The 70512-nt window shown below is 49.0% G+C and overlaps 2 protein-coding genes and 2 long non-coding RNA genes across 5 annotated transcripts in view; 2 read left to right on the top strand and 2 right to left on the bottom strand.

Annotated features, from left to right (window-relative positions):
* Positions 1-5772, top strand: part of FMOD (fibromodulin) — a 10142-nt gene extending 4370 nt beyond the window's left edge. Inside the window, exon 4 of one of the 2 annotated variants that reach the window (XM_070266155.1) lies at positions 3957-5772. In XM_070266155.1, the coding sequence (XP_070122256.1) occupies positions 3957-4108 (152 nt within the window). In that variant the 3' untranslated portion in view covers positions 4109-5772. 2 annotated transcript variants of the gene reach the window in all.
* A 7283-nt stretch (positions 5773-13055) lies between these two features.
* Positions 13056-20906, top strand: LOC111773415 (uncharacterized). Its single transcript, XR_002807781.2, has 3 exons — positions 13056-13334; positions 18553-18604; positions 19630-20906. It is a non-coding gene; the product is annotated as an uncharacterized lncRNA (long non-coding RNA).
* Positions 20907-25941: 5035 nt separating this feature from the next.
* BTG2 (BTG anti-proliferation factor 2) lies at positions 25942-30041 on the bottom strand. Its single transcript, XM_005609708.4, has 2 exons — positions 29776-30041; positions 25942-28460 (listed from the first exon to the last, which is right to left on the bottom strand). The coding sequence occupies exons 1-2, from the start codon at positions 29891-29893 to the stop codon at positions 28126-28128; spliced, it is 453 nt and encodes a 150-aa protein (XP_005609765.2). The 5' UTR covers positions 29894-30041; the 3' UTR covers positions 25942-28125.
* Positions 30042-40990: 10949 nt separating this feature from the next.
* On the bottom strand, positions 40991-43433 carry LOC138924355 (uncharacterized). Its single transcript, XR_011439400.1, has 2 exons — positions 43276-43433; positions 40991-41240 (listed from the first exon to the last, which is right to left on the bottom strand). It is a non-coding gene; the product is annotated as an uncharacterized lncRNA (long non-coding RNA).
* Positions 43434-70512: the final 27079 nt, after the last annotated feature.

Here is a 70512-nt window from a genome sequence, read left to right as displayed (position 1 = left end):
GATGATGAGATGAGCTCTCTGTTTCCACACGATCTACTCCTGCCTCTACAGCCTGGTCTTGTGTTTGGGTGTTTGCTTTTTAAACCTAACAGCTGGTGGATGAGAATGTGCAGCCTCTCAGAGCTGAAGGAGGTGTTCGTTCTGGTCAGTTCTCCCTGGAGCACAAGGAGTCCCTGGTGGCAGGGCAGGGCAGAGTTCCCCCTGGGGTGTCCTGAGCCTGATAACCACAGACCCCTGGGGTGGTGGGCAAGGACACTGGACTTCTTGTTTTCCAAGCACTGAAAAGGTCTAAAGGAACCAAAAGGGCTCCCTCCCTGCCCCTAAGAACTAAAATATTCCTTTCAGATTGGGATATCGAGTTGCTTTTCAGTTCCTTCTCGGGATCTTGTGTTTCGAATGTGCTTACATTACCCCAGGGCCTGTGACGTCTTAATCCCAGCTGGAAAGTACTGAGCCAGCATTTAACCTTCGTTCCTGTGTCGCAAACCCTGCCTCTCCCTGGGTAAAGAAGAACTCATTAATGACCACCGGCAGAGGGCTCTGAAGTAGAGCCTGCTGAGAGTGGCAGCTCCATCAAAGTGCTGATAAAGCAGGGTCTTGCTCTCTCCTCTCCATCTTTTCTCTCCCTGTGCTCAGGGAGTACATGGCAAGATGTTAACAAGCTGGACAGCCCTCTGAGTGAGAGGCACCAGTCCCAGAGGTTGACCAGGGGGTGGAGGGCGGCAAGGCGAAGATGTGTGTGGTCCTCTAGTTTGAAGTGTAAGACACCATCATGCACGGTCCAAACTGCTTTGTATTTAAAGGCTCTCTTTCTTTTGGGTCTTCTTGTTCCCGAGGGGGTGGCTCTCTAAGACGTCTCTAAGATGGTGCGTGCTGCAAAGGCTTTGACCTTTCCTCGTAGCTGTCCACTATCCCACCCAGAAGTCACCACTACTTACCTGCCACCCGCTCTGAATCCAGGAGCATTGTCACATCAGAAATGTCATATAATATGCTGCGCTTGACCCTGAAAATGTGGCAGCAAAGAGCAGCTGTCATGGGAGAGAACCCATTAGTGACTGAATAACTACACAATCAGAGACACTTGGGGTGGGAGAGGTTTCATCCAGCATCTCGGCACCACGCTGCCTTCCTGCAAAACTGCCTTGCCACTTGAACACCAGGTGGCCCACCTCTTCCCAAACCTCTGCAGAGGATAAAATCACTCTAGTAAAGTGTCCCAAGGTCATGCAAGAAAGTTCCCCCTTAAGTCAAACAACCTCAAAATTTTCAGGGTCTACCCCAAATCCTTTCTTGTGTAATGTAAGCCAAATTCCCTTTATCTAGTTATCAGTTAGTCTCTCTCCCAGTCTTCTGTTTAGGCAAAATAACGCCAATTTCTTAATTTAATTTTCCTTAAATTAGTGAATTAGTACGTGTAAAGTGCTTGCTCCAGGGCCTGGCACATAACTGAAAAACCAATGCACAACTAATTATTTTTATTAGCGTTTCTTCTCATTGCCACTTTGAAAGTGACAGGCATAATGTGTTTTGTTGGATTTTTTGCATGGCAAAGATGAGGAAATGGAGACACAGAGAAGGAAAAGCAATCTTTTCATGTCACCCAGACCATGTAGTTTAGAACCCTGAAGCCCCACCTTCCATATCCAGGGACCTAGAGCCAGCTGTCTCTGCCTGAGAACGTGAGGACTCTCTCTCTGATTCAGACCGCCAGCAGGAAAGACAGTGCCCCCAGCTCAGCCTGCTCTCATAGGGCAATTGTGAGGGCCCAGGGGTGCGGGGGGTGAAGGTGGAATTGAAACAACCCCCTGAGGGAGGAGCTCAAAGAAGGACAGGAGCTAAAGGGTGCGCAGCGGGATCAGGCGCAGTCCTCTCCCCCCACCTTTCTTCTTCCATTAGTGTCTCTCTCAGTTTTTCCAGCCTGGCAACAGCAAAGGAACACAGCCCGGAATGTTCTTCAGTAGCTTTGGGACCTAGTGGAGCAGGGCGGGTATACGAGGAGGAATTTGGAAAGACTTATGTCAGTATTTAATCTGGGCTGGAAAATGTCCTGTAGAGTTTCCAAGCAGAAGCCCTCTGTTATTCCTGAGCTGGGGTAGATAAACAGGAGGGCTCACAGTGTCCGGTGTGGGGACAGAATCTACGTACACGGTGTGGCCAGCAGCCCACAAGGATCCCCCATATTTATCCAGGCCAAGTTGGGATGCAGGACTTTCACAGACGGTCTGAGGGCTCCAGGTGTGGGGAGAGACTCTATCACAGAACCTCTAGCACAGTCCCAAAGAGGGCTGGAAGTGGTGCTGAGGCTGGGCCACTGTATTTCTCTGCCCCACTCCATCTTTTATACAGACACTGCAGACCAGCCTCAGCCGAGGCTCTGCCCCACCTGCTCACTTGGAGGCCACTTGATCTCTTCCTTAGGACCAGAAAGGAGACATTCCAGATCTCCTCCCCACTCCAAGCGCTCTCCAAAGAAGGGCATTCCCGATCTCCTCCACTCTCCGTGTCTCGTCATCCTCTGGGTCTGGATCTTCGGTCTCACGTTTGCAGTACAAGTTAACTGTCTGCAGCCTCACCCCATCCCACTTTGTCAGTTTTTAACACACAGTGGAAACAACTGATAGAGCTAATTTAAAACCACTTTCTTCATCAGCCTATTCAAGCTTTCCATGCAGTCTTCCTTGCAACCTTCATTTTCACACGTATAACCTCTCCCTCCGGGCCACCCTCCACATCCCTCTGGGAGAGAGTCAGCAAGGCCTGCTCCCACCCTCCACGCACAGCTCTGGCAACACAGCTTCCCCCACTGGACGAGCGCAGGAAGGCCTCTAGTGGAAGCAGAGCCAGCCCAGCTCTGGGTCTGCCCAGGCATATCGGCCCTCCAGATGTCCCAGAGCCATCTTCCCCTGAGGGCACAATGGGTAACTTCCCCCAAGCCCCTTTCACAGGAGCACCTTCCTGAAGCCTCATGCACCACAGTGAGGGCAGCCTGCAGAGGCGGCAGCCGCTTCCCGGTGGTGACATTTGCCATCTCTGCTGGAGTTTTAGCTGAGTTCTTGGCTTTTCCCCTTTCAAGTTCCTGACCCAGTAGACTCGAGACCATGGTGGTTGATTTGCCCAAGAGGACAACCAGAGTTGGAACGGGGTGAAAGGCAGCAGAAGGATTTATGCTAAAACCAAGCAGAATTATTCTATCTATTAGGATTACATGGTTTGCGGGGAAAGCTTCAAAAAGGGGGAATTCTTTTGAAAAGGCAAACCGTAATCATATAAAATGCAAGAGGCGAGGGAATTATCTGTTTGACTTTTGAGGTCCATAGCAGTCCCGTTCGTCTATGAATTTCCTTCTCCTTGAACCTCAGAGCCTTGCTCACTCCTTGGCAGTACTCGGAAGGGAGCCGGGCAACCCCCGACAGCTTGGCACGGAAAGACGCTTGTCTCTCGGCCCAGGCTTTCTCGTTTTAATTTCCTGCCACTTTCTCTATCTGCACAGTGGCAGAAGATATTCCAGATTTAAGTCCCTCCATTTCCTCGATCTTCCTTCTCACAGCAATTCAGCAAAGCCCTCCTCCAAAACCAATCAAGTACTTCAAAGCTGCTAGAGCTGGTCTTTGACTACCCTCTGCTTCCCCCTGCTGCCCACAAATGGGAAAAGACCAGGCGCTGGCTGGAAGGACACTCAAGGACATCCAGGGTCTGCAGAGCAATGCACAGGTTGGGGGGCGGCAGGAGGCTGAGCGCAGACGCAGGCAGGGCCCCCTCTGCCCCTAGTTCCGCCCCCCAGTGGTGAAAGTCGGTATGACTCCTCTCCTGGAGAACGCCTGCCCCTCCCAGCCCAGTTCCACCCCGCACATCACTAGTATTTAAGCAGCTTCACAGAGTCTGACTAGCCTCAATGTGCATCCGGGTCCCTGATCTGGGCTTCTCCCACCGTCCCCGCCCTCTTGTCCCCACAGAGTTCTCCATCAGCAGCTTCTGCACCGTGGTGGACGTCATGAATTTCTCCAAGCTGCAGGTGCTGCGCCTGGACGGGAACGAGATCAAGCGCAGCGCCATGCCCGCGGACGCGCCCCTCTGCCTGCGCCTCGCCAGCCTCATCGAGATCTGAGCGGCCCTCGCGCGGGCGCGGCCCACAGCCCCCACCCCACTGCATTTGGCTTGATACTTTGGTTTGGCTTTTGCTGGAAGGTCTGGGACAGATCATGTGACAGAAGTCCACGGGCTCCCTCCACAGGCTTCTTCCCTGTAGGCGGGCTTAGGTGGGATGCGGGGACAGGCAGCTTCTGCTGAGGGACACGACCGAAGCGCTCTTTTCCAGACAGATGTGGTGGCAGAGGGAGTAATCCTTGGAGGTCCCAACCCCAGAAATCTCACTGCCCACTGATCTGGTGTCGTGAACTTTAAAAGTTGCTCGGGCAATAATACGTCCTTGTACTTTTCCAACCACCCCTGACTCTCTGTGAGCAGCGCTGGACAGCCCTCTCGTGCGGGCTGGTAGTGCAGATGGTCGAGGCTCCCACTGCTGCTCCTCAGAATATACCTCTTGCCCAACAGCCTCCTCCTAAGTCCACCTCCGCACTGTCTCGCTCCACAACGCTTAAGCCTTAGACAGAAGCAGGAGACCCCAGGCATGTTCTCTGCCCAGCAGCCTATGCAGAGAACTCGTACTTGTGTCTGAGGTTGGAAGCACACCAAGAGTCACCTCTATGCCTCCCTAACCTCTCCTCTTGAAAACCGCCAGATTGGGGGTCACCAGTATGATGACAATATTCAGGGCCTGATGGGGGAGGAGGCAACCAACCTCAGGCGTAGATAAATGTATGGAGCTATATTTTAGCATTTGGGCAGTTCTTTGAAAATGGCTCAGGCTTCAAAAGAGGAAAGCCCAGACTTTGCTGATCATCAGCATCCGTAGTGGGGCAAACCACCCCCAATCAGCTAACCTGAGGAAGCAGCTCCAGGTTTCATTCTCGTCCAGCACTCTCTGCATTCCCAGCAGCTCCTACTTGGGTCTTTATCCTCAAAGGCAGAGGCCATGTGGTTCTCAAAGCATGAGGAAGGTAGCTTGTCCTCTCCTCCCAGCAGAAATGCCCACATCCTGATAGGAGAGACAGACTCCAGCCAGCCCTGGGCTTGCCTGCTAGCCCAAAGGAGGAGGCTGTGGTTCTTCTTATTAATTGATTTGTCCTAAGGCCACAGTTAAAAGTACCAGCTCTGGCCGGAGATGCTCACTGGGCCTGTGAAGCCCAGGCCAGGCAGCCACATCTTGCCTGCACTGAGTAGGAAACCTTCTGCTTTCACATCTCTGAGCTACGCCCTCATCACTGAAGATGCCTGTTGCTTTACAGTTTGGCTGCAGAACAATTAATTCTTCCCATTTCTGAAGGTATTGTTGCCTGGGGCACAACCCACCTGCTCCAGTGGGACAGAGCCAGGGGCAGGGACCGGTTGAGGAGAGCGAGCCCTTGTCTGGTCCCTGCCCAGATGCTGTCACGTCCCGGATACTGGGTATGCTTTGAGGCAGCTTCCCTGAGAAGCGAAGTAGGGGATCCTTGGACTATGTTCTTGGCTCCAGACCCTGAAATCCACAAAAGCCAAACCAGCTCATTCAACAAGGGAGCTCTGACGCGAGGGGCAGGGCCAGCCGCCCCAGCCCCAGGGCTCTTCCAAAAGCATCTGCATGTGGACGCCATCATGCCTCTATAAAGGATCCTGATTACAGGAAAAGCATGCATGGTGGCCTACGACCAATAAAGTTATTTTACGATTGCATCCGCAAGAATGGAGTTATTTAAGGCAGACACAGAAGGGTTACTTTGAGGGCACCAGAGGGGAACATAGGCCTCGGGCTGGAAGGGCCCACTTTCTCATCTATTCTGCTTGGTTAGATGTAGCTAAGGGGTTAAAAAATAGTCACCTGTTTAAAAGCTCTAGTTATCAAATTTTGTGCTCTGAAAGTTCTTCTTTAAGTCTAACTTCTATCCCACCAGCTGCACATTTCCTTCCATTTGGTCCCCAAGAGATAAAGAACAACTGGGTTTTTCCAATCATTTTAACACTTTTCTCCTTGGACCACCCTCCCTTGTCAATCCAGTAATTCTGGGGTCTGGTGGGTCCTGTGTATTGCCGTCTTCACTGCTCCTGCCCTCTAGTGGCAACTGACCAGAACTGAGAGCTGTCAAGCACTGCCAAGCCTTGGCAGTTGGGCCTGAAAGAGGAAAATGAGCATTCAGCTGCCCATCGTTCTTTCATTCATTTCCTCAATGGATGATTCTGGGAAGTCTTTAAGTGCAGATGTTGTGCCAGGGGCTTAGCAAATGTTGTATAAGTTAGGAGCTTCCGGACAATCCACTACTTTCTGATAGGGAAATAACAACTGATACTCTGTGCCAAGCATGTTACAAACGTTACAACACCATCTCAAGCCAGAGTAAACTAATTTGATTATAATTCTTTGAAGCAGGAATGTAAGTGTGTACACAGATAAGAAGGAAATATAACTTTAACCACAGGCCTCTTGCAGAGAGGCTGGAGGTGTAGGCAGGGGTTAAACCATCTATTGCCTTTATTCTCTTATTTCAGACACAAGCACCAAGAAACTGTACCATATCCTGAACTCCCCAACCAGTGGCCCATGTTATACACAATCTCACAGTTCCGTCTTCCAGCCGCTAGTAAACAGCATCTCACTTCGCACCATCAGAGACTCTTTTGAAACCTTGAAAGGCTTCAGTCCAGCCTACCTTCCCCAACCTGCTCTCATGGGCCCCCAGCCCCTGGACACCTGCCAAAAATCAAGGCACCAGGAGGCACAGCGGGAGCAGGGTCTTGAGCTTCGTGTGCTGTGCACCCCTTCGGCAGTCTGCTGAAGCCTACAGACCTCTTCTCAAAATGTTTTTAAAGGCATAGATTAACATACATAGGATTCCAAAGGAAACCAAATAAAGTGAAATACAGTTATAAAAATATAGAATATATAAATTTTTGTGTAGTATGTATGTTTGTTTATTAATGCAACAAACGACAAGATCTAGCAACAAGTCTAATTAACTACAGTCCTTTCAAAGTCCTGATGAACATAAATGGCATTTGGAAGTATTTTCAACAACTGTAATGCGACATAAAAATATCTGTGATTTCAGTTGGTGACAAAGCCTCGGGTACTGCTCATACAGCGGTGATTTGTTACCTTCATAATTGAAGCGGATGCTAAATTTCAGTTAACTGAAAAAGAGAAAGTGTTTTCTCATCCAAGTTCATGGGCCCCCTCTAAGTTAAGTCATGAAAAGACAGACAGACAGATGCATCATAGAGGGAAGGCAAATCACGGTCTTCTCTCTGTGAGGGCAGCTCAATCATTCAACAAATTTATACTGTATGCAAAACCCTGAGCCGGATAATGTGTCAATAGTTGGTACATTTAGGATATCAACAAATGAAGGTGATGCTCTCCAAGAACTTGCTGTGGAGTCTGGTGGAGATAATAACAACTAACATGTATTTTGCCTCAGCCCTTTAAAAGACACTCAGTTGCTTTGAGAACCCCTGAGGCAGTTTGATGTAAGTGCCGAAGGAGCAACAGGGACAAAATGTCTCTTCATTCTTTTTAAAGAGAAAGGAATAATGAGGGCTGGGGTGGAAGGCTGCAGGAGCAGCCGCACACAGCCTCTCCCTGGGGAATGGGAAGCACTCCTTTATTCAGCCCTTCACCCCACGGCGCCCCAGCGCAGGGCCCAGGCAGAAGTGTGCCATCAGGAGACTCAGTCTTCTGTGTAGACCTGCTCAGACTCTCCCAGGAAGTCCTCTGCCTCAGACAGACAGATGGAAGCTGGCAGACATGGCTCCCACTGCTGACTGAGCCTCGGGTGACCAGAGGGAGCAAACACATGGCTCAATCCCATGGCAGCCCGAGTTTCCAGAGCAGCAATCCTTCCCGGAAACTAGGCCGTGCCTTGGGGACAGAGCCCACGTGTGACGTGAGGAAGGCTGACATGACACAGAGGTGCGTTGCTTAACAATGGGGATGCTTTCTAAGAAATGTGGCGTTAGCTGATTTCACCGTCACGCGAGCATCATAGAGTGCACTCACACAAACCTGGATGGTGCAGCCTACCACACCCCTAGGCTGTGTGGTACTAATCTTATGGGACCTCTGTCGTCCATGCCGTCTGTCACTGACCAAAACACCACATGCAACGCGGGACGGTACACTGAACCAAGTGCTTGGCTGACCTTCGTGGCCCAGGGAGCAGAAGAAGAGGAGAAACTAGCTCAGAAGGGCTGAAAGGGACACAGGACTAAGCACGCCCGGCCCACTTATGCTGGGCTCCAACAGGAAGTGCAAACACTAAAGATAAATGAGCTGCTCTCACCCACGTGTCTGGGTTGCCAGCTACGCTTAGAAGAGAACAGACGAAATTACACGTGAGCTGGTTTAAGAAATAATAACAGGAAATTGGTCAGAGTCTCAAGAGGAGATAAGAAGACCTACCTACACAAGCAAAAGCATTGAAAAGCAGGTGGGGTTAGTCTTAATCCCTCCTAAAACCCACCAGCAGACAGCATTCTACCCCAATAATCCGTGTCTCTCCTCTACAGGTAGCTTACAGAGCTGCAGATCTTGCCAAAATATGGCTCTGGAGATAGGCTGGGACTATGACCGATATACGCCATCAGTGCCGGGCTCAGCTGGCAGTTCGGGAGGGAGAGCTGAGGCAGACACTAGGGCCAACAAGGGCAGTTTGCACAAGAAGGTGAGGGGAGAGCTATTCCAAGGCAGGAGCTGCAAAACTCCAGACCTGACATAGATACATAGATGAACTCGCTTCCGAGCTTGTCTTTTTATCATTTTATTACATATTTTCGTATCCATAAGTGAAGCACAGTTGCTTGTGTCCTTCAACTTTGCACAGCAGTGCTTTGTGGACCGCCCTGCTGTTCTCACTGCACATTATGTGCTCAAGACTCACCCGTATTGATTCTTGGAGTTCCAGGTCGTTCACTCTAACTACTGTATGATACACCTGAAATTATTTCTCTGTTCTCCTTTTGAGAAACATTTAGATCATTTTCAGTATTTTACTGATAGAAACAAATAATGCAGAAAACAAATAAAGCATCCTTCCCCTGCCTTGGGCCGGCACCGAGCCTGGGCGCACACCAGGCTCTCTCAGCGCTGTGCTCTCGGCGTTCGGGTCGGGGTAGCTCTTTGCTGGACAGCGGCGGGGAGGACCGAGCGAACCAGTGTGTGTGGTAGGATGATTAGCAGCATCCCTGGCCTCTGTCCACTAGAAGTCAGTAGCACTGCCCCCTCCCCAGTCCAAAGAAAAAATGTCTCCAGAGTTGCCAAATGTTCCCTAGGGGGAAAAAGCACCCCCAGTTAAGAACCACTGCTACCCGTGCCTAGGAGAGAACTGCTGAGCTGGGAAGGGTGAAGAGTGCACCTTTACTAGATGCCGTCACACTGCTCTCCAAAGGGGACTCACACACGTCCACTCACACCGTGGCGCATGAGAGCCCATCCCCCATCCCCAGACTTCAGTAATTCTGGCAGTCTGCTGGGCGAGACTCGCTATTGATTTTTATTTTAATTGGCATGTCCTATCTTTTATTTTCAAGATGATAGCAATTACACTGACCTTTCCCTTTTCAGAAGTTACGCTCAGTTTTGTTGGCAATTCTCAAAAGAAACAGAGCTGGGGGCCGGCCCTGTGGCCGAGTGGATAAGTTCGTGCACTCTTCTTCGGCGGCCCAGGTTTCACCAGTTCAGATCCTGGGCACGGACATGGCACCGCTCATCAAGCCATGCTGAGGTGGCGTCCCACGTGCCACAACTAGAAGGACCCACAACTAAAATATACAACTTTGGGGGGATTTGGGGAGAAAAAGCAGGAAAAAAAAAGATTGGCAACAGTAGTTAGCTCAGGTGCCAACCTTTAAAAAAAAAAACACAGAAGAAATAGAGCTAAACCTACCAGCCCATCACTGGGAATCTGGAGCTGGGATCTGCTGACCCGCAGCAACAGTACCGGTCCTCTGCCGCGTCCCAGACCAGCTCCTTCCACTAAGAAGCCTGGGGGAGTTCCTGAAGGGGGCACAGGCCTCTGTGCTGTGGGAAAAGCCCACCTTGCCTCTTTTCTAGGCTACCTGGCCTGGGGGCAAATGCAGACAGGAGAACTCTTCTTCTTGTGGAAGGGGGAAGCGAGGTGGCCGCTCTTGCCTAGCACGGGAGAGGTGGGGACAGCGCCCCCAGTGTCACCCAGAGCCCATTCCAGAGCAGCTGCTGCAGCTACAGTGGCTGTGATGCATTTGTAACCAGCAGCAGGGGCAGGGAGCAGGTGAGAAGGCATCAGGAACAGGTACCTACATGACTGTAGGAGAAAGGCAGTATCAAAGATGAGCAGCAGAGGAGGCCCCAGCGAATGCACTGGCATCCCCCCAAGGCCAGGTCACAAGGCCTCAGGCCACGACTCACGAGCACTGGTGAAGGCAGCAGTGAGGATGGTTGTAAGACCCCATGCCTTGCCAAAGACAGAAAGGGAGCGGGAAGAGGCCAGCAGTGGTGCTGGTCTGAGTAGGGCACATCCACCTCTGGGCTCCATTGTCACATCACCAGATTATCCTTTCCTTGTAGAAAAGAATAGGATAGGGTGGGGATCATTGTTATAAACCCACAGTCAGTGCCACACATCAATGTTCACGTGTCAGCTGAGCAATGGGCTAGACTGTAAATTCTTTAAAGGTAGAGATCATGTCATATGACTCCTCCACATACCCCACAACAGTTAGCACAGAGCTGGGTTCATAAGTTTTTAATAACATCTGTTGGATCATATTCTTTTGGGCCCAGTGAAAATAGTGCCATGAATGGATTTAATAGCCCATTACCCCCTCCCACGCACAAACCCATCTTTTTTTCTTTTCAAAAAACATAAAGTGCTTTCAATCGTATGACTTAATTTCTTTTCCTAAAATATCTATACAGTAAGGAGACAAGTATGATTCACCCCATTCTACAGATAGGATAATTGAGACCTACCACTTTGGATCAACTTGCCCTAAACGGCATAGACTCAACACTGAAACAGGTCTCCTGGCTCCCCATGAACCATACCCCAATGCTGTGTGCTCCTTGCCCTCCTCCCTGTCCCCATCATTGGCACCACTGAGGTGTCCCTCAACACATCATTACTTTTGTTCTTAACAATGCAAAACATCAACAAAGGCCAACTTCTGACATCAACAGGACCCAGCAGGTGCTAGAGCTGGAATGGCCACCAGGTGTCTGTGAGCACTGCATTGCCAGTCCCTGTGTTCACTGAAGAAAACTTATGCATCAGTTTGTAGTGTTTGCGGGAGAGGCAAAGACTGCTGAAGAGATGAGTCTCTGGAGACAAGAAAGGACTTCAGGAGAGGAGTTTGGGAAAAACTTATAATCACATCTTGGTGTTAATGCAGGTATGTGGAGAGATCAGGTAGGGCAGTCCATGAGTTCACGAAACAAGGACAATATTAAATCCTATTAAAGTGGGATTGATTGAGGCCAGCCCCGTGGCCGAGTGGTTGGGTTCGTGCACTCTGCTTCGGAGACCCAGGGTTTCGCTGGTTCGGATCCTGGGCGCGGACATGGCACCGCTCGTCAGGCCATGCTGAGGCGGCATCCCACATGCCACAACTAGACGGACCCACAACTAAAATATACAACTATGCACTAGGGGGATTTGGGGAGAAAAAGCAGAAAAAAAAAAAAAGAAGATTGGCAACAGCTGTTAGCTCAGGCGCCAATATTTAAAAAAAAAAGAGATTTATTGTAAATCCTCAGATACTGCTGTTCTGTAACTTTTGAGTGGGAGCAATTTGAAGAAAAGTCCTTGAGGAAAAGAGGATTCCTGTCTTGCCAAGAGATCTCTCCCTTGGCAAAATCCATGATCTAAAAGCAGGACCCATGCTAGGGCTGGGGGTTTTAAGACTACACGGTTTTAGTCTGAGTCTTATACTGCTTGACTGATAGGAATTTTAAATGTCCCTGGAATCTAGCGTTAGCCATACCAGCCAAACCAGGAATGGAGGGCTAAGATTAAATGTGGGAAAGGAAGACTCATTCCTTCGTAATCAATACCTAAAATAATATCGTTTATCAGGCATTTATGTGCCAGGCATTTTGTCACAATAATGCTAGGAGGTAGAAGCTAGTGTCATTAGCATTTTTCATAGAAGAAACTGCAGTTCAGAGAGGTTAACTGCTCAAGGTTACGCAGCCAGTAAGCAGCAGAGTCAAACCCGGGCCACCTGGCTCTAATTTTAATCTCGACGCTACCATTGTAGGTCCTTTGAGTCTCTATGCGTGCGCATGTTTGTGTGTGTTGGGGTGCAGAAACAAAGTTATTCAAGATACTATCTCTTACAAACCTTACAGCCTACGTCCTCAGGAAATGCATCCTCTGTGAGAGGATAGGAGGCTGGAGCCAAGAGGTCCAGCGTTATGAAGTGGCTGGTTACTTTGCTTTTAGAAGATGGATGATGGCTAACGGAGAGGAAGGCTCAGGTAACGCGCCGTAGGAGGGCGAGCACCCACAGCCAAGAAGAGGAGGAAGAGGGCCCCTCCCCCCACTGCGTGACAAAGCTGGGGAAATAAATGCCCAAAGCCACAGGGTCTTTGGAGAGAGGACTGGGAAGTGTTCGAGGTTCAGAAACCCAGAACCTCTAGAACTGCTTAAGAACGGCTGAGGCTGGGCCTGAGAAACGGGGAAGCGACCGAAGCTTTAGGGACACGGGGCACTCGGCAGCAGGCGGCCGGCAGCAGGGACTCCAGGCGCCTCGCCCGGTGCCCTTGCCTCCCGTCGGCCTGCGGAACCAACCTGCCGCTGCCCCCGCCCCTCGGTTCACTCTCCTCGGCCAAACCGCGAGCGCCAGGGCCGGCTTTGATTGGCCCTTCCAGACCCCGCCAGCCAATCACCAGCCTGTTGCCAAGGCGGCGCTGCGGGGGCGGGGCTGCGCGGGGCCGGGCTCACCGGGCGGGCTGCGGTGAGTGGGGCCGGCCGAGGGCTCCTCCCCCCGCCCGTGTACGGAGCCCGGGAGCCCGCGCCCGCCCACCCGCCCCGCAGCGGCCGGGCTCCTGGGCCAGCGCGGCGAGGCCTCGGCTGTCCTTGCCGGAAGGTGAGACCGTCGTCCCCCAGGCACGTGGAGGACGGGAGACGTGCCTCCTCTGGAAGGTGCGGAAAACGAACGCCACTCACCCGTGCGGGGCCCACCAGACCAAGAAATGAGGACGGGCCAACAAAGATGCTGTCCTGCAGTGTGTGCGCCAGAGTGACCAAGTGACCACCTCATGCCAGGTGACCTTGCAGCCTGGGAGGGACTAGAGAGAGTAGGAAAAGCCCCAGGCGGCAGAAGAATCAAATCTCAAGATACTTGAGGTGGTCACTCCATCAGCAGTGTAGGCCTCGTGATGGGGCCCAGGCTGCCGCGAGGCGGGGTCGGAAGCGGCCTGGCCTGAGGACCTGGCTCTGGGCAGCCTGGCAGGGGAGGGGTCCCGCTGGGAAAGGGGGCGACCGCCACAGGACTGTTACTTTAGGAGCAGTGAAGACCTCATTTCCAACCACGGCCCATTACAAAGGGGAGAAAGGGTGGAAGCAAATGTCCCCTGGCAGAATTCTCCTGTGGCCTCGTACCCAGCTCCGAAGTGCCCGGCTTCTCTCTTTCCATGTGTGGCCTGTGTAAATGCCTCCTGAGCTGGTAATGGTCACAATAATATTTAATAACGTTTGTTGTGTGCTTACCAAGAGGGGAACTCTTCCAAGCGCATCACGGATGTTAGTCAGTCCCCTCAACAATACTGAGGGGGAATTATTTTTCACCCTCAGTTTTTTCCACTTTTATTTTTAATTCACTGAACTTTTTAAAATCAGAATCAGTTATTTTTATGCAAATGATCTTACTTATTTACTTATTTTTGAGGAAGACTGGCCCTGAGCTAACATCTGTGCCCATCGTCCTCTATTTTATTTGTGGGCTGCCTGCGATAGCATGGCTTGCCAAGCCGTGGGTAGGTCTGCACCTGGGATCCAAAGGGTGAACCCCGGGCCCGAAGCAGAGCATGTGAACTTAACCACTTCTCCACTGGGTGGGCCCCTTTATCCTCATTTTAAAAATGAGAAGACTGAGGCCTCGATAAGTTAGGTAACCTTTTACCTGTGGTCACAGAGCTAGTAAATGGCCGAGCTGAATTGAATGCAGGTAGTATGCTTCTCCCTAGGGACCCCATCTGACCTTACTCTTCAAGTGTAGCCCTTCCTGCAGTTTTCTTAGAGACAAAAGGCTAGAATGGGCTGCCTTTTGAAGCAAGAGCAGGCCCTCCAATTATCTGCCTTCTCAGGCATTACACGGAATCACTATATGGCCTCACCATGCAAAATGAAACCAGATAAAATGGTGAATTTTATGTTATATGAGTTTTACCACATCAACAACAAAAAAGGGGCCAGCCTGGTGGCACAGCCGTTAAGTTCTCGTGTTCTGCTTCTGTGGCCCGGGGTTCGCCGGTTTGGATCCGGGCACAGACATACGTGCTGCTTGGCAAGCCATGCTGTGGCAGGTGTCCCACATATAAAGTAGAGGAAGATGGGCACAGATGTGAGCTCAGGGCCAGGCTTCCTCAGCAAAAAGAGGAGGCTTGGCAGCAGTTTGCTCAGGGCTAATCTTCCTCAATAAATGAATGAATGAATGAATGAAAAGAAACCAGAGAAAATCTCACTCATCTGCCTAGTCCTGGTCACCAGGTGCCAGAAGAGAGGTGAAGGGGTGATGCCTCACACTTCACAGCTTCATTGTGTTTCCAAAATGGATCTCGCTTAGGGCAGACATGTATTTTTGAGTTGGAGGTGGTGGGCAGGATTACAGGACGCAGAGGCTGAGCCCCTGACCCCAGCTGGTGTAGGGAAAGGCTACACAGGGCATGCTTGGCTGTGGAGGGCAACCTCTGTTTCCCTTCCCATCCCCCATTCTCTTACTCGGCCCTTCCTCCCTCCTCCACCCCATCCTTGCCTACTCTGCACCCCTTTCCCGGCTCCTGGGCACGCCATCTGCTAATCTCCCCCTTTCCCAGGGACTTAGCTCCTTTTATTGAGACCTTTAAATAGTTAAATGCCCCAAAGCTTCCCCCACACTGATCCCAGCCCCTGGCCCGGAGTGTTATTCAAAGACCAGGGGCTGGAGGGCTGCCAGCCCCACCAGGCTGGGGGAATTCTAAGGAGCCTCTATTCAGCTCCTCTCTTCTCCTGCTCAGCTGTGCTGCTGGGCCTGTTCTGCTTTGGCCTCCCGGCCCTCCAGACCTAGTCTGCAGAAACCAAACAAAAAGAAGAGCTGTAAGGGACCAATGGGGGTGGGGAGGGGTGGGGAGGGAGGAAGATACCAGAGCTACCTCAAGCTGGGAAAGGGATGGGGACAGAGGACCAGGCCGGCTTTTCCTGCTCCTCATCCCTGCAAGGAGCTGGGGACACTCCCTCTGACCCTGGGAAGCTGTCTGGCTGAAGGCGGAGGAGGAGAGGTGTGAAATGAGGGGAGGGCTGGAGGTTGTCCATCATTTGAGTGGTTTGGGGCATGGGCGGCTTCCTCCTGTGTATTATCTTAGCGACTCACTGAAAGTTTGGTCCAGACACAAAGAAGCTGCTGCTTTTTTCATCCGCTGCCCCACCGCAGCACTCCTTTTCCAGCCCAGCAGCTGGTGAAGGAGTGAGTGGGCGAGACCCTCCCTGGCGATGTCCCACCAGACAGATGGCAATAGTTGCCCCACACCAGTTGCCAGCCTCCTTTCATCCATCTCCTAGTCATAAAGGAGAACAGCCCTCATCCCTCCAGAGCTCATAGGCTCCTCAGAGCCAGCCCAAAGACAGAATGGGGGGAGGCTGCCAGGGAGGAGGAGCCCAGAGGGGAACTTATGCTGGACATTTGGCTGGAAATTTGGCTGGAAATCAGAAAGGTTCAAAGTGCTGGCACCGGGGCCAGCCTGTCCATCTGTCCTCCTTTGAGGAGCTCTGCCCCACGCTCCCCCTGGGCTTCTGGCCAGCTCTGTGCAGGGCCAGGGCCCCGGGAAGGGAGGCCTTGCTCTGGGCAGCTGTGCTGCCCTGCAGTAGTGTGGGGCTTTGTGCCTTGAGGCTTTCGTTAGGCAAAAATCCCTTGGCTGGGTGTTGTTCCATCTCTTCAGAAACAGGGTTAAATGAAAAAAATCCAAGGTCTTGGAAACAGGTAGAGAATAGAGGAATCTGGGTGTTCTGACATTACATAATAAAGTTTGAGTCGTTCTGGAATGAGACTTCACCAAAATAACCCATGTGTGCCCTCAAACATTAAGAAGCTAGGTGGAAAGGAACGGACCAGGAATCAGAAGATCGGGCTTCCACTCTCAGCTTGCCATCTGCTTGTCATGTAATTCTCGGCAAGCCATCTATTCTCTCTGAGCACCAGTTTCCTCTGTAAATTGGAGGTATAATCACCCACCACCTCTGCCTGCCAGCATGGCAGAGAGTAAGCTGGTGTGCGATCGATCCAGTGCCCTGTGAACAGGAGAGGCTGTGCAATGTAAGGCAGGACTCTCACTTTCCCCACACCAGTACTTCCCAGAGGGTGGTGGGCATGGCACTTTAAACCTTTCCAAAATACTTCATATGTATTATTTTGTGAGGCGACTGAGACCAGAAAGGTCTAGGGCAATGCAAAGATCTCTTTTTAGAGAGCAGGGCTAGAGATTCCCCCTGCCCCACTAGTCTCCTGAATCTCTGATTTTTGTCTCCCTTTTCCTTCTGCCTTCCAACATCAGCCCAGTCTGAATGGGGAGGATTAATGGGAACTCTAAGGTGCTAAGGGATCTCAATAAATTCAGAATAAAAGGGAGCCATTCCCTCTGTCCTAAGACAGTAAAACGTGTAGCACATGCAGAGTTAGGATTCTGAGGCCACAGGCAGGCGTTCTTCTGGGCTGAACTCCCCATTGCTCTTCATGCAGAAGGGCTGAGCTGGTGGTGCAGGGGTGAAGGGCCGGGGGCAGGGGGAGCAGAGTGGCTGCCCAGGAAACACAGCTCACAGCTCTCCTCCTACCTGGCTTCATGCCCTGTGCTTCCACCCACCCACCTGACCTCCTGTTTGTTGTTTGTGTCTGCCAAAGTGCCTGTGCCCAGAGCTGGTTTGGGTTCCTTCTCTCTGGCATAAGATAAAGGCATTTCTCAAAACACCTCTCTTTCCCAATCCTTCCTTAAGTTAACGTCACCCATCTCTGATCATTTCCATTTGGCAACAATCTGAGCACTTACTTATGTATAACATATTGTTCTGTGTAATTCCATTGGTTTGCATTTAATCCTGCGTCATCAGTATTTTATGAACTCTAGCACATAATCCTCCCACCACCTCCTTTGGACTGGCAGCACCCTGAGGACAAAAACTCTCTTCTCTGCCCTCCCTCACTCTGTGCTTCTCACAAGGACCCGTCTCTGGACGCAAGGGGGCCCTTACTCCAGGATACCCACTGCCTGCCTGCCAGACAGAAGGCTAAAAGCTCAAAACCATAAAAATGTCCTTCAAGCTGCCATAAACAGCTGGCCATGTGCTGGACCCCAGATATAGACCCTGGACTCCAAGGCCAGCACTGATCCACTTCAGTCCCTCACATTCAAATAACATCTTAACAAGTGCTTTTACATCCTTTTCCACCTTTCTAGGTATCTTTGAATCTCATCCCAGGACACAATTAGTGTTCCATTTTTTTTCCACCTGGGAGGATCCATGGGAAAAGCCTATTGGTCAAGCAGTGACTGTGACAGGGAGATTATTCTCCTTTTGTGAAAACAAGAGAAGCTGCTGAGACCTAAGGCTTCACCCTTAGCAGGCCCAAGTCAGAAAGGCATTGGGTCACAGTGAACACAAGGAGCTTCTGTGTTTTGCACCAGGGCTGGGGAATCAGCTGCTGAGGGTGAAGCAATCCATCTGGCTGGTGTGTCTCCACTGGCTTGAGATTTCTCCACCCAGAAGGAGGCAAAGTGCAAAGGAGAGAGAGAAAAAGAGAAAGAGAGAGGGGGGCGCCCTGAAGTGTGTAGACTAGACTCTGTGGTTCTCCAGTCCTTTTTGTTATCAAACTTACCCCAGGTACTGGGTGAGACCCAGATGCTGTGGTGGACAGAGCAGGATCAGAGGTGATCTCTAGAACCTCACCTTCAAGTTGAAATATGACGTATAAATGAAAAAGAAATCCAAGGAAGAGATGCACACACAGAACTCCATGTACGTGAACCAGGGAGGGGCAGTGACTCCCTGTATAGTTTGGAAGGGTTCATAAAATTACTTAAGGCCAGGATAAATGGCAAGGGTGTTCCACAGGAAAATATGTAAGATTGAGATTCCAGACTTCCTCCCTTTTTTAACAATCTGCACTGTGAAATGTGGCTTGGTGTAAAAGTTATTGGAATCCAGAAAACCAGAGGGCTGAGGGTGACAGGGAGAATAGAAGAAACCCTAAGTCCAGTTTTGCCTTAATTTTTCTTTTTTTCCCCCTTTGTTTGTTCAGCCATTCCTGGATTTGAGCCTGACTCTGCCACTTACTCGCAGTGTGCCCATAGGTAATTGTTTCACATTCCCTGAGCCTTCATTTCCTCCTCTGTAGTCTAAGGGTAATAATGTCAGCCCCTTGAGTTATTCTGAGAATTTAATGAGATCATGTACATGGTGAGTGGTCACTAGTGCTATTTGTTACTGTGTTGTTCTGTTGGTCCATCACAAACATAAAGGCAGACAAGGGTTAAAGAGGGAACATTCCTGGGGCTGGCCCCATGGCATAGTAGTTAAGTTCACGTGCTCTGCTTGAGTGGCTCGGGACTCACAGGTTTGGATCCTGGGTATGGACCTAGTACCACTCATCAAGCCATGCCGTGGCAGCATCCCACATAAAATAGAGGATGATTGGCACAGATATTAGCTCAGGGACAATCTTCCTTAAGCAAAAAGAAGAAGATTGGCAAGAGATGTTAGCTCAGGGCCAATCTTCCTCACAAAAAAAGATTAAAAAAAAAAAGAGGTAACATTCTCATTTATCATTTACAACATTGCTGAGGACCTACCATGTGCAAGCTCTAAGCAAGCCCTGGAAATACCATGCCCTTTTGATGAAAGGGCCAGCTTGGCTCTGGAGCCAATGGCCTACAGGAGACATAAATAAGATCATCTCCCAGGTGGGCGGGTCGCTTCAACTGCAAAGGAGAAACCTGAACCACAAACACTGCCCTGCCTTCCTGGGAAGAGTGGCCAGAGAGAAGCCCAAGACAGCATTTGTCCTTGCACCAATTGGCTAGGGTTGGGGGGCTTGGTGAACATGGCTGTGCAGCTGTTTCAGGTGTGAGGTAAGGAAAGGGAGGCTTTGCCAAGACGGCCTCTGTGCACTCTTGGCCTTTGTCTTGAGAAGCAGTGCCATCCACTGCATGGCAGGGGTTACAGTGGAGGGTGACCCAGCACACCTCCACTTGTCATGCAGGGATTAGAGTCTGGGGCAATTGGGCCTTTGCCCTCTTCCTTGGGGAAAGGGGAATTGGAGTGGGGAGCTTCTGGACATTTCGCTCATGAAATGATTCCCTCTGGTCTGACCTAACAGAAGCCCCTGCTCTGCCAAAGAAGCCTTCTTCCTCCTTGGGCCTGTGACTGTTTACCTGCTCTCAGAAAAGCAGGTGTCAGGAGGCAGCTGCTGGTTGTGGTCTGTTCTCCCCAGATACCAGAGCGCCTGGCCTCCTCCACACTGGTGGCCATTGGCTAACAGGAAGCCAAAACAGAGTCATGCTCGCCACCCTCAGCCACCTAGCTGGCGAACAAAGAGAGCACAGGAAACACCTGGAGGAGCAGGCAGCTGGCAAGGGGACGCTCTGCCCAAGAGAAGAAAGAGTTCCTGACAGGAGCTGGCCGAGAGGAACTGGGGGAGGGGCTCTGACACTTAATTGCCCTTCTCTTGGCTCCCAGCAGCTGCTGAGAACTGACAGCTGAGTTGTTCAAATGTGCCCTCACTCCCACCCCCACTGTAAAGGAATCAGCCCCCTCTAGCACCAGCTTCCTAGAGCCAAAGCAAGAACACTCATAAAGGAGGCTCTGCAGAGGGCTTTGCCTCTGCTCCTCTCCTTCCTTCCACGGCCTCCTCACCCCCAGCCAGAGAATCTGATCGTCTTTGGACCATGTAAATTTAAACCCGTGGTCCAGGCGTGAAGACAGAATCCTTAACCAATGTCTCGGCCTGTGTTATGTGAAAGCGTATTCCAAAGATGCGTCTCCTTTATTTCCAAACTTATTTATCTAGATCTTCATCCATATCCGCCCACTGACTGTTTATGATTCCAAGTAGCTGTGGTTCAGGATGGAACAGACTTCACCAGGATGATCAAATGAAGCCCTACCATCAGCATCCACCCAAGAGCATGTCTGCTAGCGTGTAGACCGTGTGCTGGGAACTATGTGTGTATGCAGCGGGGTTCAGCTCACAGGGCTCCCTCACCCCTTCTTAGGAAACTCCCAAATAAGGCACTTTCCCTCTTATGTCTGGAGTGAGAGGGTTGGAGCGGGGCAGAGAGGAGAGGGCACTTATCCCACAGCCACTTGTGAGCATATCACGGTTTACTCAACCCATATCTTTTCATTCAGCAGCCAGTGCACTCAGGCAGTATACCCAGACTGCCTGTGCCAAGTTGTGTTGACAGCACATGGGAGAATAAAAAGAAACAGAAGACAATGGTTCCTCCTATGGGGGGGTGCATGTGGTAACACATGGAGAGGGGACTTGAGCTTGCAAAGCCACCAGACATCAACCAAAAGTGATACGTGAAAATGTGCTGACTGTATTTGTTATAAAAGTGTGAACAGCAATAAACTATGTGTATATATCATTAAGAGGCTCTGGAGTAAGAAATATGTGGTAAAACTGTGAGCAGTTTTAAACCATGTGTATAAATGTTGAAAAGCCATGAGGTAGGAAGGTTTTCAAGAGGACAGTGGAATTGTCGAGGGGAGGCGTCCTGAAGAGGCTGCAGGGGGCTGGAGTGAGACACACCCAAGGTTGAAGCCTGTTCCCACCACCTCCCCCTGGTTCTGCCCGGGCTTCATTGTCCTCATCTGTGAACTTGAGAATCAGAGATTTTCCTTTTCCATCTGGAAGTGCAAATGGAATGGCGAGAGATGAGAAAACTGAGGCTGGGAAGGAGGAAGGGACCAGGAAAAGACATCTATCACTAGTTTTGTCAGACCTGAAGCTAGGGCCCCTATTTCCCAACTCCTAAGCCCAGAGCTACTTCCCCCTCCCTGAAGCTGGCCTCCAACAAAGACATTGGGAAGGAGGACTCCTGAGGGCAGGATCGGTGTGCAGTAGCTGCAGTCTATCCTCTCTCTCCTGCCGCCTCCATCAGTTCCTTCGTGACAGCGGCCCAGCCTTTTCTCCAGATAAACCCACTTAGGGAGTTAATTGATAACTAAGGTTCTCCCATATTATAATTTAAAGTGTGTCCACTCCCCTTTAAGTTATATTTACATTTCAATGGCAGGTGTTTAAAGACCTAAGAGCCTGCAAGATTCAAAGGATTGTTTTCCTAAGAAAGTGCAATCTCAGGTTGGCTGCTTTGAGCTGGGACCCCTGGCTGGCAAACCCTGAATAGACTTGATGTTTTTCTTCCACCTGATCTACTTACCTTTCATCTGTTAGCCTCTATTCTTGGCAACCTTGACATTCATCCATTCACCCAATATTCACTAACACCTACTAAGCACCAAATACTGCTCAGGCAAGGTCCCCGGCCTACAGACTAGCTGTAAATTTGGAGTTGTAAGGACTAGGGCAGAAGAAAGAACTGAGTATCATGGGAACACATAGCCCAGACTGTGAAGGGAAGATGTCACTGAAAACTTGCCTTAAAGAGATTGTCCGAATCTTGAGAGACAAGAGTTAACCAAATAAAAGTGGGTGGGCAGGAGGGAGACAGGGCATCCCTTGGGGACAGGCCCGAGGCCGCAGTCCCAGGCACAGGTGAATGGATCCCAGCGGAAGGTGGGGAGAGCTGCCTCTAGACGAACCCCTGGAAGGGAAGCAGGGGCCCCCTGTGTGCCTTCGATTCTATCAGAAAGATGCTGGGCTGCCCCTTCCTGGAGATCACGCCACCATGAGGTTGGTTGCCTTGGATGTCCTCAGTGCAGAGCTTTACTCCTAGTATGGGAGGCAGAAAACCCTACACTCCCACTGCCAGGTGGCCCCAGGTGCATCATAGGTCACAAACTGGGGGCCTATGCAGATACGTACTTATGTTTAACACTTTTTAAAAATGAGTTGCGGTCATTAGAATTTAGCGAGATGTCAAATAAAAGTCTATATTTTAGGTTACTTGAAAAATCACAATATCAGATATCTCTGGTCTCCTCGGATGACAATGGACTTGAGGTAAGGAGGGAGCCCTTTTGAGACAAGGCTTGAGCTTGCCTTCCAAGTTCACCACAGCCTCTGTCCAGCTATCCTCATTCATTGACTGACTGGCCCCATCCTTGCTCCTCTGGTGCCCAAAAACCTTTAAATGGCCTCTCCTTGCTGGTGCTGGTAAATAAAGTTAGTCCTTGCCAACCTGCCCAGCTATAACTTCCTCTTATCTGATGTGCTCTGGGCAGCCTGTCAGGTTTATGGAACAAGGGTTGAATTGAGGCCCAGCCTTGTTCATAGGAGTCAGGGTGGAGAGTGATAGAGCCGGGCTTCAGCTGGGAATAAAGTGACTTGGAGCCGGTGGGGGCCCAGAGAGCCATGTTCCTCTCAAAGAAGGGGAGAGGATGGCTGCACCCCTGGGACATATATACTCGACTGTGTTATGTTGTTATCCAGGGGGTCCTCTTAGGCTGAGCTCAAATGTTTTTCTTGCCAGTTCTGCAAAGAACTGGTGCATAGAGAAAGCCAGAACTCATCAGGCTTGCCCTTGTCAGCTCCCCATTGCTCTCTCTTCTGGCAAGGGAGAGTACGTGAGCGTGATTCCACAGGTGGGCAGAATGGAGGTAAAATTATTATTGGAAAATCCCTTTCCCAGACCACTTTATGTGTGAATGAGAACGTAACCCATTTTGGTACTAATCCACAAGCAGACCATGGAGTCCAAAGGTCAAAGCTGCCCCGTGTCCAACGAGATCTGATCTGGCAAAGATACTGTACACTCACCAAGAATGAGAGCTCAGACATGAGTTTGTTCATTCATTCAGCAGATACTTACAGTGCCTACTATGGGCTACATATGGCACTAGGAGGAGCTTTTGGACTGTGAGAATCTTTAAACAAAGAACTGAAATCATCCTTCTACGGGAGAGGCCACAGGCTGCTTGGATGCTGTTAACTGCAGCCGCTCTTGGACGCACGAGGAACTATTACTCTAACAATGATTTCAGTTTTCAGAATGTCAGAGTGTCTTTATTTATCTCAGGATCGTTCAGAGCCCTTGAAGAGATGAGGTTAACTTCAACTGAAAACCACAATTCTCATTTATTGAGTATTTAAATGTGCAAAGCACTAACTAAGAAGTTTATGGATTTTGTTTAATCCTCATAATGACACATGGAGATGGGTTCTATTCTTAATTCCATTTTACAAATGGGGAAGTAGAGGCCTGGCTGGTGAAGCAACTCGCCCCCCGTTGCCCACCCAGGATGGAGGCGGCGGAGCTGAGGTCAGGCTCTGAGAAGCCTGAGCTGCCAGCCTCTTTGCAGCACTGCCTCGGAACGCTTGGAACTAAAACTTCATCAGGCAGGAGTCCGATCCAAGTAAGAGCAGATTATTACTTACCCCACTCCCACCCCAAGTGACCTTTCAGTTCAACTAATTGAGAATAATGATCATAATTGTGCTAATTTGCCCTCCAGTGATTGCCAGGATAATGGAGATGATTTAGAATCAAAAGCCGAAAAAAGGAACAGGTCATTTAATCTAACGCCTAATTTCTGAGACAGGAAAATTGAAGGGCTTGTCCAAACTCACACAGCTAGTTAGGAAGAGAAATTTTGACCACACCCCATATATTCTCCCTCCCAGCCCAGAACTCTTTCTACTGCACCATGCTTTGCTGGGCTAGGGGTGCTGCTACCAGCCTGGAAGCCAGGAGTTCGCACCATCTTTCCTTAACACAGGCTGCCATAGGAGCAGATGTCAGACTCACAGGAGTGGGATTCCTCTTTCTGGGGCTTGTTTGTTGCAGCACCAAGGACTCCCCCACCCAAAACGCCTTATCAGGAGCCAGGACGGGCTCTTAATCTGCAGCTCACAAGGCCTTGTCTACACTCTCAGGGGAGGTGCGTTATCATCCAGAAACAGCTGACGGACCACAGCTCTCCCAGGCTGGCACTGTTTACCAAGTGGGGAAGCTGGAAGCAGAACAGACCAATCAATGCCCAGTCTCTGGACATATGAAGGCCACCAACTGCAACTCCTTAAGCAGTTCCTGTCCACAGCCCTTGTCCCCCAGCTGTAGAAGGGGCACTCTCTACCCCAACTGAAATTGCTCAGATCTAAAATAAATAACACACTATTTGATCACAGAACCCTCTCATGCAAATTGAGGGACAATTAGTCCACTGGGAGCCGAGAGCAGCACCAAGCTAAATCTGCCTTTCTGTGGTTTCCCCAGCTTTCAAATGACCTTCCCTGAATTTTAGGTTTTCTACTAAACAATGAAATACCATTCATGTTTGGGGCCTATTGGGAAACAAGATAGATGCTGACTTTGTACAGAAGAAGAGAAGAGCATGCCAGAATGGGCAAAAATTCAACCCTAACAGCCAAAAAAGTGGGTTCTTAACAAAGGACACTTGTGTTAGAAGCTACAAGTGAAAATGGGATCGTTCCTTTGACACCAAGTGGGTCCCCATAACCAATTCTATTTACGATGCAGATGAACTAGCTTCCCGCATCCCTATCTCCCAGCTCCCTTCTCCTCCCAGTGTACCACACACAGCTTCCCTGGCCCACCTCCCACCTAGTACACCTGGGTCAAACTGCATGTTTGTTGATGAGGGTCATGGAAAAATGAAATGAAGTGGGAGGACAGTGCCACTGCTCATGAGTCAATTTGTTTAAAATTTGGTTTAAATACAGCTCACTAGGGCCAAGAAAAAAAAACTAGCCCAGGTCAAAACTGTACCTGTGACCTCAGTGGGAACTGCTGAGCCATCAAGTGGGGTGGTGGTTGGGAAATCTGTCAAAACCTCATGGAAAGAACCCAGGAGTCAGGGATAATAAAGACTGTTCTCATTTCCTTACATAGATCCTATTAACATAGCCAAAGGGAGTTATAAATTGGTAACAAATCTTTGGCTCACAGTGTTTGCTGTCAGAAGTAGCTGCTCTTAGCTGACTGTCATTGCCCTTCACTGTTGGGCTGAAGTGTGTAGATCCTGGGGCCCAACTGCTCGTCTAATAAGACAAGAGAGCCTGTACCAGGAATTTCAAACAATCCTGCCCCGACTTGGGAAGGGGTTCAGTGCCCTCTGCTGACAACCCTAGTCTGTGAGAGGCAGGCTGTGTGTCTTAATCGTTATAAGCATTTTCAAGTGCCTAGCACTTCCTGACAACGCGTGCTTGCTGAATGAATGGATGAGTGAGTGCAACTGAGGCCTAGCAGGGGTAAGATGCGTAAAGTGCAACCTGGCTGGACTAAGGAAAGTTCAGTCTGGAATAACCCTGCCCCGCCCAGCATTTTCACAGGGAAACATTAGAATACACATTAAAGGGAGGACAGCAACTTCCCAGGGAAGAGGGAAGGTTGGAAATGGCCCCACTACACAACTAGATTTTTCTTTTATACCAGCCACATGCTATGGATCTTCTGAGTGCAACTGAAGAGAAATGCTGTAAGAAACAAAGAAAGGATTCGGATCTGAGAGACATGCAAATTAGAATGTGGGAAACTTCTCTACATAAGACTTCATCCACTACATTTTTATTAAAGAAACAAAAAAGTATACATTTGTCCATAAAGCTGTACATTCTTCTACATAAATACACTATTACACAATTAGTAACCTTTGTCTTTTAATAGCTTACAAACGTACTACTATTATTTATTTTTACTTAATAGGAGAGACAGTCCTGCTCAACAGTCCAGTTCTGGGTGTTTTATGTTTAAAGTGAACATTAAAAAGAAGACAAGAGAGAAAATATTAGGCATGAGACCATGAGGTCATTTCTAAAAAGGCAGGGATCTGTTTGCAGACAAGATGCAACAGGGTGCTCCGCAGCGATTCACAGCTTTGTTTCAACTCACAGGCCAGAAACCGAGCTCGGGTCTGTGGGCCCGAAGTTAACTTGAAAGTAATAAAGACTGGAAGCAGGGTCTGGGAAGGCAGCTGAGAATCTGGAGAATGGAAAAGGAGGCAGAACTGGCAGGAATGAGTAGAGGGTTTGGTAAATAGCACCTGTAGTCAGAATTGAGCAGTTCAGAAATCGAGGAAGGGGTCTGGAGGGGGTGGGGTGGTGCTGGAGGAAGGTTCCTCACTCAGCACAACAGTAGAAGGGCAGCCAGGCTGACTGTGCTCTAGCTGCATCCTTCTCAAGGTGATTTGGGTTTGGGAAACTGGCAGCCTTCTGAGGACCCCTCACTAATGTCACTGAGAAACCCAAGAAAGGGGATTTGTTTCCAGTGTAGTTTCCCATTTTTCTCCAGGAAATATTGCACAACTCGAGACAAACTTGGATTGTACCGAGAGAGACGACAACCTCTCCCACAGGGCTCTGAGCACCAGGGAGAAAAAGCAATGCCCAAGGTTTGGCTTTTAGTGTCAGCCCTACAAGAACACCAAGCAGTCCTGGAGAACTTAGGGCATTTTCCCCTTCGGCCAAGGAACACCCGCAAGGCTGCTCAGCCAGCCAGAGTCCCAAGGACAGAGGGAGAGTTCGTTCCCCAAGACCACCAGGGCACAGGAGGCTCCTAGAGCCAGTTTTCTTCCGACCTGCCTGAGACCCAGGAGGTCATATTGCACAGTGACTGAGAACTCTTGTCCTAGAAAACAGGGTAGCTCCCTGACCTAGCCAGAAGAGGAGCGGAGCAGGGAGAGTTAGAGAGGAGTGTTGTGCTTTTAAAAAGAAGCCAGTAATAAAAGACCTGAGTGCCCTGCAGCTTTTGAGCTGCCTTGCAAAGAGATAATGACAGCAACATCAGGACTTTCACATGGTTCCAAAAAGAAGGGTTTTGGCCAAAAAAACATCCCCAGGGGATATTCTTTGGGTCCTAAAATTCCATTGCAAATCATTCTCAAGTTGTTCGCCACACTTACTCACAGAGCAGCAAATAATGCAGCAAAGGTTTTGTGTGGAGTGCCCACTGTCCCAACCCCAACCACCTCCACCCCGCTCCCTCCAGACCCCACAAAACAAAAAGCTTGAGAGTCCCAGCTGGGAAGTGACGTCTACAGGCCCCTGAGGATAGAAGTAGAAACAAATCATGATTTCAAGAAAAGCTGCTTAGGACTGGAGGAACCAGGAGAGACCTTTTCACTCTCTGCCCAGGATCTCATCAGAAAAATAAGAGAGAAGATTAGGCAGCACAGTAAGAGTTAAGTCCAGGCTTGAACGCCCTGAGTAAGACGAGCCAGGGATGCAGATGTCCCAGTGGGGAGAGTGAGAGCTGTGAACTCAGCCTCTCTCCCCGACCAGGGCAGATCCTAACCTCTCATTCACAGTTGCTAAACTTGCTTGCTCCTTCTCACAGCCTCCTAGGGTGCTAGCCAAGCTCCTCCCACCTCACCTTGGCCAGGCACACCCCCAGCTATGACCCCCTCCCATAGGCAGACACTGGTTCCCAGACTCAAGTGCACAACAGTTCTCTCCAAAAAGGCACCTGGGGAGGCCGCTTTCAAGCAACTCCCCTTAAGGATTTTCTTCTTAAAAAAATCTTTTGGTTTTTTCCTCCCATTTTCTTAAAAAAAAAAAAAAAATATATATGTGTATATATATATATATATGTGTGTGTGTGTGTATATATATATATATATATATAAAAATAGCTTTTCATTTAAAATACTGTTCCCCAGGTTGAGGTATGCAGTGTCCTGTTGTCACAGCAGAATGAGTACAGTAGAATGCCGGAGAGGGATGGCAGGGGGTCTAACTGGAGACTGCCATGATGTAGTTCTTTGAGGGGCTGCTCCTGCCCAGCATCATTTGGTTCTTGCAGGTGAGAAGCCCATAGGAGGCGGCCACTGGGGCCTTCTCATACAGGATGCAGATGGAGCCATTCTCCCCGATGCGATAGGACACCTCGTAGGGGTCCACCCACAGGGTCAGCTCACTGGGCAGCAGCTGGTGCAACTGGGGCTGGCTGAGTCCGATCTGGCTGGCCACCTTGGTGATGATAGGGTCCATCTTGTGGTTGATGCGGATGCAGCGGTAGCCAGAGCCCTTGGATGGCTTCTCAGGAAACCAATGGTGTTCATAGTGCTCTATGGAGACAGGACAATGGGGAGAGGCCCTGGTTAGAGTGGTTGGGCCAGGGATGCTATGAGAACAGAGGATGGGGATGAAAGAACAGGAGGAGAAGGACGGACGGACCCTGTGAGCAAGTAAGCAAGGTGGTTTCCAGAGTTCCAGGACTCCTGCCACTGTAGCAGAGAAAATGTTATTGGATCTGGAAGGAAGCCCCCCTTCCAGGACAGGGGTGTGTGAGTATATTGGGATGGGGTCCCAGAGTTCTGGGGCAATCCTTAGTAACCAGTGTATTGTTTTTGGCACATCCCCAGTTTAAGGAGGAGGGATATGACCGCGGCCAGCGTGTCCAGGCAGGGCCTCTGGAGACCTACGAGCTGCAGTTGCAAGGCCAGGAAGGCTGCTGTCACTGTTGGATCTACAGTAAGCTACTACTCCTCAACCCTCCGCCCAGTGGCTCCCACTTCCTCTTTCAAAATTCAGAGATCTTAGCAGTGGCTATTAGAGTCCAAATGTGGTGTTGTCTTGAAACATATGTTGTTCCTCACACGTGCGCAAGATACGTGCCGGCACGTTCAGAGATGGCTATGGCTCCTCAAGACCTCCAGCCAACTGGCTTGAAACAGCTGGGAGATAGGGTTCTCCCCAGCGAGGCTGCTTATCTCTTGTCAACCCAGGGCTGTCAACCCTGCTGTCTTCCGCCGCACCCCGACCCCTCCACACACATGCCTGTAGGGCGCAGTTACTACCTACAAGGACTTCTGTGGACCATAATATGTAGTAGATGGCTAAGAGGGACCAGAGAACACTAAGTGAGCCCGGATCCCAACTTCGAGCGACTCCACGAGCAGTCCAGACACAGCGCAGTCCCGCAAGGCTGGAAAAAGCCCCGCGGCGGCTTCCAGTTGTTGAGAGGGCTCAACTGTGCCGCCTTCTCCCATAAAGACCCCTGGGCCGGCCGGGCTTTGTCTCCCGCAGCGTCCCTCGCGGGTCTCAGGGTCCAGTGAGGAAGATGAGGCCGCACTCAGACACGCAGGTACCCCCTCCTCTGGGGCATAAGCTGGGGACTGGGGATCGCGCTCTAGGACAACAGGCTGCGCCCGCGACAGTGAGGAAGGGCGCGCCCAATCCGAACTGCCAAGGAGAGCCGAGCGCAGGGCCGAGGAGCGGAGACGTGGCCCAGGGAATGGGGGGACTGGAGGGAAACCGAGTCCCGGAGCTGCTCGCGTGCGGACCCCTCCCCGAAGCGGAGAGGAAGCGCGCCCAGGCAGGGAGGGGGCCGAGCCCCGCGGCCGGGTTCGACGCGCGCCAGGACCCTCCGCGCGTGCTCACCTGTGAGTGCCTCCTGGAGAGCTCTGCCGAAAACCTGAAGCCGCTGCTCGCTCACGCAGCCCCGGCTCCTCAGGAGGCTGGAGAGGAAGCCCACGGCGGCAGCGATCTCCGGGAGCATGTCCGTTCTCTTCCCGGTCCAGCGGGCCTGGCTCCTGTCGTGCGCGGCTGCGGAGAGCGGTGGCAGCTCTGGGACCGACGGGAAGTCTCGGCGCGACTCTCCACTCCGCAACGTCGGCGGCTCGGCAGCTCACACTGAGCTGACTTCGCCGGGCGGTGCCTTTCATACCGTTCCCGGAGCCGGGGCGGGGGGCGGGGAGGGTGGGGGTGTGTGTGGCAGCGCCGCCCATTGGCCATCGCTGCGGCGGGGGCGGGCAGGAGCAGCACCTCCCGCCCCCCGCGCCCCAAGGCCCGGCCCCCGCCACCGCCTCCGCGCTGCGGTCAGCGCCCGCTGACGTCAGTGCCGGGAAGTGGGGCGCGGGCGAGCGGAGTGGGGCGGGAGGGGAGCGGAGCGGGGAGCTCGGGAGGGCCGGCGCTCTCGGCGGACGAGAGCCACGCCTGGTTAGCTCCAGGCTGGGAATGCCCAGGCCTCTCCTCTCCGCCCATCCTTCAAGTCTTAGGTTAAATGCCACCTCCTCCAAGAAGACTTTGCTGATACCACCTCTCCCAAGCGGGCCCCTTTTTTGACTCCCACATTTTCCAACCACTCATTGACAGAGCCGCTCACCCGGACGCTTTGTCCGCATTTTACCGCTTTGCTGTGTTTCTTAACTAGGCAGAAATGGATTCTTCCTGACTCTTGGGAAAAGGAGACTAAGTCTCGGATTTATTCCACAATAATCCCACCTCCCCCAGGTTCTGCTCTTCTTCTATGCCTTTTCTCTTGCCGAGAAACATCCGGTCTCACCTATGGCGGGGCTCGGGACAGGGAGAGCGCTGCAAGACTTTCTGTGCCTTCAGGTTATTTTTCTAGTTCTTGCTTTCCTTTATTTATTTATTTATTTATTTATTTATTTATTTATTTAAAGATTTATTTTTTATTTTTTTTAATTTTTTTCCTTTTTCTCCCCAAAGCCCCCCGTACATAGTTGTGTATTCTTCGTTGTGGGTTCTTCTAGTTGGGGCTTGTGGGACGCTGCCTCAGCATGGTCTGATGAGCAGTGCCATGTCCGCGCCCAGGATTCGAACTAACGAAACACTGGGCCGCCTGCAGCGGAGCGCGCGAACTTAACCACTCGGCCACGGGGCCAGCCCCTTGCTTTCCTTTAAATGCCCAAATTTTTGAGTAAGTGGTCTGCTCTCAATTGTACTCGCTTTTCCATCCACTCCCTCTTCCTCCTCCCGTTTCCCCCCAGCCCTCATCCTTCCTTGTTGTGGAGTGGCGCTTTTGCGAACACGGGCTCCTCAGGGGAAAGAATCCAGCCTCAGTCTCCCTCTTCGGCATGCAGGACGGTGCTCGGGGCCTGGCACCATCACAGGCGCTCATAGATGTCTGCTGAACCGGGGCAATTTCTAACCGCCATCCATGCAGGGGTGCCCCATACGTATTTGTAAAATGAGTCAAACCCAGTAGCCTCTGTAAATTCTTATTTTCCTTGAACTCAGGGCCCTGCTGACCACCTTCTGGAGGCAGTCTCTCCTTCTTCCTTGACAGGTAGGAACCCCAGGCTTCTCTGCCTCCTTCCCTGCTGGGTCTGCCCTGGCCCCCTTCCTGCCCCCGGTCCATCACTGTGTCTGCTTACTCCCTTTGCTGTCCTCCTTCCTTCCTCAGAGAGATCCTATTCATGGTGTTTACATTGGTGTTTACTTTTTTACAACTGGCTTTTGCATCTACGTAGTCTGTCCTCCTGTCCTCTCATCCTGCTCCTCCTACCATCTGCTCTGTCCGTCTCCTTGGATGTCCACCTCAGTCTAAGCCCACTGTCTTCTCCAAAGCCAGCTTCCTGCCTGATCTCCATTTCTGCAGAGATACTCTTATTTCCCCAGTCACGCCACCCAGAAAACTCAGACTCACTTTTGGCCTCTCCTTGCACTGCGCCCCTCAGCTCCAGTCCCAAGGCCCGTTGCTGCTTCACCTTTAGATGACTGCAGTGGACCCCGTCAGGTCCCTTCCCAGTGTCGGTAGAGCGCTCTTCCTGAAGGTCTGCTTTCACTTGCTCTTCTTTTGCTCAGATCGTTATGAGACACCACCCTCTCCCATTTTTCTACTGCATTAAGTCTGGACTCTTTCGCCTAATAGTTAAGATTTTTCATAATTTGGTCCCATCTACCTTTTTAAGTTTCTGCCACTGTGTGCTCCAGGGTCACTCTCCTCACTATTCTGTAATCATCAGGGCGGCTCTGCCGCCCAGAGCCTTCAACATGCTGCCCCTGGTCCCCATGCCTGCCCTGTCACATGGCCGCACTTCATGCCTGTCTGAGCATGCCCGGCCTGCTCCACCTGGGCTGTGCCACTCTCTCCTGGCTGCCCCACTGCCTCCTTCCCGTCACTCCTTGTCCCCAGAGCCCTAGAGGCCCAGTTTTGGCTTGGGCTTCCACCTGGAAAACCTGTGCTATTTTCCACTACAGAATTAATGTTATCCATACCATTTATTTGGCATTTATAATCTGTTATTTGGCATTGTTAATGATCTCTTTGGAGATTGACATCTTGTCTCAACAACAGTTTGCAGGCTGCTTAAAAACAAATTATTATGCTTATATGTCCCAAATTTCCAGGACAATTCAGATTTCAAATCCCAAACTGCCCTCCTGAGACCAAATCCCCGCCCAGATCTGGGTCCCTCTCCTCAGGCCTCAGCTCTGGCCTGCGGGGTCATCACACACGCCTGTTCTCCACTCCACGGTCAGGAGCAACCAGATTGTTTTATGTGACTCTTGTCTTTCCCAGTGTCCTGTTGGGCCCGCGGGCCGTTGGCTTGTTTGCCAAGTTACCTCCCAGTTTCCTGACCTCTCTAGAAACCTGCGGTTGAGTAAAGCCAATGTGCAGGCTGAGGCTGAGCTGAGCTATTCTAGGAGGATGACGTCAGCTCACGCCTGTGCTGTACAACATGTGGTGTTTGTAGGTCTTTGCGTGTGTGTGTATCAGGGTGGGCAGGGAGGGCAGTCTGTTTATTTGAGTGAGTATGCCTACTTAAGTGTGTATGTGAGTTCTGATGTCTGTGTATGGGAGGGAATATGGATGTGTGTTTGCAGATGTTAATGTGCACTTAGTACATATGGAAGGACATCATTTTGTGAAGTGTGGATGTTTTGGTGGAGTGTGTATTTTGGTGGGGAGAGTACATTTTGGCAGGGTATGTCTGAGTGTGGCTGGTATAGATGCCAGTTTGATCTTTCCTCTTTTCAGACCTCATAGTTGGCAACCTTCCTCTGCTGCCCAGAGCTGATAAGAACCATCAACCAGGGAGGACCAAATGCCTCTTCCTCACTTCCTAATCAGGCTGGAAATACTGCTAAATAGATTCATAAGTCTTTGTAAGCATCATTGGGGAATGTCCAGAACATCTTTTTTTTTTCTCTGAGGAAGATTCGCCCTAAGCTAAGATCTTCCCCTATTTTGTATGTGGTTTGCTGCCACAGCATGGGAGCTGACAAGTGGTGTAGGTTGGCGCCCAGGGACTGAACCCAGGCTGCCAAGGAGGAGCACGCCAAACCACTAGGCCATAGGGCCAGCCTCAGAACATCTTTTAGGATTCTCTATCATCTCACAAAGTTGTACCTTTCAAAATCAGCTCTAGGCCAGCCACCTGGGAGTTATTCTTTAGAATCAGGAATGGAAATCAAAGACAGAAGAAAATAACATTGTCCCTAAAACCTGTTAATGAAGACTGTAGGAAAGTGAGGATTTTAGCTCTTCTAAAAATTTCTGTCTTTAAACCCCTTCCCCCACCCCAAAGTGAACTGAGAACAGGAACAGAAATAGATAATGCAAAGGTGATTAGTGTTGAGGGTAAGTGGAAAACTACCCATCTGGACTAAAGGCAGGCTTGGTAAAATATAAATATGCAAAGGACTTTCTAATCTCTAGGTCACAACAATTTTCAAGTCTATAAGGATCATTTCCGAGAACATGTTGAGGACTGGAGACGAGTCTCAAAGCTAAAAAGTAACCCATTCCCCAAAGGGTTAATCTCCATAATAGATAAAGAACTCTCACAACTCAACAACAAAGAATCAGACAACCTGATCAAAAAATGGGCAGGGGACATGAACAGACATTTCTCCAAAGACATACGGATGGCCAATAGGCACATGAAAAAATGCTCATCATCACTGATCATCAGGGAAATGCAAATCAAAACTACACTACGATATCACCTTACTCCCACTAGAATGGCAAAAGTAACCAAAACAAAAATTAACAAATATTGGAGAGGGTGTGGAGAAAAAGGAACCCTCATACACTGCTGGTGGGAATGCAAACTGGTGCAGCCACTATGGAAAACAGTATGGAGATTTCTCAAAAAATTAAAAATAGAAATACCATATTACCCAGCCATCCCACTACTGGGTATCTATCCAAAGAACTTGAAATCAGCGATTCAAAAAGACCCATGCACCCCTATGTTCATCACAGCATTATTTACAATAGCCAAGACGTGGAAGCAACCTAAGTGCCCAGCAACTGATGATTGGATAAAGAAGATGTGGTATATGTATAATGGAGTACTACTCAGCCATAAAAAGGATACAATCGTCTCATTCACAACAACATGGGTGGACCTCGAGGGTATTATGTTAAGTGAAATAAGCCAGATAGAGAAGGACAATCTCTGTATGATTCCACTCATATGTGGAAGTTAAACACGTGGACAAAGAGAACAGATTAGTGGTTACCAGGGGAAGGGGGGGGTGGGCACAAAGGGTGCAGTGGGGCACCTACAATATGACTGACAAATAATAATGTACAACTGAAATTTCACAAGGTTGTAAACTATCATAATCTCAATAAAAAGTAAAAAAAAGTTAAGTACAGAAAAAAAAAGTAACCCATTCCTCCAGTTGCTCTGAAGACAGAAGCAAAAAGAAGACTCAAGTACAAAAAGTACTTAAATTAGGCAACAGAAAAATTTCTGATAGGAATGTGAGCATCTAGGATGTGCTAAGCAAGATGCCACTTCCAGCCAGGACCCAGACACTCCAAGGTATAGGGCATCTTTACCGTGGAGGATGAAAACGGCCACAGAGGTTGGCGGTAGGGTGAAGGCCGCAGGCTCCTCCCCAAGGCAGCACCTAAGCTGGGAAGTGTCCACAGCTCAGTGGCTGTTCGTATGACTTCCATGTAGTGACCAGAAATAGCCATGGCCAGTCAGCCTCCATTTACCACCACCAACCTGGGAGCCCACCAGATGGCCATGGTCCTCCACAGACCGTCCCTGGGTTTCTTCTTAATTTGCTCAACTTTCTCTCCTGAATTCCATCTGTGTGGCTCAGACATCAGAAATTGGAAGGCTATGAGCAGAGCTGACTCAATCACAGATATATATTGTTTAGTTTGCATAGTGTTTAAGCATTTTAAAAAGTAGTTGTCAACAGTTAACTATTAGTAAGTGTCATATTAAAAAAACCCTAGAATTATGATTTCTCTTAAAAAAACCAGAATATCTGTTAACACTGGTCCCACATTCCTGCTTAGCAATGACTGATGCCTAAGACAGGGGGTGTGTCCTCCAGTTTGCCACAGTCCCCACCTCTTTCTACGGCATTCCTGCTGAGATCAAGTGGTGGTTATCCAGTTATCATGGATGTATGCTGGGTTTTTTTCATCCTTGACCCTCAGTCCTCATTTGCATCACCTGCCTTGACCCTGAAGGTATCTGAATTTGTGTCTCCTGATAGAGAATAAATCTCCAACCATCATGTCTAACCCTCACTTTACTGCTGTACTGGACATCCTTGAAACATTTTTCTGGCATTTTAATCTCAACATGTAACAAATCAAAATACTTTTCTCCCTTCTTCTTCACTTCTGATTTTCCTCTCTCAACAGCATCATTATTCTTTTTCTAGCCATCAGGCTCACAATCCGGCAGACATCTTTACCCCTGCCTCTAATAATCAGTCACTAAGGCCTGGACAGTCAACATTTGCAATGTCTTTCCTGTTTTCACCTCTTGCCATGGCATTGCCCTCCCTGCCCCAGTCCGTCTGTCCCCTCTAGACTATTGCCACAGCCTACTGGTTGGTATTCTGCCCTCTAGTCTCTCCTCCCTTCATTCCATGCTGAAGACTCCTTGCTACAGTAATTTTCCTTGAATAATATTCTAATCATGTCACTTTTTTGCTTTAAAAACCTTCAATGGCTTCCCGTTGCCTACAGCATCCATTAAAAATCTCTCATCTGGCATTCGAGTCCCTATACCATGGGACTTCTTAGGTGAGTAATTCAGATCACCTGGGGAGTTTGGTAAAAATTCAGATTAATCAGCCTCTCCCCGAGATTCTGATTCTGTAGTATGAGGTGGGGTCCAGGCATCTGTATTTGTAATAAGAACCCAGGCCATTCTGAGGCAGTGGCCCACGGACCCCACTAAGCACATGCTATCTTAGAGGCACTCTTACAGCACCAAGCTCACAGTTACCTGATGTGTCTGCCCACAAGCTGCTCCACCCTCTTGGGTCTCCTGTGATGATCGCACCCAGCCTCCCTGCTGTGGCACCTCACTCAGAACTGTCAGCTGAACTGAATGGTGGGCAGCAGGCCAGGCAAAGGGTGTGACAAGGGAGGCCTTTGCCTCCAGCCAGCTTTCTGAAGGCAGGCCTCTGCCACCCCAGAGAGACCTTCAATTATCGGAGGCCTAGTTTTGAAGAGCAGATGGTAGTCTCTCTAGACATGAGGCTTCTTGGATCTCATTTACACAGACTTGCTTTCTTGGCCAACCTGGATGTTAAGCAGGAATGTGCCACCTGCTATCTTATGACAAGGCAAATCTTTAATCTCTCTTGACCTCAGTTTTCTCATTTTTAAAATAGGCGGGGCAGCCCCATGGCCGAGTGATTAAGTTCGTGCGCTCTACTTCTGCAGCCCAGGGTGCCGCTGGTTCAAATCCTGGGCGCGGACATGGCACCGCTTGTCAAGCCATGCTGAGGCAGCATCCAACTAGGATCCACAACTAAAAATACACAACTATGTACCGGGGGGCTTTGGGGAGAAAAAGGAAAAATAAAATCTTTTAAAAAAAAATGGGAACAGTAAGTCCTTCACAGTTATTGGGTACATGAGAGGTCATAGAACGCGCCTGTAGAAATACGCCTATTAGCACAATGCCTGAATATCATAGACGCTCAACAAACCACAGCTCTTATTATGTTGACTGTCAGAAGCAGAGTTTTCAGAAATCATCTACATAAAACTTTTAATTTTTCAGGTGAAGAAAAGGAAGCCATGAGATGTAAAAAGATGCCCCAAGTCACACAGCTGCTTGGTGGCAGGGCTGGGACCAGCACCTCAATCTCCCACCCAGTCTAGTGCTCTTTCCATTGTGTCAGACTCCATTCTTGTGACACTGGCTTCATTCGTTCACTCATTCATTTATTCACTTACTCAGGAAATATTTATCAAGAACCCCTGGGTGCCAGGCTCTGGAGATACGGTGGTGGGTTTTGGAGAGGCTGAGGGCAGGCCGTGGTCACTTGGCAACGTGTAGTCAGGAGGCTGAGAGCCAGGGGGCACAATGACTTCAGCTGCTCACACACATGTTAATGTTTCCTCAGGTGATGGCAGGAGTTTGAGGTGGGGAGGGGGGCAAGATCTCGGGTCAGTGAGAAGGAGTGACCTGGAGGGCCAAAGATGATGGTCCAGCAAGATAAAATAAACTTCAGAGAAGGCAATGGGAGTGACGGTCAGGGAGAGGGAACGCAGAACCAGGAAGACTCTGCCCCACCACGGGAGCCTGAGGGGTGTGGAGTGTGACAGAGAAACAGCTCCCCTTGAGAGGACCCTCAGGGGACAGCTGCTTTCATTTAAGGTCAGGAGGTAAAGAAAATGCTTGGAGAGGTTGCTGGACCCAGAGAGGGCCCAGTGGGAGGGAGGTGGTGGGAGTCATTATCAGACAGCGTGTATAGAGTGGTGTGGGGATGAGGGCATTTGCCTTTTGGACAGTGGCCAGTGTAAAGAGCAGTGAAGATTTAGTCCTGACTAGGCCTTGGGAGACCACAGGACCCAGGGCCCTAGGAGGGAGAGGCTCAGCCATGGAGGTATGACACCCAGAGTGTTGGGCGAGGCAGAGAACTGCCACTTTTGCTCTCAAGGGCCAGCAAAGAGACTGCAGGGTGACCTCTGTGGCTTGGAGAGTCAAGGCCTCCAGGTTCCTGGACTTGGGCTCTAGAGGGGCTGCTTTGTGCTCCTCAGACTCATGTCTTCATCACCCCACATCATCCTGCGTCACATTGGCTCACACAGACTCGCTCTCACTCTACTTAGAGGGAGAGCTGGAAAGTGTTATTAATCCGTCAAACTCGTAACTGAGGCTGACGGTGTTCTAGGCCCCAGCTAGGGAGGGAATCTGCTCCCTCAAAGACACATATTCCCCTGAGGGTTTCTTCTCAGCTGCTGGGCCCCACTGACCCACTAGGGCCCACAGGCAGAGGAATGCTCTGCTTTCTTTCCCCTCCTTTGCCAGTCTGGCCCTATGTCGGGGAAGGGCAAAGTAAGGTGGAATGGTTCAGGGTGTCTGAGAGAGAGAGTATGTAAGAGGTGCAGTAGGAGCTGGGGGAGGAGAGAGATGTGGAGAGACGGCCAGACCCGTATTTAGCTGGAAAGGTCCCCAGGGATGTGTTTTTGCGTCTGTGACTCCCTAGGTGTATCACAGAAGCAAAAGGATGGAAACTGTCTGTTAAAAGTCTGTTATCTTGGAGGTCCCCCGAGAATGTGACCTCCCACACTTTCACCATCCTGTCTTTCTCCAATAGTACTAGAAGGTGTGACTGAATGTGCCAGAAACTCAACAGGGGACTACATGGACCCCTGCAGATCTGAAGCTAAATATATTGCCTCTTTCCCAAACTTAGAGGACAGACACATTGTAAACTCTCCTCACCCTCACTCCTGGGGGCCCGGGATAAAGCTCCTTCATCTCCAGACAGAAAACAAGAAAAGAGGCCCTGAGACTGGTGGAGCGTCTCCAGATATTGTTTTGGCAGAGCCATAATGGGGCTGGGCTCCTGGGGCTGAGTGTCTGGGGCAGGCAGGAAGCTGGCATCACAGCTGGGACAGCCAGAGACCCCCTGGGGTGGAGGCTGCAGTGTGGAGAAAGACAGACGCAAGAAAGTGGGACACAAGGAAGAATCTGAAGAAGTGCTCCAGCTTCCCACCTCTGGCCTTCAGACTCTGGGCCCAAAGTGTTTCCCGGCTGCTCTGTGGCTCAGAGTCAGGGGAGGCCAAGCATTTGATCCATATGGTTCAGAGGAAGGAGCCTGGCGGTCAGACTGCGAGTCACCTCCCTGAGCCTCAGTTTGCTTATCTGTAACAAGAGAGTGTGGGCCAGGAGATCCACCCTGTCTCTTCCTTCATCTGCGATCTACGGTCCATGCTGATGACTTCTGGGCCCCAGCAGAACACGTGATCAATGGCCACCGTACGGACATCCAGCAGGCCTACCTCCTGAGCTGATGACTCACGTGCAGTTAGAGGCCCAGCCCTGTCAATTATCCTTGTGAGATGTCTTCTACTCAGCACCACTAGAGCTGCCTGCCATCAGACTTCTCTCGAGTGAGTACATCTTCCTAAATGGTCTTTCTGCCTGGAGTTCTCCCCTTCATGCCCTTCCCTCAGTCCACACTCTGCTGGCAGAGCTCCTTCCAACTATAGATTTCTCTTGTCTCTCTCCTGCTTAAAAACCTTTAGAGGCTCCCTACAGGAGGAAGTTCACATTCGTAGTTGGGCTTTCAAGGCCTTTATATCCAACCTCTCAACTCAGTTAACCACTCCTCAGAATTTCTCAAACACACACTTTGCATTTTGATACCATGTGCCTTTGCTCATAGTATTTGCTCTGCCTCACGTTCTCTTAGTATGCTTTTTTGCACGTCAAAAAGCCTACTCATTCTTCCATACCTGGCTTCTATGTCACCTCCTGTGTGAAGGCTTCTCAGATTCACCACCACCTCCAACTCCCTATTGCAATTAATCACTTTCTCCTTTGCTTATAAGTCTGTAAGCTCATATCCTGGTTTTACAGTTCGCTGTGTAGACCTGTGGGGTTGAGATCCCTTGAAGACAGAGGCCAGGTTCACACTTGTACTTCTGTGCCTAGCCCACATCTTGGCAATAAGCATATAGTAGGTAATCAGCAAAACTTTATTAAATTTAGTTGAATTATCTCCGTGCAAGTGATACAGAAAGAGAGAAAACATTATCTTTCCCAGACTACTGAAGGCAAAAGTAAGCACAGATAGGATAACGGACACGTCAGAAAAGACACTAAAAGGGGTTGGGTGGTGGGGTGGGGAGGGGATTGAAGAAGGGGCGAAAAGGATTCTAAATCCTGTCACCTCCATCCCCTCACTAATAGGCTGGTGAGGAGCGGTCTCTCTGTGGACTAAGAATGGGTGATCTGAGCTGCTTATTGTATCAGCCATGCTCTGATGATTGACCTGAGTGGCTCTTAATTAAACTTTTGAACTAGCTTATGATTTATTTATTCGAGTGTGGTGGTTAGAGCACATGCCTTGGAGCTATACTGCCCAGGTTCAAATCCTAGCTGTGCTATCTTAAGCAAGTTATTAAACCTCTCTGTGCTTAGTTTCTTTATCTATAATATGATGCTAATAGTACTACTTACTTCATAGAGCTGTTAGGAGGATTGAACAAGTTTACAGTACTTAGGTTAGTGCCTAGCACGCAATAGTGGTGTATTATAATAGTATATATTAACTACTATGACTTATAATTTATAATTTGCTTCCTTCCAAGAATTTGCAATGGTTTAAAATATTAAAAGACATGTAAAAAAGGAAATTATATGTGGGTATTTACATTATATTAGCGATCAGAAATCAATTAGTAGTATGAGAGACAGAGATAAAGGTAGGTATTTGCTTATGTGTTTGAATTCGTTACTTTATTGACCCCTAAATTTACCCCTGAGCTTCCAGGAAGCCAAGGCAAAAAAAGGAATATATGCATTGTATAGTTTTCTTCATAAAATATAAGAAGGCATTCAAGTTAGTCTATTAAAATAGCACCCCCCCAACACACACACACATCCACACATACTAAACTCAAGGAGGAATTTATGATGTGTATCCCTATGTCGAAACATTGGAGCCAAGGCATCTGAAGTTATTCTGTCGGCATTTGGCATCATCCTCAATCGGGCTTTAATGAGAGCCCAGTAATCAGGGTCGGGCTAAGGGCTGGGAAAATAACAATCAGGGTCTTCTCCATGTTTCTCTCCATGCTCTGCTCAGGGCTTCCTTCCCTGCCTCCGGGCTCAGGAAGCTCCCTTGAGGTCAGGGGTTGAGTCCTGCCGAGTCAGACAAATAGTGAGGGGGGCTCCAGGTGTTTCTGGCTGCCTCCCTCCAGCATCAGAGTTGTGTGGAAGCAAGGTGGGTCCCACAGCAAACGCTCCAGAGGTCAGTGCAGAGAGGAATGTTATGAGATATATCTAAGAGGGCTTTGAGAAGATTAAGCCCCCAAATTTGGGCAAAATGATACTCTTAGTGGGACTGGGTCTGCTCCTATAAAGATAACTCCCTGCCCCCCAGCTTCTGAATTCAAAGAGGAATTTGTTGTAAGTAAGTGTGCTTATGTAAGAGATGTTGTGTAAGCCCAGGAAGACCGCCCCCCACCCCTGGTCTGGTGCGGCTGCCTAAGGACCGAAACACCCAGAAGCTTTGGACCCTCCTCACGGAATTCATAGAGAGGCTTAGAAGTGTGGGTAGGCAGTAGAAAGAGCTGAATTACTCTACAAAAAGAAACAGGGGGAATCTGCAAGGAAAAGGGCTGAAATCCACAGTTCACAATCAGCAAGACAAGTCATAAACTGATCACACCTGAGAAAATAGGAGCTCAAAGCCAGAGGCAATGACCAGAGGGAGAGTCCTCCCCACTCTCCATCCCCACTCCCAGAGGGATCTGGGATATTTTGAGGAAGAGCCTTGGATCTCCCATACATCTTAGAATAAATTTTTGGACCCATCTTAGCCAGCACCTAAGGAGCAGCTGACCTCTGCTGACACACAGTTTACCCAGTGGGACCATGGCCTTAGGTGTCACTCTCAAGTGCCTTACTTTCAGTGAGAACAACCAGCTCCAAGGGAGGGCACCTTCCTGCCCACTGTACCATCCCCCCCTCAACAGCCCAGTGCGGGCCTCCCTCGGGGAGGGGCCCTGTGGGATCACTGGAGCCAGGGGGTGGGGAGGAAAAGTGGAGAGTGAGAACTGCAGAGATTCCCCTTGTCTGACTTGCCCCATGACTCACTGCCCTTTATCTATGGGTAATAAATCAATCACTTGACCCCAGGATCTGAACACCTTTTGTCCACCTTGTCTTAGAGCCATCAAAGGTGCCCACTGTCAGGGGTGGAGGATGGGGCTCTTCAGTCTTGTTTGGGGGAAAATGGTTCCTGCCCTCAGGAAACTCCAAGTTCCTGAGGAGGAAGCGTGCACACGGAGGACGCACATGCAAAGCAGCGAGCACACAGAGCAATGTGTGCAGATGAGCATTGTGCAAATGCAGTCCGAAATTGAAAATGAACGACGGTGGCTGGAATGGAGGTGCTGGCAGCCAGCTAGTATCCAGCAGGAAACAGCTTGGTGAGGCTGGGAGCTCTGAGCCCAGCTGGATTTGGAAGGAGAGAGGTTGTCCCAGCAGGGGCAGAAGAAAGGCAGGTCCCATCCTGTGTCTAGTGCTGTACAAGGCTTCTACACAGCTGCTCACCTGCTGCGTTTTAGCAATTTTGGTTTCCCTCTCTGATTTAATGAGAAGGGTAATCTCAAGCATGCTCGCCACTTTCTTACTAACAGAGCCCCAAACAAGTAGCTGTTCACAGCCATGGGAGCACAGGAGGCAGATCCCAGGTGACTGTATCCAGAGGTTAGGCTTTGCAACAGGGCAAGGGCGTTCGCAGAGCAGCGAGGTGAGGCCGCGGAGAGGCAGGCCTCTGCTGCCCCATCCTCAGATGGGTGCCTGAACCGCTTCCTCCAGGGCACAAAGGGACCACCCATATCATTTGGACAGCGCTTCACAGTTTACACAGCTGTTTAGATCTGCAAGTGGAAGTAACCACTCAGAAGGCAAGCATCCTTTATACTTTATGGGTAAGGAAACTGAGGCTGGAAGCGATTATGAGGCTTGTTTAAGGTCACCCAGTGGAGGCAAGGCTCTCCTTTCCACTACCCTACACTGGCCTCCAAATCACAGCCTTCCCGCCTTGGATTTACCGACCCAGGGGATTAAGGGATTATCTGAGTGCAACTATCAAAGTCTGATTCCTCAGTCTGCGTCTCAGTCTAGCTTGGAACATTTCATGAGAAACCCAAAGAGGGAGGATGCCCACCTGGGCTGTCCAGCTCTGGAGGAGGTGGGAAAGCTTCATCCTCTCTCCAAATGGGCTCATCTTTGCCCTTGCCGGGGAACTGTACAGAAGATGAGAAGCTGGCTAGGGGACAGCAGGCAGCTGTTTTCCTGTCCCCGCCCCCGCCCCGCAGCCTCTCCGGAGTCTCGACCCATATAAGGGCAGCGCTTCCTGTCTGCCAGGCAGTGACGCTCAGGGCCACGTCACAGACAGCCGGCGGGGAGGAGCTGGTGCGCCAGCACGAAAAACAAGTGACACAGTGCTGCGTGGGGGGAGGGGAGGGAGAAAAGGGAGAGGCAGGGAGAGAGGGGAAGGGGAGAAAGGGAGAAGGGGAGAGGGGGAGGGGAAGAAGGGGAGAGGGAGAGGGGGGAGGGGAAGAAGGGGAGAGGGAGGGGGGAGGGGAAGAAGGGGAGAGGGAGGGGGGAGGGGAAGAAGGGGAGAGGGAGGGGGAGGGGAAGAAGGGGAGAGGGAGAGGGGGGAGGGGAAGAAGGGGAGAGGGAGGGGGAGGGGAAGAAGGGGAGAGGGAGGGGGGAGGGGAAGAAGGGGAGAGGGGGGAGGGGAAGAAGGGGAGAGGGGGGAGGGGAAGAAGGGGAGAGGGGGAGGGGAAGAAGGGGAGAGGGAGAGGGGGGAGGGGAAGAAGGGGAGAGGGAGGGGGGAGGGGAAGAAGGGGAGAGGGAGAGGGGGGAGGGGAAGAAGGGGAGGGGGGAGGGGAAGAAGGGGAGAGGGAGAGGGGGGAGGGGAAGAAGGGGAGAGGGAGAGGGGGAAGGGAAGAAGGGGAGGGAGAGGGTGGGGGAAGGCAGGCACCTCAGGCTACCTCCTGTGGTGGGGCCAGCCCCTGTGCTTCTCTTTTCGCTCCCTGTATAAATGTGGGTGCAACAAGGGGGTCATGTGTGTGAGGACTGTTTGTCCCCGCTGTGGGCGCAAGCACTTATGTTGTGGACAGTCTTGTCTTGGGATGTCCAAGTGTGTTTACAGTCTCCTGTGTCTCAAAGTGCCAAGAAGGCGTATGTTGTCTTACGGCCATGGTGTGTATTTATACTCTGGAGACAGAGGAGGAAGTTTGCTGTGAGATGTTCGAAGACAATCCCATCTCTCCATCTTTTTACTCCTTAAACAAAAAGACTCCCAGGGCCCTTGTGCTTCCAGAGATCCCTGAAAAACTCTCACTAGGGGCCAGCCCGGTGGCACAGTGGTTAAGTTCACACGTTCTGCTTCTTGGTGGCCCCGGGTTCACTGGTTTGGATCCCGGGTGTGGACATGGCATGGCTTGGCAAGAGCCATGCTGTGGTAGGCGTCCCACTTATAAAGTAGAGGAAGATGGGCACGGATGTTAGCTTAGGGCCAGTCTTCCTCAGCAAAAAGAGGAGGATTGGCAGTAGTTAGCTCAGGACTAATCTTCCTCAAAAAAAAAAAGTCTCACTAAAGGCTTGGCCCTAAAGGACTGGCTGTCCTTTTATCAAGTTGACTCCTACCCGGGCCAGGTCAAATAAGAAGAGGTCTGGCCAGGGGCTGATGGAGGAGAAGCCTAAACAAGGAGGGTTTCAGAAGGCTAGTGCCACTAACAAAAGAAGGAGAAACCACAAGGAGAGCAGCTCAGGGCTCACGTTTCAAGCAGGCTTCTTCATGGAGCCTTCAGGGCGGGGGGCCTCCTCTGTGAGTCCTGCTGTGTTCTGGTGATGCCTGTTGGAGTGGGGCCCTCGCAGGCCTGCCTTCTCTCACCTGCATTTGTGAGGCCGGGCGCCTAGGGAAGCAGTGGGAAGTAAGAGTCCAAGAGGCAGGGAGAGGGTGCATTACACAGGGTGCCAGATCAGTAGGACGCAGAGGGGGAGTCAGACACCCCGCCAGAGGCTCACGGCTGTGTGTGGGAGCTCAGCTGCCCCATCTGGGGGAGGAGCTCAGACAGAGGGGAAAGTCCCCAGGGCCTCTCAAACTGTCCCTTCACACCAGTGTTCACCCACCCAGTCTCCCTCGCCTGTCTTAGACCCACTTCCTCTCTCTACTTCCCTTGGTAGAGAATTGTCTGGGTGAAAACCTCACCCCCACTAGCTCTAGGCACGCTGGGAGAGTAGGGTCTCAGGGGTACAGAAGAAATGGTGGCCCTCCTTGGCAGGGCATCTGCCCAGGATGTGGCCAGTTAGCCTTGGTTATGGATACTGTTCTCAAGGCCTAGGCTCAGGGCACTGGGTGAAAATGGTTTTAAGCCTGGGAGTTTAAGGGGTTGCATAACAGAGGCCTTCCTTCACTGAGCGCCAGTATCCTGGAGCTGGATGATGCCACAGGTGTGACATCATAAAATATCATCATAAAGAAATCAATAAAGCAATGGGGGCAGTATCTGCGTCCCTGCCTGAACAGTCCTACACAGTGGCTATGTGGGTGGGCTTTGGGGTCTTAGCTCTGCTACTCACCGCGAGGTCTTGAGCAAGTTCCTGACCTTTCTGAACCCCAATCTCCTTGTCTGAAAAACAGAAATAAAAGTATTTATCTTATTGGGTTTTTTGAGGATTAAAAGAGCATGTTTGTGAAGCATTTTGCACATGCTAATCCCTTCCACCATATTTAGGTGTCTGGCACATAGTAAACACTTAATAAAAGTAACTGTTGTTCCTATTTGTAGTAGTGACTGCACTGGTAGAAGTCCTTTCCAGAACAGCACAGGGAAAGTTGGCCAGCATCATCAGGTATTCCATGTTGGCCTTTGGGGGTCCCCTGGTCCTCAGCTTTCCTCTCTTTCTGATACCTCATCACCTCCGCCACCTCCCCCCCGATCCTGATCCCAGTGTGGCCTTGAAGAAAGGGCAGTGAGTGTGGAAGCACAAGACAGGTGTCTGCCTCTGGCCGTGCCCTTACTTGTGCCTCAGTTTCCTTATCATTGGCGTGGAGAAAACACTTTCTGCCTGGCTTCCCTGTGTGTGAAAGTCAAGGGAATAAAAATTCGTGAAAATACTTTGAAAACTGCCCCCACCTACCAGTGCTACACTTGGTGGATCCTCCCTTCCCAGCCGCAGCTTTTATCTCTGTTCGTCCACCGAGGTCTCCTCCCTGTGGGTGCTCACAGCTCTGGTGATGGCTTTTCCTTTACCTCATACTTCTCTTAGTGATTTAATTCTGATTCCCCTGATGGACAACTCCCCAGTGCAGGAAATATGTCTTTTTATTTATATGTTTATTTATTTGCTGAGGAAGATTGGCCCTAGCTAACGTCCATGTCAGTCTTCCTCTGTTTTTTTGTATGTGGGATGCCGCCACAGCATGGCTGTGGAGGAGTGGTGTAGGTCCACGCCTGGGAACTGAACACTGGCTGCCGCAGTGAAGCATGCCAAACTTAACCACCAGGCCCCGGGGCTGGCCCCAGGAAGTATGCCTTATTCATTTCATTTCATGACCATGGTGCCAAGTCCAGGGCAGGGCGCACAGTAGGGCTCAGTAAAACCTAGTTCCCTTTTGTCTATCAGCAATTCCTAGTGATGGAGGCCAGACAAGGCAGCCTCAACAGAATTTGGGGAAGGGGGCTTCCGTCTTCTGGGAGGGAGGGGTTCGGAATCAGAGGAGGACAGAAGGAGGGGAGCCATCCTGGCACTAGGCAGATTCAAGGACTCCTGCTGCTCCTGTCACACCACCACTCCCATCTCTGCAGGGTGGCGACACCATGCTGACAGGGCTGGGAGAAGCCCTGAGAGCCTCTGGCCCTGCGCTCCACTCTTCCTGGGAGGAAAGCATACGTTCCTGCTGAAAGGGAAGTCCTTGTAACAAGTTCCACTTCCTCACAGCCAGAGCACCAACCCAAGCCCCACCCCTCCTCCTCCCACCTGCCCCAGCACAGGCAGCTCATTTCCTCTTCTGCCTGGAAACTAAGAACAGCTGTCCTCGCCTTGATTGGTTTAAAAATGAGAGATCGGCTTTGTCCCAAAGACCTTGGCACAGTCAGCCTTCCCTTAGGCCAGACCCCACTCCTGAGCTCTCGGCAGGTCCCCTCTTTCCCCTGGAGCTCTTTGCCTGCCACTGAGCCACACTCATCCTCAGTGGGTGACCTGCTCCTAACTCAGCCTCTGAGTGCCTTTGGGTGCTCCCCGCTGCCCTACGGCAGGCAGTGTGGCCTCCTGCACACTCACTTTTTACTACTGTGACTTTGCATCTGCAGTGGGCTTTGCACAAGGCTGGGAGGAAGCTGCCTCTGCAGAAGTCAAGGTTTGTCTTGCCTTGGGGGCTGACCCTCCAGGGAGAGATTTTGCTTGACTTCCCAGGCGAACTGCGGGGGAAGGGAAAGAAATCCTGTGTGTACTCAGAAACCTCTCTGAGCCTCAGTTTCCTCATCTGAGAATGAGAGTGGTGAAGCCTGCTTGCAGATTGGCCATCAGGATCAAATGAGATGTGGCTGTGGAGGTGTGTTGTGATGAGCATTGTTATTTCTGCCGGCAGCCCCCCAGAGCCCAGCCCTTTCCACAAGGAGCCCTGCCTTCCTCAAACCCAAGTAAAGGGCAGCTGAGTGCACCCCTCCATCTCCTCAGGGCCTCCTCGAAGTGCTCTGTGGAGAGGCGCACCTGTTGCTTGGGGGTGTGGGGAATATCCTCAAGTATTGTCTGTGGCTTGTGTGCTTGTCTTCTGTGCTCCTACCCCATTCCTAGCATCCTGGGAGTATAAGCTTGTTCCTTGGTGATCCACGGCTGGTAGCTCTTTGTTCCCGCACGGCGTGGGGTAACATAAGTGTGCTGAATCCAAATGTGTACTTGGGAGAGGGCACACAGCCAGACGGCTTCTTGGGCAAAACTGTTTCTACCACATGGACCTTGTAGACAAATCACTCTCTGGATGTGAAGGGGTTTTCTGTATTTTCCTCTTATGAATCAAGCTAATTTGGGATTCATTGGGCATTCCAAAAGGCAGCTGCCTGCAGGAGGAGCCCAGAGAAGGCAGAGCCAAGCCCTGAGGAGAGGGGCTGGGGAAATCCCTCCTTTTAGAGAAGGATAAAGGTCTCACGTTTTCAGCTCTCAGGAGGCTGTCCCTCCCAGCCTCTCTTGCCTCCCAGAGAGGGCGAGGACACCCAGCTGCTCCCTGTCTGAAGCTGACTGGCACTGCTCATGTCAATGAGCTGCCCCGCATTGCTGGGGCAGATGAGCCTCCGAGGTGTGAAGCCCTAGCCAAATAAATGCCCTGCTGCCCCAGGGAACAGAAGGCTCTGGAAGACACAGGATAGCTTTATTCCTGGCTTATCAAGTAGACATACGACCGGGATGGAGAGAGGTTTTTTTGGTTTTGTTTTGTTTTCTTATTTTGAGGAAGATTAGCCCTGAAGTAACATTTGCTGCCAATCTTCCTCTTTTTGCTGAGGAAGATTGGCCCTGAGTGAACATCTGTGCCCATCTTCCTCTACTTTCTATGTGGGACGCCTACCACAGCATGGCTTGCCAAGTGGTGCCACGTCCACACCCGGGATCCGAACAGACAAACCCCAGGCCACCAAAGCAGAACATGCGCATTTAACTGCTGCGCCACCAGACCGGCCTCTGGAGAGGGGTTTTGAATCTACCTCCCACGGTCTAGAGAAATCTTGGGGTTGATCATTGTAACAGGAGTTCCTCCTCACCCCAAAAGCTCCCCAGAGTGGTTTCTCTACTATAGTCGCACCTGCGAGATGAGGGGCAGGGGTTCGGGCTGCTGTGTCAGCCTGCTTGGGTTCAAATCTTAGCATGAGCAAGTTAGCTAATATTCTCTGTGCCTCGGTTTCCTCATCTGTAAAGTGGAATTACAAGTGTCTATCACATAAGATTGTGACTAATGTGGTAATATGTGCATAACACTTCGGGCTCAATAAATACTGTTATTATAAGAAAAGACCTTACTTAAGAGGCCTTCTAGTCTATTTCTCTGCCACCATCTTTCCCTGATTCTGACGTCTTTGTATCAGGCCAGTATGTACGTATGTATTTCTTCTGGTCTCTGAACGCCAGGTTCAGCAAGAAGAGAATGCTTGTTTCCTTCTTATGGACAATGAAGATCCCAGGAGCTGTTCAACACTGCCAGTGGAGTGGTAGCAGCCACTCCAGGGGACTGGGAGGTAGAAGGTCTGAGACTCTTCTCAGTGGAAGAAACCTGCCTGGCCAAGTGTCTCTGACTTGTGTCGATGCAAATAATCCATAACCAACCTATAAATCAAAATTGGGGTGAGTTTATTATGAGCCAAAGTGAGAATTATAACCCAGGAAGGCCTTAGAAGGCATTCTGGAGAAGCATGAGTTTCAGTTCAGCCTTCTATCTTTTTAGATCAAAGAAGATACATTAAACACACCCTGGATACATTTCAAAGAGGTATTCAGTTGCAAATTAGCAGGTCAACATGATCATGATGCCAGGAAAGGGACTAATCCGGGCATTACCAATAGGATGTTGTTACCAATAGGGTGTTGTTACCAATAGGGCATCGGAGGGGAAGTCTGCATTCTTTATCTCAAGAGAGATTCCTTACTTTAATGGATAAGCAGATGAACAATGTATGTTTGATGGGCCATAAGTCAGGCTTTCTAGTTCAAGCTGAATGAGTTTTAAACTTGAATAGTTACCCCATATACCTCAATATGTGAAAATCTCTTGTCATTTTCCCCTTTTGATCAATAATCTTTCAGTAGAAAGCATTGCTGATCAAAATATCATCCCTTGGTGCCAGAGTGATTGCTGCCTGCCCTGGGTCCATCATGTCCCTTGGTGCTAGGCTTTTATTTCATTGATTTGCCCAGTTATCCATGTTGGGGGGAGATAGTCAGATATAGCGGACAAGCATAGAGATATATATTAACAGGGGAAGTGTTTCTTAGGCTATGTAACTTGTCAATTATTTTTAGATTATCACACAAACATTGCATATGTGCTTTTACATGACTTCTTATAGTTACGTTGTTTATAATGATCATAGAATAGGTAATCCAATACTTGAAATGATTGGCTTAAAAATGAATTCTTAGGCGTAGCCTTAATAAGAGGGGATTCATTCAGGGCTGTAGGATCCATCAGCTGTCTCAAGTTGGCTCAGCAATCATTACTCTAGCTTGCATGCCAATCATACAATGCTGAGAACGCAGTAATTAGTTTGAATATTATGACCAATACAAGAATTCCAAGGAGTAATAGAAATAGGAATTGCAATCTACAAGCCAATACTGGAAGGGAGCCAACTAAACAAATCAAGAGCAGATATAAGATTGCTTAAGGCATTCACCTGCTTTTCTTTTTGTGCTTTAGCAGAAATGACACATTGGAAGATTCCTCAGGTATAAAAACACACATTCAGTTTGAATGACTTACATGTACCACCTTGGGATGCTGTAAGAATATCTAAGGCCTTTCTATTTTGAAGGACGGCCTTTCTCATTAAAGACATTTCAGTATCCAACAAGGCTATTCCTGCTTGACTACTGTTAAGGGCTTCTCTGTGTGCTGTGACATCCTCTAGCCCCAAAGGAGGAACAGCTAAAGCTAGCTTCTTGGTGGTCATACCAGTGGAACACTGAATGAGCTCATCTGGGCTTAAAGAGAGGGAGATTGGCAACAGATGCTAGCTCAGTCTGAATCCTTCCATGCTTCCAAGGGGAACTCAGGGTGCAGTGTTTTAGCCATCCAGGCAGTAGCCAAGGCCAGAGATTTGTTCCACATAACCATTGAGTTCCATTAGGAGCCACCTGATAAATGCTCGGCCTTCAAGACCAGTCTGTTCCAAATTAGTCACTTTCTTTAAGTATGTAGTGTTTTGAAACCTTAACTGGAACAATTATAAAATAGGTATACAGTTTAAGCACACAAAAAATGTGGAGACACAAGGTTGGGAATACAGGCCTGGTCCAGAGTCTTGGGACAGCTGCCTACAACAGATGCCGTCTTCTTCTCATCTTGGTACGGTCTTTTTCAACAGGCTGCAAAGAGTCTTTTATTTGATGCCTCTTTTGATAAATTCTCCAGGTTATAGTCCATGATCCTTAAGGTCTGGGAGCTCTGTGAAAAGAATCAGCTACCAACCTTTCATTTAAACATGTCAATAGGACCCTGATAACAATGTCCTGTCTCCCTTAAGCAAAGTTGGTTCATATATTTCCTCGTCTAATTGCATAGGCCATCCAGTTATTATCTCAAAAGGAGAGAGTCAATGATTACCAAAGGGTGTAGATCTAAGATTGAAGAGCTTTTGGCCATGAGAGATTAAATGCTTCTGAAACCTTTGCCAACTAAGTTTTGATTATGCTGTTAGTTCTTTCCACCAATCCTGAGGACCAGGGATAGTAACTGCAGTGGAAATGCTGCATGATTGCCCAAATGTTACAAATAGATTTAATTATTTGGTGAAATGAGTTCCCCCGTCACCGTATAACTCAGTAGGAATTCATCAAACAAGAATGATCATTTTCAATAATAATTTACCTAAAGCCATTGCTCTTCTGAAGGAAAGGCCTCAACCCAACATGAGAACACACAAATCATTACAAGATATTTATCCTTGAGATGGTGGCATTTGGACAAAGTCCAATTGTCATACCTCAAAGGGTCCCTTAGGAGGGGGAAAGTGGCCTTGTGACTCATGAAATACTTTCCCTAGATTGTATTTGGGCATATAGCACAATGAGTATGGGCTTTATGAGCCACTGTGGGACAAAGTTTCCAAAAGTATTGTTTTCCCCCTTTTGTTGCCACCTTTATTTTTTCTCTTCCATGCTGATTTCTTGAGCCCATAGAAGGAAATCTTTTAGTGGGTTAGCAGAGTTAATAGAAAGTAGCAGGCATTCTTGGGGCTGGATAGCATATCCAACTTGATAACATCCTTGCTTATAGTTTAAGTAAGACCCAATTGTAAACCAATTACATAATAGAATGCAGTCATGGTGTTCTCCCCTTGTGATGTTGGAAGCAAGGTAGCAAGGTTAAAATAGTGAATAATCTTTACCTACATTATATAACCTAAGAAGGTTTATCATCATTTGCTTGACAATGCTTCCCATGCAGTTTAGCATCCCAAACAAGCCTAATTAGTATCCCCCCCTTTATAGGAAGAGAGAACACATTTCTCTGAGAAGTCTCAGGGGCCGTCTGAAAATCCTCAGAGAAATTCTCTTCCTTCCTCCAGGTCAAAAGAAAGTCTTTATTCAGGATTTGAGTATTTTGGTAGGGTGAGGGGGGAGCTTGTCAAAAATATCAAAAGGTTTTTCAAACACTTGGTCAAATAGGAAACAATGCTCACTCTATTCAAAGTGACAACAAAACAGTCAAGGGCAAACAGTTAAAACAGTAAAAAAATCTTAATAGAGAGACCTCAGTCTTTCTAAACATAAGAAATTATTTTGACAAAACAGATTTTCTGTCTTTTAGGTAGACTTAAAGGACAATCTTTTATAACCTCTTTATCAAGAGCAGACCAAAAGTTCAAGAAAATTATCCTTTTGAGAGAGAAAACCAAATTTTTTTTTTTTGCATCAGCTCATTTTTTTAAAAAATTAAAACTCATTTACTTAATGGGATTTATGTTAATCTTAGCCAACTTGACCAGGCATAAAACTCCCTTCAGGATTTTTCCTTCACAACCTTCACCAACTTTTTTACATTCAGAATTTGTCCTGTGCTTGCTTTCTTCCCTTCTAGTACTTTAGGACAAATTTATCTTTCTTAACCCAACAAACAAAAATATTTCCATTCTTTACTGAAAATGTAAATTTTAATTTCCTTGTAGACAGAGCTGTTTTCCTTATTAATTTTTACTAGCTCTAATTACATATATTAATTAGAATTTTTTTTGGAGGCAGATTAGCCTTGAGCTAACTACTGCCAGTCCTCCTCTTTTCGTTGAGGAAGGCTGGCCCTGAGCTAACATCCATGCCCATCTTCCTCTACTTCTTATGTGGGATGCCTGCCACAGCATGGCGTGCCAAGCAGTGCATGCCATGTCTGCACCCAGGATCCGAACTGGTGAACCCCGGGCTGCCAAGAAGCAGAATGTGCGAACTTAACCACTGTGCCACCGGGCTGACCCCTAATTAGAATTTTTAACTCTTACAGACCCTAGTAAAAACTGAAAGCTCAGCAATTATGGATTGTCTTTTACATTAGCATACTGTGGCTTGGCAAATTTATAAATACTTTTTATAGTTTCTAGAAACATGCTACTTCACAGAAATAGACCCAAACGCTTTTAGCCTCTCTGCAATAAGAACCCAAAAGTAGATAAACTTGCATTTAGTAATTAATGTCTAATATCTTATCTTATTTGGAAATGATCTAGATACTCAATGAATTTCATCATTTAAATTAACCAACCAAAACTTCAAAGTCTCAAGTTACCAAAAAGATTTTGGAAGTTATTTTAAATACACATGCCATAAACTATAATTATTGCTAAAAGTTTATCTATAAACTCTTATTTCATTTATATCTAAATCATTTGTTTCCAATGATGATGTTTAGATTACCCACAAAAAACTTGAGACATTAAACAAAATTAGCTATCATTTAAAGCACTTGTTTTGCTGACGAATTTCTAACAGACAACGTGAGCTTATTTGACTAGTAAACCCAGCCTGCATGTCTGCACCATATTCAAATACTGACAACTCTGAGGACGTGCCTTTTCAATCAAACCAACAGACTTAAACTTTCATTAACCAAACATAAACTTTCATTATATCACTTTAACTTAAAAGACATTGGGTTAATTTCTATTACATTTAGAATTTATGTAAGTGCTTACTTTAAGCCAATTAAACAGAGCTCTTAGTTTTGGCCATACCTCCGGAAGTAAAATATCACACATATATAACATACATGTAGACACACATGCACAGAGTCTCCACAGCTATTGTTTTAAAAATTACTGCCATGAATCAGGTACAGTAATACAAAGCTCACCAGTTATGAATCCAAATTTTGTTTTGAGCCTGTTTACCAATATTTGTGGAGAAGACACTCAGGATGCTAGATTTTTTGGCAAGGGCATACTTATGGCACATGTTTTCTTTGGTCTTTTCCACTTTTTTCTTCAGTCTTAGGAATTAGTCATAAGCTAGGTAACAGTTCCCAGAGAGGTGAGGTCATAATCTTTGTTAAGATAAAGGAACCAGGTGGAATCTGAACTGCCTTTAGAACTGCTTTTCCAGTCATAAAGCGATTTGTAAATTGAAGACTCCTGTCCAACCCCATCACCCTAATTTGCTTTTTTTCCCCTCTCTGGGTGCTTAGTTTTAATTTAATTTAGGGAAGAAGGCTTGGAAAGAAAATTCCTGTCAGACTCTGAATATCAGCTTCCAGTCTGGCCACATTTCTGATGCTAAGTTGCTTAAATCCTTTTGAATACCTTGTCAGTTTGAGCCAGGGCAAACAGTAACTACCTGGCAGTACTGAACAGTTCCAGGAATCTTTAGCATAGCAGTTTCCCAGAAAATCTCTCAATGTCTCATTAACTTGTAGATTATGGGGGTGTCTGTACAGTCATGGCCTAATATAGTCCTTTAATTACTATTTATAACTTAATTTTCTACTAGCTGTTTGCAACAAAACTTTCCATGAGATTGTTTTGGAATATTGAAGTTTTTGCTTTTTAAGAGCACTTTTTAAATGATCTTATCTAATCGGAAGGTTCCTTCCAATGGCCAATGTGATTCCCCTGAGGCTGGCAGCAGCTTGGTAGGACCCTTAGCCACGAATGGAGTGCAACCCACATTTCTCCCTGACTATCTCTGACTGCAAAATGGCATACAGCACATTTTGTCTGACCATATTTCAGGACCTCTAACCTGACGATTATTAAGCCAAGCCCTCAGGACATGAGACAAGCTTGGCAAAATATTTTTTTTGCTATTCTTTGTAAATATTTACGGCTCCCAGAACCTTTAGTTTTTGAGCAATTGTGCTGGAAGTTGGTGAGCTTGACTGTTTAAAAAAAATTTCTTTGTTACGTGGCTCTTAAAAAGGAGCCCCACAGTGGCCACTGTAATTTCAAATTATCCCGGGGTATCTTACCAGCCATTAACAGCTATCATTATTTCGTTAAGCACTTGCAAGTCACAGCATGAAGTCAGCTGAAGGTGAGAGATGAGGCTGCCCATTCGGGAACTGGTTGGCTTTTAGAAGCTTAATTTCCTGCTTTTCTTTTAGTTTTCCTTTGCTGTAAAGTCTGAACAATTCCTAGGGACAGGGTAGTGGGTCAGAAGTGTGCTGCTTGTGAGTGTTACTCCCTATAGAAAGGTCATAAACACTCTCTTACGTGCCTCAGTTTCTCCCTATGGCAGTCTAAAACCGCCGTGGGGGCTCCGAGCAGCAGGTGACCAGCCCTTATGTGTGAGTCCCCGGATGAGCCTGTAATTAATTACCGTGAATGAGTGGAGTTCCCTATGGGACCGCTGCACGTGGTGAGGATTTGACCCTCCAACACTCCTGCTGAGGTCCTCAGTCCCCTGAGAACACCTTTCAGCCAGGAGGAGCAATGTCTCTTTTCTTTAGAACTGAACACATCAGTCTCTCATTTCTCTATCAAGCAGTTTGTTTAGACTTTATGGAAATGCAATTCTTTACAATTGAAAGCCACATTAAAAAGGTCAGCCCTCCCCATTCACCCCAAAGTTCCCTCTAGGCTCCCTGGGCCTAGGAATTCCCCCTACGTTCCTCAGTCCTGGGAAGTCCCCCTAGGTTCCTCTTACCTAGAGTAGTACCGGTACTCCCTAAGACACCTAGTCTTAAGGTTTGAAACAGCTCATATAAACTCTGTCCTGTCAACTTAAAATAAGAAGGTCTGGGTTTCAGAAGAACTCACCAGAGTCACCTGAAGAATGCAATGATCCGGGGGGGCTCAATGGGCCCCTATTGGTACCGAATGCTGGTTCAGTGTAGAGCCTAGGCGGTCTCTGGTGGGTTTCTCTGAAATCCTGCTGCCACTATGCCAAGAAATGTTGACGCAAATAATCCATAACCAACCTACAAATTAAAACTGGGGTGAGTTTATTATGAGCCACAGTGAGGATTATAACCCGGGAGGGCCTTAGAAGGTGTTCCAGAGAAGCATAGGTTTCAGTACAGTCTTCTGTCTTTTAGAACAAAGAAGATACATTAAACACACCCAGGATACATTTTCAAAGAGGTATTCAGTTGCAAATTAGCAGGTCAACATGACCGTGATGCCCAGAAAGGGACTAATCCAGGCATTACCAATAGGGTTTTATTACCAATAGGGTGTTGTTACCAATAGGGTGTTGTTACCAATAGGGCATCGGAGGGGAAGTCTGCATTCTTTATCTCAAGAGAGATTCCTTACTTAATGGATAAGCAGATGAACAATGCATGTTTGATGGGCCATAAGTCAGGCTTTCTAGTTCAAGCTGAATCAGTTTTGAACTTGAATAGTTACCCTACGTACCTCAATATGTGAAAATCTCTTGTCATTTGATTCATTCAACCCCTACCTGCCAAATATTTTTTTATAATGGTAATGTTTATCTCCCAGAACTTTCACATTTATTGTATTATTTCATTTTACAATGATACTACAGAATAAACTGTAAAAATGTTATCAGAGAGGCTGGCTGGGCCTGGATCTCCCGTCTTCTGACCCTCTGCTCCAGCAGGCCACTCAGGGGTGAGAAGGGTCCTTTCCAGCTTGGCCTCCACTGAGGAAGCGCCGAGGTGGCTCCATGGGGGCAGAACGCAGGGTCCCACAGTGACGTGATTTGATAGCAGGTCTATTCAGCTGCTGCGGGGGCAGGTACTGTGCAGGGAAAGGGCTCATTCCCTGCTCTTCCAACACTCCCACTTAACCCCGGACTCCCAGAGGCCAGGAAGTATATGACACTATTGCTAGAACCAAGACTGAAGGACTGAGTGCCCTCCCAGCCTGCACACAAGAAATTCCAGGTCCTCATGGGAGTCGGGGGTAGGACAGTGCTGATCTGGATGTTGGGAGAGCTGCCTGGGTCCAGGTTCGCCCTGAGTGGACTCTGTGGCTGCGGGTTAGGCCTGTAACCTCTCCAGGCACCCGGGCAGGGAGCGCAGTCCTGCCCTGCTTGTGGGAGGGCGGGGAGGGCACAGCCTCTCGGTCCCAGCCCCAGCTCTCCAGCATAGAGCCTGGTGACCTGCCAGCTCTGCCACCACCTTACTGGGTCTCAGTCTCCTCCACTGTGGAGTGAGAGGGTGGACCAATGGTGTCTAAGTTCCCTGTGAGCTTGGACAGCCTGTGATGACCTTCTCTGTGCAAAATGACCTCAATTCCTTTCATCTTTTGTTACTTACCTTCAGTTTATTGGTCTCATTTACATCCCTTTAAAGTTTTTTTTCAATTTAGTTCAATTAGACATTCTCTAAGTAACTAGTATATCCCAGACATTGATCTGGGGACTAGAGAGTCAGTGGTGCCTGAGAGGTCTGTTGTCAGGGTGCTTCCAGACTAGTAGGGGGACGACAGACAAACAAAATAAAAATAAGACCGGGGTCTCTGGAAACCCCAGGGGGCAGGGAGGAGATCCCACCAAGACCAGAGACGGTCTCCCTGAGGAGACTGAAGTGTGGGAAGAAACTCAGCCCCTTCCAGGAAGAAAGAGATGGGGACTAATCTTAAGTAATCACCTCTCATTGGCCAAACACTGCGCTATTTCATTTTATGCTTATAACAACCTTTAGATAAGTATTAAGCCTATTTTAGAGATGAACAAACTAAGATCCAGGGTGACTGAAGCCATACTGTGGGATTGAGCTGAGACTCAAACTCAAGTCTGAATGACTCCAGAGCTGTGCTCTTTCCACCCAACTAACAGAAGGTGAAAGGCACCCATAGCTGCCACTTTGGAAACTGCTCAGGGTCTGAGCCCTGTAGGCCTCGTCTGAGTGCTCCTGGTTCCTCCCTCTGGACAACAGAAGAACTGCCACTTTAAGAGATACAGCTGCTTTCTGTGTGTGTGAGAAAGATTGTTGCTGAGCTAACATCTGTGCCAGTCTTTGTCTGCTGTATCTGGGACGTCACCACAGCGTGGCTTGGTGAGCAGTGCTAGGTCCACACCAGGGATCTGAACCTGTGAACCCTGGGCCGCCAAAGCGGAACACACAGTCTTAACCACTGCACCACCGGGCTGGGCCCTGCAGCCCCTTCTTAGAGGGGTTGGTTTCCATCCATTTTTAATGGCCCAGCTGCTGTCATCTCCCCACCTCCCTGCGGACTCTCCGGGAAGTCTGTGTGTGACTGAGCACCATGCTCTGAGCCAGACTGTCAATGTTTAACGGCAGCAGGAATCTTATCTCTGTTACCTGAGTCATTTAGATTACTTTGGTGCAAGGACTTGGGCATCAGAGGAGGTGGCAGATGGCAGATTTGTCAGTCACCCCTCTGCTCTGCAGAGGGAGAAGAGATTATTGGAGCAAAAAGGGCTAGAGGGCAGGACACACGGGGGAGACACACTATGACTGGGACAGAACACTCAACTGTGTGTTTGTATGGCTCTGGCCACATTTTCCCCATCTGCCTCTTCTCAGCGCTCTCCAGCAGTGAGCACTGAGGCCACCCAATGCACGCTCCCAGAGCCTTCCTGGGAGAGCCCAAAACATAGTGGGTTGAGTGGATGAAGTGCTGTAGGGCTTAAACACAGATTTCTTTTGAGCCTACCCTGGTGCCCCCTGAGCATCTGAATTTCTGCTTATCTTTAGGGAGAAAGCAGAGCAGTGTTTGTCATTCTTTTGAACTATTGAAAACAGGGAACTTGAGTGCTCCACAGACCTAGGCATATTGCAAATGTCATGCTCACCATACCTTCAGCAGAACCCTGCAATAGGCCTGTGAGCTGGGGGTCCCCATGACCTGGGTCCTGGCTCTAGAGTACCCAGAGGGGGAGGGGCAGGTGTTCACCCTTCCCCAGTGCCCATGGAATGCCTGGGACAGACAGTCAAGATCTATTTGGGGGATTGAATGTCATGGTTCAGGCACAGCTTTAGAGGCCACTCAGATGCTATTTACAGACCTTGTCTAATGATCAGCCTCCAAGCTGGGAGGGAGGGGGATGGACGTGCTGTCTTCTCCAGTTTCTCCTGCTCTTTGACTTTCTCATACCCTGTCACAATTCCTTGCCCTCCCACCTTCTTTCTACCCAGGAGCACCCAGTGCCCCTGTATCTGATGTGTCACTCACAGCTGGGACCTGGATAGAGTGTTCTTAGGACAGAGGGAGGGGCTTGGGAGCAGCGCAGAGGGCCTCCCACCAGTGACTGAGAACCAGGAAGGTTCCTAGCCGTGGGATTGGAGCGGCTGGGAGGGGCCGAGAGGTCCCCTTGAGTTGGATCGACGTGGCCTTTCCCTCGAGGGACTCCCTATCTGGTGGGAATCAGAGTGAGAGAGGGCAACGTCCTGTCCTAGGAAGTCTTCCGTGGGAGGGAGTGGGGAGCAGGGACAGGGAAGAGAGATTTCATAATTATTTCTTAACTAATTCAGACAGGAAGAAAGCTGGTTGAATGGATCAAAAATGGCCAGGGCATTAGGCAAATGTTCCCAAAGCCCAGACCCTTCACCTCTAGGTTGGGTTTTGAAGGTTGAACTTCTAGAGACGAGGGAATCCTGAAGGACAGTCCTGAGACCTGTGGTGTCAGGATTGAAGGCATGATAGAGATGGAATTGAGTGCCTCACTCTGAAGAACTCACGTGACCTCATGCGTACCTGGGGTTTTCATACTGGTGAAGCCCTTCTTCCTGATCCCCTCATTTATCCCTTAGCATACATGCTTGGCCCCCCACCAACTACTTCATAGCCTTTACCCCCAAAATAGCATAGGCTCTGATATGCATGTGATATGTGTAACAATAGTTCCTGTCTCAAAAAATTATGAGAATTGAATGAGGTAATCCTTGTGGAATGCTTAGAACAGTGCTTAGCACACAGTAAACACCCAATAAATGTTAGCTACTAGTATCTGTGAGAGTACCATGAGGTTATAGGTGGGCAACTAAGCTCCAACATCAAGGCATGTTGCTGTGTATCCCCTTGGTCTACAGATAATCCCTGTATAATAGAGCTTCCCATTAAAGAAAATCCCTCTGTTTAGCCCTAGCATACACCAAGCCCTGAACACAGCCAGGTTCCATGTGCTTCTCCTTCATAAAGCCACAGATTCATGACTTATTGAGCACCTGCCATGCTCTAGGTAGTGGCAGATGAAGGTTTATAAGCAAGGTCTATACTGTCAGCAAACTCACAGTCTATTTGGGGAGGAAAGAAAGATGTCTGTGGAGGGTCCACTGACAATGCAGCTGCCCTCTTGGCCACCGAGTGCTCAGGTGACAGGACTGGCCCCTGGTGTTCCTTGAGCCCAGAGAAGGAGGAGAAGGGGGCCTAGGGCAGCCCAAGCAGGCCTGCTGGGTGGAAGGGGGTCTGCAGGAGAGGTGGGCGTTGTAACAGCAAAGGAGAGTCTTGGGAGGGGAGTTCAGCTTGTTTAGGCCCCATCACAATATGTTCCTCCTGCTCTGTGCAAAGTGGTCCAACATTCGGGTCAGCGGGCGGAAGATGCATAGGTGACCCAACATCAGTTCAGGTGGAATTTTTGGGTCTTGCTCTTCCTGGGGCCTCTGGGAGTCCCTGAGGACAGGGACAATCTCACTGAGAGAGGATTACTATCTCCTCCTTTCACTCTGCCTCCCTCCCTAGTGAGCTCTCATCAAGGAGAGCTTGGGATAAGGATCTACTCCAACAACTATTCATGAGTCACTATGTGTCAGGCATTGTTCTAGGCACTGGAGATACAACAGTGAACAAAATAGACAAAACATCTATTCCTAGTGTGTGGGAGAGGGTGGGGGAAGGTCAGATAGTAAACAGGATAAGTAAGTGGAATAGGTACACACTATGTTAGACTGCATTGTGATAATTGCTAAGGAGGAACATGAAGCAGGGGAGAGGGTGAGATTTGTGGCAGGGTGGCTGGAATGTGAGAAGGTCACAATCCTTGCCTCAAGGAGGTCACTTTCTGATAGGTGGCTCTCATTTGAGTATAATGAGGAATCTCCTGGTGGACCTGTAGCATGCAGATGCCCAGGCCCCACCTCAGAGTGTCTGATTTAGCAGACCTGAGGTCAGGCCCAGAAATGTGACGCCATAGACTTCCTCTGGGGAACATTGCTTTCCTGGGAAACCAAGTCCAAGAAGGATGGCACTGATTTTTCCCCTAGGAAGGCCCTGTGGGAACCTCAAGAAAATTGGGCAAAGAGTAGCTACAGGTGTCACCCAGCTTTCTAGCTGCAGCCATCTTCACATGCCACTCCCTCTTCCTAGTGCCTAGGCCCAGTGCCCAGCCTCTCCAGAGAAAAGGATGAGCATGGAGTTCCCAGCCCCTTCTACCTGACACAGCTGAGGTGGGCTGGAAGAAAGGGAAAATCCAGTGCTTCTGAGGACACAAGCACGGTTTGGGCTTCTGCCTCCTGAGTCAGTTCTGACTGCTCAGGGGCGGTGAGGCATGGCCCACATCCAGTGCAGAGGGTGCTCTCCCAGGACTCTACAGCCATCGAAACTCTCATCTTCGCAGTCTCAGGGCACCAAGCATTTGTAACAGAAGAGAGATGGACTCCAGTGAAACCCTCTGGAATGATGTGTTTATTCCACATGGTACTTACTTTGTGCCAGACACTGTTCTAGACGCTGAGGATGCAGCAGTGAGCAAAACGGGAAAATCTCCGCTCTCTTAGAGCTTGCATTCTACTGGGGAGACGGTGAGCAGGATAATAAAATATACATATTTCTATTAATGATAAAGGCTGATAAAGGCTAATAAAGGGGGAGGAGGATAGAGAGTATGAGCAGCTAGCACATTATTGAAAGTTTAAATGTAATGGCCAGTGAGGGCTTTAAGGAGAAGGTAACTTTTGAGTGAAGACTTTAAGTAAGCCGGGAGGTGTGAGGACATCTGGGAAAATCAAATTCCAGGCCCAGGAAATGGCAAGTGCAAAGGCACTGAGCAGGGTGGTGTGCGGCCGGATTGAGTTACAGCCTTGGCCTGTGTGGCTAGAGCTAGGAGGGGAAGGGGGAAGAAGGAGATGGAATCAGGTAGCAACAACCAATCCTAAAGGGGCCTTGTCAGCTGTCATGAGATCCTGGGGTTCTACCCTCAGTGAGGCAGGGAAGCCAAAGGAGAATATTGGCAGACAGTCAACTGATTTGATTTATATTTTTAAAGGATCGCCTCTGGCATTGTGTTGAAAATAGATGAAGTGGGACAAGGGCAGAGGGAGGCCAGGTAGGAAGCCATTGAGCTACGTCCAGGGGAAATGATGGTGGTTTGGAGTGAGCTGTTAGCAGTCAGAAGTTTTTTATTCGATTTTTAAAAAGTTTTTATTTATTTATTTTTTAAGATTGGCACCTGAACTAACAACTGTTGCCAATCTTCTTTTTTTTTTTCCTGTTTTTTTTCCCCAAATCCTCCTGGTACATAGTTGTGTATTTTAGTTGTGGGTTCTTCTAGTTGTGGCATGTGGGACAGTGCCTCAGCGTGGCCTGATGAGTGGTGCTGTGTCTGTGCCCAGGATCCGAACCAGCAAAACCCTGGGTCCCCGAAGTGGAGTGTGCAAACTTAACCACTTGGCCACAGGCTGGCCTCTGCTTTGATATTTTAAAGGAAGACCCTACAGGACTTTCTGATATGTAGATTGTGAGAAAAAAATTATATGTGCATATGCCAGATAATATATGAAATCCTTTATATGATATTATCATTAAAATTTCACAATAATAAGTGAGGCTCTACTGTCATAGGCTGCTTCACAGAGTATAACACTGACACTGAGAGGGGCTAGGTAACTGGAAAAATCCCATGACTGGTTCGTCGTGGAGCTGGCGTTTAAACCTAGTCTTCCACCAAAAGCAGACCCTGGGCTCTTAGCAGCTACACTTTAAATATCTCATCCGTTCTTTCAATGACTCTCCATGGCACATCAGACGCTGGACTAGATGTTGGGGGTGCAAAGATGAGTGAGAGCCAGTTCTTGACCTTGGAGCACATGTGGTTTGGAGGAGGAGACAGATATGAATAGAAATAATAACAGCAAGATGAGTGGTTGGAGTCCTAAACCCTTAGGGGAATGGGTAACTGTGTCCCCTTGGGAGAGGTGAGAAAAGACACTTCAGGGGAGGTGATGTATGGGCTGGATCTGGAGGCTGAGCAGGGCTGTACCAGAAGAATAAGGAATGGAAAAGCATTCCTGGCCAAAGGACTGAGTTTGCCAAGGCAAGCCGGGTTGAGGGTGTCTCATGCACACAGAGGATTGCACGCACACTACTTCGGTTTGGGAAGAGTGTGGGAAGGCTTTGGAGGCAAGAGATGAGCTGGAGCAGTTAGCAGGGCAATGAGGCAGGCCTGGGGAAGAGCTTGCCCTCAGGGCAAGGGGAGATCACTGCAGGTTTCCTGGGGAAGAGAAGCAATCAGATCTGTTTTCCAAAGATCTCTCTTTCTGTGGTGGGTGGATGCCAGGGAGAAAATGCAGTTTTTCCTGTTTCAGGATGACACTACCCAGGGAATCTTGTAAGACCATGAGAATGGGCACGTGTTTCCAGGAAACAAATAGCACTTTTCTGAGGGTGCATGTCTGTGTGTGTGTGTCTATAAATATCCTCCTACATGGCACTTGGCTAAAGTCTCACAGAGGGACATGACAGCATCTTGCCACACTCCCTGAGCTGCCTCTGCTGCTTCCTCTCTGCCCCCGGCAAGGTTCAGCCCCATAAAGCACCAAATTTCACCAGTCAGCAGGCAGGGCTAGGATCTGACCTCTGTCTCATTATTATTCCCCTAGGACAGCAAAGTGAGTGTGTAAACTGCAGCACAAAGGATGTGGGCTTGGCCAAAGGAGGAAGTACGGAGACTGTTACATCTAATGTGAGCATGAACTGACTCCCCAGTGGGATGAGAAGGGAGAGTTTGTTTGGAAACCTGATGCACATTCAATGGTTCAAGAACCATCCTGGTCAGAGGTAGTGAGTGGATGAGATGACCCTTGTCCCATCCAGCTCTGTGATCTTTCAAGTCAAATTAGTGTAGAGAGACAGAGACAGAGATAGAATATATATATATATATATACATATATATATACACATATATATATGTATATATATATGCATATAATTATATACATTACATGTGTAGAGAGAGCAGCAAAGACAGAGGACACAGGGACAGAGACAGAGCAAGGAGGCAACCAAATGTGGGTTGATGATCTTCATTGTCCATTTTCAAGGCCCCAGTTAGAGCAGACCTGCTAACACCGGCAGATAGAGTTCATATTGATGCGCAACAGAGTCCAGCCCAGTTCCGCTTCCTCATCCCCAGCTCAGAAATCTGTGTCAGCCTCGCCTCCTTCTCGTCAGCCCTGAAGAAAAGCTCAAAACTAGAGGGACAGTGAAACAGACAGAAAACAAACTCATAGGGATTCATACAGAGGAAGGTCCCTCCCTGAGGACTTAATCTCTTCTATTCCAGGCCGAGGGGGATCCCAGGTTATGGCAGCTCTTCCTGAGGTTGAGCCTGTGGGGGACTGGTATTGGCCACCCCAAGATACGTCTCTTTGGCATGAGGATTATTTGGGGCTGGTTACTTTTGAAAACTGCAGACAGGAAAGCAACTCTGAAAAGTAGAATTTACTTACCCTTTGTTAAGAGACATTTACATTGTAAAGGAAATCTCTGTCTGTAAAGGTGTCTCCCTCTCTGTACCAGGAAGAAGGGGGATGACCTTATCTCTAGAAACTCTTAATCAATGCAGAAGACAAGGACTTAAATCTGCATAATAATCTTACTCCTGTTTACTGTACTTGTCTGGTAACCTCCTGTAACTGACTCCCCCCAGACCCAACATCCCCCTTTGTCTTTAGCTGAGGAGGATATTTGAGGTGGTGGCTTTAGCCATTTTGGCAAGTTGCTCAGCTTGCCTGAGCCTCTCCCATGTATACCTGTTATAAAGCTTAGTTTAATTTTCTCCTGTTATTCTGTCTCATGTGAATTTAATTCGTTCTCTGGCCAGAAGAACCCAGAGTGGGTAGAGGAAATGTCTTCCTCCCCTACAAGACCCATCCCAGTGGTCAGGGCTTGGGGGGGCAGGGCACTGGGCACCAGCCTGCCCTCTGGAAAGCTAGGACTTGGCATGTCTCATTGGGCAGCTAATCCGGGCTGCGTGTCAGTCAGGCTGCCTCCCTACCACCCAGCTTCTCTGGGGCTGCAGGGACCTCATCCTGCTTGGGAGACAGCTGAGTCCTGTCCTCTACCTTACTTTAGAGTGAGGGATGCGGTTCCTTCCCTGGTCGGCCCCAGTCTCCTCTGTAAAATGAGAATAAAAACATCTGCTACTGTATGATCTCACTTATGTGTTGAATTAAAAAACAAACAAACAAATAAAAAACACCAAGCTCAGAGATACAGAGAACAGACAGGTAGTTGCCAGAGGCAGGGGGTGGAGAGGCCAAATGGGTGAAGGGGGTCAAAAGGTACAAACTTCCAGTTTCAAAATCAGTAAGTCCTGGGGATGTAACGTACAGCGTGGCGACTATAGTTGATAGCACCGTATTGCATATTTGAAAGCTGCTAAGAGAGCAGATCTTAAAAGTCTTTATCACAAGAAAAAATTTGTTTTAACTATGTATGGTGATGGGTGTTAACTAGATTTATTGTGGTGATCATTTTGCAATATTTACGAATATCAAATCAATGTGTTGTACACCTGAAACTAATGTTATTTGTCAATTATACCTCAATAAAAGAAATAAAAATTAGAATAAAAAAATCTGCTTTCTCATTTTACAAATGATGAAGCTGAGACCTAAGGCACTGTCCTAGCCAGGATCTGGCCCCAGGCAGATAGCTTGGCTCTGGATCCTGTGCCTTTAGCCACATTTCTTTGCTGTCTCTCTGCATTGTCAGCATCGATGCCAGGCTGCTGCAGTGTAGGGGAAAGCTTTCACTCAGGGGTGCAAGACTTCAATATCTGAACTGGATCATTCACTTTGACTCTTAAGCTTAAATTCCAATTCCTTCATTTGCATTAACTTTGGGTTGAAAGATAGTTTTCTCCATGTTGAGGTTGGTGTAGGACAAATCTTTATGTTACCCAAATGTTCAAGTGCAGGGTCTATACCACAGTATCGACTGCCTTTCCCCCAAGCCAGAGCACTACACTTGTGAAAACAAAGAAGGCAATAAAATTCACTGCATTAGGGGATTGAGATGGCTGAATCCAATCTAGAATTTGGTAGAATTTTAATTAAGTGCTGAAGATATGTCATTATACAATTAGTACTTTTCAAAAAGCCCCTTATGACTCTTGCAGTTTAGGGACTATTAAAAGGTTTCTGAAATGCAAAAAACAAACAAAAAATCCCCAAACACCTGCTCCTCTCTGCATACCCCTCAGGACTGCTGTGAGCAGGGATTAAGGTGACGACAGCTTTGACAGCACTTCGTAAGCTGTTGTGTGCAACACAAGCGCAAGGAGCTATCATTGTTCCATCTACTCTAGGCTGGTGCCTGCTTCCATCACCCCAAGCAGGCTCCAAACTGCAGGAGGATGGTGAGCAGTCTTGATTCTGCTTTCTTGGAGTGTGTGCCTGAATTAGGTGTCCCCAAGAAGACCTGTTTTGGGACTGCTTGTCTTCCTCAGGGGTTTGTGTACAGAGAGTGTAGGGTGAGGGTAGAGGCTGAGAGGGGCCACTGGGGAGAAGAAAGGCCCTTCAGAAAGGCCTCAGTCCCTCTGCCCAACCAAGATACCCACAGTTTCTTCTTAACCCACTCACTCCCAAATCTCCAGACTTCTTGGGGCCCTCAGGTCTCCAAGCCAGAAATACACTGCGGGGTGTCAGAGAGCAGATCACACTGCAGGGTGTGCTCCTCCTCTCCCCTTTCCCCAGCTCCCACACTCTGCTTGGAGTGGACACTTGGAAAGGAGGACCAGCGGGATCTTGGATACTGATCCAAGGGAGGGCACAGGAGGGGAGGGATATCAGCAGATCTGGTTCAAATGCTTGTAGGAAGCCCCCCCTTCACCCAGTTTGTGAAGTTGGTCTTTGCTGCCTGTGGGCTCCAACAGCGGTCCATTTATGAGGTCTTGTCATCAGTACACCTGCTTATACCAGTTACATGCACAAGATCTCTCAACTTGAAGCCTATAAAATCTGCATCATTATCATGATAACAAGACAGTTCCATTTGTTGAGTCCCTCTACGTTCTGGTCAAGGTGTTAGACACCTTACACATTTCAAGTCTAATCCTCCCAACAACTCTATGGATGGGTGTGCCCCAACTGACAGATGAGGAAACTGGGGTCCCATGAGGGAAAGTCACATGCCCAAGTTCACTCACAGTAGTAAAGGCGGGGCCAGGTTGTCATTCAGGCTCCAGACTTGGAACCCTCATTCTTGGATATCAATTCCTTAAGGGAGGGTACATAATGGAGGGAAGTGAGGTACAACGTCTTCAAATCTCCTTGAAGAATAGAGAATGCCTCCATCAAATTGAGCTGTGAGCATCTTCAGGAGAAGAACGTCACCAAATAAAGTTGTAGCCCAGTGAATTATTCAGGCACCCAACTGTCTGGAGAGACGTTACCTAAGAGAAGGGCTCAGAAGGAGAGCAAGAATTTTTGAATGGATCCAGCACTGACTGGGGCAAGGAAAATTTGCTTCTAGAGGGCAACTCTTGTAAATATACCTTCTGTAGGAACAGGGAAGTCACCCAGCCACTCTAAATAGCAACAGTTACTGTTCATTTTGCATTGTTGTATATGCATCATTTCTTTTGCTTCTCCCAGCAATTCTGGGTTATTTTATGATTATCTCTATCTAGCAGATGAAGAAGCTGAGGCTTGAGTAGTGTGCCAGGGACACACTGTCAGAAACTAGAGCTAAAATTCCAACCCAGGCCAAGTCCAGAGCCCCCATTTCCTGATGCTTCCCAGCATGTCACGCATCTCTCTCGCCCAGCCTGACACACTGAGAAGTCCTTCAAGATGGGGGAGCTCCCTTCACTTGGGTCTGTCTTTGTGGGCATCACCAGGAGGGAATGGGTGGCTCCAGAAGATTCCCACCACCAGCCTTAATGACAGGCTCACACTCCCTGTAAACAAACATGTGGGCATTCTCTTTGCCCGTCTGCCTTCTGTGTTTTTGGTTGGTGTGAGCCAGGCCTCCAGGTGTTAACCAACTCTGGTGACCTGAAAAAAAAAAAAAAATTCTAGACGTGTCAAATTAAGACAGGCCCTGTTGTTTTCACCAAGGTTCTGCCTCAGGGAGTTGGGGTGGTCATAGGGGCAGAGGATACCTAAAGAACCAGTTAAGACTTGGGATGTGGAATCAGAGATCCTTGCTGTGTATTCTGGGGTAAGTAACTTAATTTCTCTGAGCTTTATTTTCTGCTCTACCTCACAGAATAAAGGTATGTGAAATAGTAAACTAAAGTGCTTTATGGTCTGCCCAGAGTTATCACCACCACTGTGTGAGCCTACCAGGCCCACTGGCCCTGATTCCCTCAGGCAGGATTTGCAGAGGGGCCTTGCTCCTGCCATCTGCCTAGACAATGTCTCTGTTTCCTCAAGGCTCAGTGTGAGCATCACTTCCTTCCGGCTCTGGGAGACAGGCCCCTGTCGCTGGCCATCTCTGGCATCTGCCCCAGTCAGGAGGCTTTTTCAGGGCTTGTCACCTGTGGTGATTGTCCAGCACCCATCCTGCTCGGTAAACTCCCTGTCTGCACCCCCAACTTGGGAAGGATGGTCATGAGGTGGCTCTTCAGTAAATGTTTAAAAGCAGGGGACTCTGGGCAGTCAGGAAGCAAGAAGAGCCATGGACTAAGCATCTCCCTCTTAGGCCAGGAGCTCGGGGGCAGAGCGTACCCCCCTGCCCTCCTCAGATGGGCCGGCCCAGGCAGGGTCCATTCCTGTGCTCAGCAGGTGGCAGAGCCCAGGCCGGCTGATTTGTCTTGCGTACTTCCTTGCCTCTGGGTAAGGTGATGATCCCACTGAGCTTTGTGTTTTATTTTGTTTTGCCTTGCCTGCTTGTCCAAGAACCTAAAGTCTGTTCTGCAACCCCGTAGCCCCTTTCCTCTGGCCAGAGAAGCAAGTGAGACTTCCTCTCTCCTGGGCCCAACTGACCTGGAAAGCAGGAGCATGGGTATGGGAGTGGGGTTGCTGCAGGAGACCCCTCCAGGGCTGCCTCCAGGGGCTCTCTCTGGGCCACTTGAATGGGTCCTCTCCAGTGCAAGACCTATAGATGACTCCTTTCTGGGCTAACTACCGAGGCAACTGGTTCTGGACCCTCTGCAGCACCAGCACCACCCTCCCCCAGCGTAGGAAATGTCTTGCCTGGCCTCTCCCTGGAGCCCAGGATATGGGCTGACAGAGATGCCCTCCCACTGCCCGGGACAAAGCCCATAGGCACAAACAGGTGTTCCCTGCATTTAGACAGTCATATACTCCTTTGTATTCATCTATTTCCATCCACACACACACTCAGGGAAAGTCAGATGGTGAAAAATGGTGACAGGCTTTAAATAAACACAGTCAGCTATTTCAGACCTCTGGGAACTGGGTGACTTTTCTGGGCTGCAAGACACACCTTGCCTGGAGCAACATCTTTTGAGACAGGCCTTTCCCACTTGCCAGCCCAGCTCCCAGCTGGGGCAGCTCAAGGACCAAAAGAGAGACCTGGCTCCCCCTGCTGGTGAGCCTGGGCATTCATCCCAAGTTGGATGATGGCACAGACACTGAGAAAACACCTCCAGGTACTGGATCTGATGGGGACACAGAGACGAATAAGAACAGTGTTCCCCTCTCTCTCCTTTTCTCCCAGGGAACCAGGGTCATTTACTTCTGCTCATTCTCTCAAAGGCAGGATTCACCTCCCTGTAGTGTGGAAGGAAAGATGAGGCCCTGAGAGCGTAAATGACTCTCCCAGGATAATGATGCTGGCCATGATGTCAGTTCCCCTACATTAAACCCAGAACATATGTAATTAAAACCAAAGCACTCTTTCCCTGCTCACTCCCTGGCTCCCTGGCTCCAGAATCCACTATCCGCCATGGAGACAAACAGCCAAGGTCACCCACCACAAATTCCCTTATCATCCTCCTCCCTGCAATCAGTGTCCCAAGGCCAAATGCAGGCTGGTGGGAAAGCTCTGACCAACAAAGCCACTGACTCCCTCCACCCGCTACAAGAAGCCACATTCCTCACAAACCTTTAAAACTCCTGGCCTCCCATCTTTCAGGGAG

Source organism: Equus caballus, chromosome 5, assembly GCF_041296265.1.
Source record: "Equus caballus isolate H_3958 breed thoroughbred chromosome 5, TB-T2T, whole genome shotgun sequence".
NCBI classification, from domain to species: domain Eukaryota; kingdom Metazoa; phylum Chordata; class Mammalia; order Perissodactyla; family Equidae; genus Equus; species Equus caballus.
The sequence above is the reverse complement of the archived record's forward strand: the minus strand, read 5'-3'. Positions and strand labels throughout refer to the sequence as shown.

Coding starts and splice junctions, on each gene's coding strand:
- BTG2 (XM_005609708.4), bottom strand. CDS start 29,893: ATGCTCCCGGAGATCGCTGCCGCCGTGGGCTTCCTCTCCAGCCTCCTG. Junction 28,461..29,775: donor TCTCCAGGAGGCACTCACAG/GTGAGCACGCGC, acceptor CTGTCTCCATAG/AGCACTATGAACACCATTGG.